Source organism: Cupressus sempervirens, chromosome 6, assembly GCF_028749045.1.
Source record: "Cupressus sempervirens isolate cs-2001-9-10 chromosome 6, ASM2874904v1, whole genome shotgun sequence".
Classification (NCBI taxonomy): domain Eukaryota; kingdom Viridiplantae; phylum Streptophyta; class Pinopsida; order Cupressales; family Cupressaceae; genus Cupressus; species Cupressus sempervirens.
The window spans coordinates 554,509,514-554,581,602 of NC_143123.1; positions in this window are offsets into that span (position 1 = coordinate 554,509,514).

Consider the following 72,089-nt stretch of genomic DNA (forward strand, 5'->3'; position numbering starts at 1 on the left):
CCAAGATGAACAAAAAGAACTTCCCAACATGACAATGTCCAATGAGATTGCATCTATCTAGAGTTGGAGATTCTACACTATACTATTTGGACAATGAATACATAGAAGAGTCTTGACCCATGACAATTGAGAAAGTGAAATAAAAGTAGGATCAAAACCAAATGATAACAATATCAAGGATTGCACTACTACAAAGACAATGTGAAATAAGTTGGAAAAAATTCATGGAAGGGACAAAAATGTGTTAAGGGCTAAAGCTTATAGTTTGAAAGGAAAGTTTCATGACATGAGAATGAAAGAAGGAGAAATTGTTTCCTAGTATTGTGGCTAAATAAGAGAAGTGGTGAATGCAATTGTAGGTTTTGAAGGAGACATAAATGATGAAATTTTGATCAACAAGGTATTAAGAAATGTACTTCATATTTATGTAATTAGAGTATCTACAATGCAAGAACTAAGATTTACACTTGGTAATGATCTCACCCTAGATAGTCTGATTGGTAGACTCATTGCATTTGAATTATCAAATTTTGACAACTATACACCTTCTAGTGTTGAATATGCTTTAAGTCTCAACTAACCCTTGATGGATCTAAAAGAGAAAGAAAAAATTCCAAAAGTAGGCCTCTAGATAGTGATAGTGAATCATATGATGGCCTTGAGGATCTTGAAGTAGTATTGGAAAGAAAGCTACCAAGAGGAAAAGGAAAATAAAAAGGTAAAATTTATAAAACCTATTTTACATGTAATAAAGTTGGCAATATTACTGCAAGGTGGCATGATAGAGATGAAAATGAGGAAAGGAAAGATAATAGATATCGAGGAAGGAGAGATAACTAATGTAACAAAGACCACAAAGGAAAATGTAAGAAATCTTTTTATGTTGCTGAAGAAGATGATTCTAAAAGAGACTTTGATGATCATGTTGAAGAATTTATTTATATTGCAATGAAAGATGAATCTGATGAAGGTGAAGAGTTTGAGGAAACTATTCTTATTTCACATGTGAGCAAGAATGATAAATAGATAATTGATAGTGGTTTCACACATCATATGACTGATGACATAAGTAAGATTGAAAAGTTAGGACACTATAACGAAACTTGTGTTAATTTTGGAAATGATGCACCATGCTATGTGAAAGGTAAAGGATCTATTATATTGAATGACAAGATTAGATGTGGCAATGCATATTCTATTGATGGATTAAAATATAATCCATTGAGTGTGGTATAGAGGAAAAGTTAAGTCAATCGAGTTGAATTTCAAAAGAAGAAGACAAACATCTATGATGCTACTAGTGAACTAATTGGAAGTGCAAAGAAAACAAGAGGTAACTTGTTTTACATAGACATCTCTTAAAATAGATATTTATTTGCACAATTTCAAGATTTTTTGTTACGGCATAAGAGGTTATGTCATGTGAACTTTGATAATTTGGTAAACATTAGTAAAATGAAAAGAGTGAGAGGATTACAAAGATTGAAGAAATCTAATAAAGTGATGTGAAAACAATGTCAAATGGGAAAAATGATAGAGTCTAGCTTCAAGAGAAAGACCTATTATTTTGGTGATATTTTGGAGTCCTATAATTGATGATTGTGATGTTTCTCAAAGAAAAATCTAATTCTTTTCAAATGTTTAAGTGGTATTTAGATAGAGGTGAAAAGAAAATAGGTAAACATTTGAAATGCTTGAGATTAGATAGAGGAGGTAAATTCATATAAGATGAGTTCAATACATTCTACAATGACAAAGGAATCAAAAGAAATATGTTTGCACCAAGGACTCCACCACAAAATAGGACAACTAAAAGAGGAAATAGATCAATCATGGACTGTACAAGAACATTAATGATGGAAAAGATTATTTTAAAAACATATTATAAAGAAGTTGTAATTACTTTTGTCTATGCACTGAACCAAGTTCAAGTCAAGAAAGGCACAACAAAACCTCTTTTGAACTATGTCATGGCTATAAACCTAATGTAAATTATTTCAAAGTATTTGGAAGCAAGTGTTATTTATTGAAAGATTAAAGAAATGGAAAACTTGATGCACAGAGTGATGAAGGCATATTGTTAGGATATTCCACTAAAAGCAAGGCATATAAGTGTTTGAATTCTAACAATAATAAAATTGTGTATAGTGGAAATGCTAGAGTTGATGAATTTATAGAAAAGAATGAAGAAGAATGCAAGAAGGAACCTGAAGATTACATAAATTATGTATACACCTATGAAGAAAAACCAAGCATTTTACTAGAACAAGAGAAAGAGACTAGTTAGCATTAGCAAATTTCCATCGTCACGTCACGATAGAGAATGCTTTTTGAGACTTAGCAAGCTACCAAGCATCAACCTATAGATGTCAAGTCTTAGAGTGAGGAGACCAAACACCAAACATAAGGAGTCAAGTTACAATAGGAGATCCATGGAGAAGATGATCAAGATGGACCAAGTGATCTACAACATAAGAGAGAAGATATGAACCTATCTTACCAAAATATGGAAGGAGACACTACAAACCTAATCAAATCATTGGAGATAAATATTTAGGAGTCATGAAAAGAAAAAACTTGAAGAATGATACATGTTTGCTATGTGAGTTTGAGCCAAAAACAACTAAATATTCTCTAGCGAATAAAAGAGCAATGAATGAAGAGATTTATCAAATAGAGAGGAACAAAACATGAACATTGGTACCAAGGCCAAAGGAAAAGAATGTGATTAGAGCCAAGTGGGTATTCAAAAAAAGGTTGAATGAGGAAGGTAAAATCACAAGGAACAAAGCAAGATTGGTTTGTAAGGGATACACACAAGAGGAAGGAATTGAATATGGAGAGAAATTTTCCCCAATTGCAAGGTTGGAAGGAGTAAGAACATTACTTGCACATGATTCTTAAAAAGGATTCAAGGTATATCAAATGGATGTCAAATTGACATTTCTGAATGGAGTCTTGGAGGAAGAAGTCTACATTGAACAACTTGAAGGATTTGTTAAACCTAGCAAGAAGACCATGGTATGTAAATTGCACATAGCATTGTATGGTTTGAAACAAGCCCCTAGGGCATGGTATGAAAGATTATGTTGGCTTCTGATTTGACAAGATTTTAACAACCTCTTAAAAGATCAGAACACCTAGGAGTTAGCTAGAAACCATAATGGGTATTCTAAAGAACACAATAAGGGGACCAATTGACAAGACTATGTGATGTCTTCTCCACTTTGAACTTTACAAAATTAAGATAGGTACACCTACATAATTATCCATTATCTCTTTAAAACTCAAATCTCAAAATTAATTTCCTTATAGCAGATAATTTAGCCTTAATTCTTCTAATTTTAGGACTGCAAAAGAGATGACAAATGACTATTTTATCAAACCCTAAAACTCCACGAATCAAGTATAGGCTCATGCTTCAAATCTTCAGCAATAAAAAAAAAAAGGATTGATTGATAAGAACTATACCATACAAGTTTTCCAAACTAGATCAACTTTAAAGGATGACCAGTGCCTTATCTATTGGGTTGTTAACTCACATGAATTTGTCATTTACTTATCAAATCTATCTTAAAACTTTGTAAGAAGATTATCAATATTCATTTCTAGATCTCATTCTTATCAAAATCTTCAATGAAAACCATAGAATTCTTCCAATTTACATTAAACATTTACATAACCCATTATATTATTAGCAACAAGTAAATTGAAATATAATCTAGAATGAATTACAAATTAAATTTTGTTAACTTTGCTCATGAATTCTTAGAGAATTAAATGGAAACAAAAGAAGAAACAAGATCTAGAATGAACAATTGAATCTCTGCATCTTTGTATTAATTTCTTTGAAAAATACAATTATATGTCAAGTCATATCAAAGAAATCTCAAATAGACCAACAACTGTTAACTTTTTTCATTCTATCTTTTGGAACAAACTTGTACAATATACATGGACTGACTAAAAAAATGAACAAGAATCTATTCAGACTAATATTTCTCAGACCCCTCCTCTAGCCTTGGGAACTCATTTATATAGCATGACTTGCAACAAGCTTCATGTCTAGAGGGAAAGTAATAGTTATCCTTATAGGAAAAACTAAAGATTACATGAAAAGAGAAAAATGTCATTGTCTCCACTACACAAGAAACTGAAAACATTCATGTATTTTGCTTGATAACAAAGTAGTTTTCTTTTAACTAGTTTGTGGTGGGGCCTTTTTTTGTTTTGTTTGTTTTTTGTTCCTCTGCAAAATATGATGATTGGTCTTTATCTTCTTTCTCTTTTTTATGTTTTAGGGCAATCTTTTCTTCTTCTACTTTTCTTGGATCTAATTTTGTAGTGTTTTCAATAGGTAATTGGTTGTCTCTTTCCTCAACCACCTTTGATGTCCTATCTTTAACTTCTTATGTTTGTTGAGGGCTCATCTCATCTAGCTCTGCCATGGTTACCTAAATGACCTTGTCAAACATTTCTTTCTCCTTAGTAGCCATGGATTTATCCATAAATTCATCCTCAGATACCACCTATAAGATTTTTGAGGCTAAAGAATATTCTGCCATCCACTTATCAAAAATAATGTCACCTGACTAGTTGAAATTGGGGATTTCTTGTTCAATCTTCAAGATATCTTTCTCCAATTTCTTTATTTCTTCAAAATCTTGCTAGAAAGAATAAAAAAATATTTGAACATTGACTAATTCTTCAATAGTTATAGTAAACCAAATATAATTCTCCTTATTAACAACATCACTCATTTTGACACTCATTATTTCTTTCAACTCACTTCCCCAATCCTCTTTACTTTTAATAATGCCAAGGCCCTTTAACACATGAGGAAAAGGATCAAAATTGCTACTAGGATATTTAGAGAAACATGTTCTTAGTTTTATTTGTAATATATCTCTTTTTAAATCAAAATCTAGTAGGTCACTTGCTTGATCATATGATTTTTCAATTTGATCATCAATTTTGTCAATGACAGTGAAACATAGAGAAGTTATATTATATTCCCCACTGATCCATTTACTCAAAATTAGTGTTAAAATAACATCATTATTTTCTATTCCCTTCCAAATGCCTATCAATCTTGACATTTTTGAATAGAATAGAGGTCAATTTACTCTAGCAACAAGAAACAAAATTGTATCTCTGACCCTGTCCTCAACTAAATTTGAACCTCTACCTGTGCTACTTTGAGTTTAGTTTTTTCTTCATTCAGCTCATCTACACTATAGAAATCTTGATGCTAAACTGTACCTGGGATTTCAATAATAGGTCTAGTGGAAGGTGGTGGAGCAAGGGAGGTTGCAATCATAAGTTGGCTAGATATTTCCTCAACCTTTCTCTTATCTTGTTGCTTTTGCAAATTTGATATAATTTTTTCCATTTCATTTATTCTTCTTCCCATTTCATCATAAGCCTCTAATACCTTTTCAAATTTTGAATTCTTATTTTTATCCTTTACAACCACTTCTACACCGAAGTCAACAAACTCTTTATTCATGTGAGCAACTCTCTCACTATCCACATCTCTCACTCTATTCACTACCATGCTCCCTGTATGTTCTACATCTAAGCCCTTTTAGAGTCTAGATTTATCTCTCTTCTAAATAGACCACATTACTAAATCCTTATGATCATTTTAATATTTCATCCCTTTGTGGGCTTCCTTGACCTCTTCTTCTGTATTAAATTTGATCTCTTTCTCTTTATTATTAGCATAAAAAACCATTGCATTAGCAATGTCTCATTCTAGGAGTATGAGGACACATGAATCATTTAATAATTACCTTACCCCTTTAGGGGTTATTTGATTGAAGTTCTACATTAATTCAACTTTTATTTCCTCTTCAATATTAGAGTTTTGTTTGTTAGGTTGCTCTACCTTTACTTTTTTGTATTTTGCCTCAAAATTAGATGTATTGCTTCTCCATAAGAATTGAATAAATTCCCTAGACTTCACAAAATTATCATCAGTCAAAAATTTCCTAGCAACCTTCTCTACAACAGGATCCATCTCTTTCCCTTTGAAATTGATGCAATAGATCCTAGTGGATTAGATCAATGGATGATCAATAGGTCCTAAGACACTCTTCATTGAAATCCTATCTACCAAATGTCTTGGTATGATGATCTAAAGTGGAAGAACCAATCAAAAGTTCTTAAAGGATGATATTAGGTTATCAAAACCACTCACCCAAACAAGGAAAACCCCAATCATTAGGAACCCTCCAAACTAGAAAACTTATCACAAGTTGCTCACAGTGCACAATTTGACCAAATTTGGTAAAAAACCCTAAACTTCATGAAATGACCAAGGGGGACTCATAATCAATAGAATTTTCTATTTAGGTCATAAATGGAATGATACAATGGTTGAAATCCAACCATGAAACTTTTAGCATATAGTTGCTTTGTTAAACCACTAAAAAAGGCTAGTAGCCCTTTTTGATGAAGAACTGGCCTAAATGTAAATATCTCCAAACAACCTAGGGAATAAATAATAGATTTTGATACCATTTTGGGACTTCAAAAAAATCTAAAAAACCAAGTTTTGATGACACAAACAAATAGGGCTTTGTTCACATTCTTGTTGAGGCAATTAGGCCTATTAGGTCTTCATTAAAAAAGGAGGTACATGTTATAGGACTCCATACAAAAAAAAATAATGGGAACATGTGAGGATAACCCTATAAAATTTAAAAACTTATTTTCAAGCCTTGATGCCAAGTCAAGAGCACGTTGTGGGAGATGCTACATCCATTTCCTAGCATGCACATGGGTCTTGCATGCTTAGGGCATCAAATAACTAATCAATCCCTGGAAGTACAATACTAAAACTAAAAAAATCTTATAGTAAATTTCAAATACTAGGATTTGACCAAAGGCTATTACATTCCCATGGTGAAATCCTTGTCTATGCCTCAAAATCCTTCAAAACCCTGGGTTAGCAAGAAATTAAGACCTACTTGTGCAAAAATATGAATATCTCGAGTTAGGAGATAGATGGAGACTTCAAAATAGATGCATTGGAAATATAATTCATCCACCTATCCAAAAATTTGTGTCTCAACCCAAAATATATCCATACAAATCCATCCAATGTGTGACAACAGGAAGATTGTAGGAAAAATAGGGTATTTTATTGATATGAAAGGTGTAAGTACATCATTCTACCTATCACCCACATGAAAGGGATAATTATAGGCCTTCCAATGGTCATAAAAACATCTCAAACTTTTTTGTGGCTATTGGTAAAGTTTTTGCATTATTTTGTGAGAAAATTGCTAAAAGTTGCTCAACAACTTTTGAGCAATTTTGCATTTTTTCCAAACTACAAGAAAAAAGTAATGAAACTTAGTCTAAATGACCTGAATAGGTCCTAAATATGATAAAAAATGAAATAATTCAAAATCCTAAGATTCTAGACCCTTTGACCATGTTTGACCATAGTTCACCAAGGGCTTAATCTTGGAACTAGGTCTTATAATTTGGTCTAGATACCTAGATGATAGATCTAACCCATTCTAGATATTCCTAGGACTTCGATGAGTCATCATTTTTTTTGCATGCTCCTGCACCATACTCCCCTTGAATTTTTAAACTCAAGTTCCTAATTGAGGGTAATTTCTCCACGAATGTGCCATGTTGTTTGATTTGGTCTTTTGTCATCCAAGTTGCACCAATATCGGGGAGCCCTTTCCACTTGACTAAGTATTGCATGTACTTCTTATTTCTTGTTTGCTTCAACAACTTGGTGTACAAAATTTCCTCTAACTCCACTAGTTTTCTTTAAGGGAGATTAGTTACATAGTCTTCATCATTGATGTTTTCTTGCTCACCTTGTTTAATTGCTGAATCTACTATGCCTTTGTAGGGGGTGAGGTTTGCAATATTGAAGATTGGAGAAATTTGCAAGGTAGGGGGAAGAGAGATCTCATAATAATTTTCACCCATATTTTTGAGTATAGTGCATGGTCCTACTTTCTTTTTTTGAATTTTGGAATATCTACCCTTAGGTAGTCTCTCTTTTCTCAAGAATGCCCAAACCTTGTCTCCAACTTTGAAGTGGATTTACCTTCTTTTCTTGTTAGCATGTTCCTTGTCTTTCAATTTTGATCTTTGTAATGCTTCCTTGACCTCATGTTACACCTTTGAAATAAGTTCTACCAATTCTTCACCCTAAGCACTAATTTTGAAATCAGAGGGTAGCTTTACCAAGTCCAATGGTCCTTTGGGATGAAGGCCATACACTACTTGGAAGAATGTCTTGCCTATTGACCTATTCATGGAGTCATTAAATGCAAAATCTACTTGAGGCAAGAGTAAGTCCCAAATTTGAGCATATTTTATTTGGTTAGGCATCTTAAGAGGTAACCTAAGGATCTATTGACCACCTCAGTCTGCTCATTAGTTTATGGGTGATAGGAAAAGCTGTAGGTTAGATTAGTTCCAAGTTTCTTGAAAAGTGTCCTCCAAAAGTGGCCTTGAAAATTCACATCCCTAGAAAATACAATAGTTTGTAGTAAACCATGGATCCTAACTACATATTTAAATAAAATATGTGCAATATGAGAAGCATCATTATGCTTTTATATGATATAAAAATGACCATTTTGCTAACTCTATCCACTACACAAAAATACTATCAAAATCTTATTTTGTTCTAGGCAGCCCCATGAAAAAATCCATTGAGATTGATTCCCAAGGTCTTGTGGGGATTGTTATGGGTTGATATAACCACTGATTTTTTGATACACCTTTAGCTTGCTGACAAATGGTGCAAGTCTCTATGACCTTCTTTACCTCATTGTTCATCCTTGGCCAAAAATAACTTCTTTTCACCATGTTTGCTGTCTTGTCAATGCTAATGTGTCCTCCTAGGCTACCACAATGTTTATCCCTTATTATATTCATCTTTATTGAACATTTGGGAATGCATAGTTGAGCTCCTTTGAATAGGAGTCCATTCTAAATCAAGTATTCACAAGAATCGATATGGTATCTTCCAACCATTTCTGTGCAAACTTGAAAGATCTCTAAAAAATCAAGATCATCAATATATAGATGCTTGAGGGAATTGATTCCCACACTTTAAAATTGTACATCTTCAACTGGACCAACCCTCCTACTAAGGGCATCTGTAACCTTATTTTCAACACCCTTCTTGTGTTTAATGCTGAAGGTGTAGGCTTGCAACTGCTCCATCCATTTCAAATGTTTGACAAAGAGCCTTTCCTGAGAATTGAAGAAACTCAATGCATGGTTGTCATTGTATACCACAAATTATTTGGGGATTAGATAGTGCCTTCATTTATCAAGGGCTTGAAACATGGCATAAAGTTCCAAGTCATAGGTTGAAAATTTTTTTTTGGCCTTATTTAATTTCTCAAAAAATAAAGCAATTGCCTTACCTTCCTAGCTTAGGACTGCACCTATTGCCAAATTACTTGCATTTATCTCCATAGTGAAGATCTTGTTGAGATTAGGTTGAACCAAGATGGGGTATTGAGAAACTCTATTTTTTAAGTACTGAAATGCATCATTGGCTTCCTTTGTCCAAGAAAATTTAGTCTTCCTACCTTCTTTAATGGTGTCAAGCATTGGTGCACACACATGACTAGAGTTTTTGACAAACTTTATATAGAAAGTGGCAAGTCCATGGAAGTTTCCTACATCACCTTGGTTCTTTGGTATAGGTTAGTTGATGATTACTTCAACCTTCTTAGGGTCCATCTTGAGAGTACCTTGTGAGATCACAAAACCTAGGAACACAAGCTCCTTCTTAATAAACATGCAATTTTATAAGTTGATCACCAACTTGTGCTGATGGAGCCTCCTTAATACTTGTTCCACATGATCAAGATGCTCTTCTTTGCTATGACTAAATCTTAGTATGTCATCAAGGTAAATAATGAATTTTTTTCCAATAAAGTCAATAAATATCTCATTAATATGCCTCATATAAGTACTAGGGGTATTGATTAACCCAAAGGGAATTACTAACCATTCAAACAAACCTTTAGTAGTTTTGAATGTTGTCTTCCATTCATCAACTAGTTTGATTCTAATTTGATGGCATCTAGACTTCAAGTCTATCTTGGTGAAGTAGCAAGCACGTCCTAGTTGATCCAATACATCCTTAGTTCTTGGAATGGGGAATCTATACCTAATAGTAATATTTTTGATAGCCTTAATATTAGTACACAACCTCCATTTTCCATCTCTTTTGGGAGCAAGGACAGATGGAACAACACAAGGACTTAGGCTTCTTCGTATTAGGCCTTTTTCCAAAAAATCATTAACTTGTTTGGCAATTTCAACATGTTGGGTTGGGGTAATCTTTTAGGTTGAATTTTTAGGTAGAGAGGAGCTAGGTATCAAGTCAATTTGGTGATTGACATCTCTAATGGGAGGGAGTCTTGTGGGTAGATCAGTAGCAATGACATGACTATACTTTTGTAGCAAGTCTTGTATCTCCTATGGAATAAGATCTTTGTCTTTTGAGGTTATGTTTTCCCTTGATTTGGAAACCTATATAAAACCTTGGGCATCAAGTTATTTAAAAGCTTTTAGAATTTATTTCTCCCCAAGGGTTACAATAGTGGATTTTTCAATGATGGATGACATCAAAATCATATTGCCAAGGCCTTCCTAGGAGTATATGAGATGAATCCATTTCTATAACATTACAAAGTATGATATCCTTAATATTTGGTAAGGAAAAATTTGCCCATGCTTGTTTTGTTACTAGGGTTTATTGACCCTTTTTTAGCCAAGAGACATGATATGGAAAGGGGTGGGTTGTCATAGGTAGTTTAAGTTTTTCTACCATTTCAAAACAAATAAGATTTTTAGTTGAGTCTGAATGAATCAAAAAATTACATACCTTTCCTTGGCACTTGATTTTTGTCCTAAGTAAATTATTTCTTTGGGGTGGCTCTTGGGTGTGATGAATTTCCAAAAATGCTTGCCTCATCATCAAACATGCTCCTTCCTTAGGTTCAAGGTATCTGCAGTCATGTTGCTCTTCCTCCACAAGTTGTGCTCTTCTTTCCCCTTGATTATTATTCCTCTTCTTAGGGAACTTTCCTACATGGTGTCCTACTTGATTATAGTTGTAGCATGTGAGAGGGTCATTGGCTCTTCCTCTACCTCTATTAAAAGATCTTTATCCTCCCCAATCCTTGTTCTAATAAGTAGGTTTGTTTCCACTACTTTGCCCCTTGTTCAAGAATTTTTCTTGAGCTTGAAGTTCATATTGTTTTCTTTTACTTTGTTTTTATCCTTCCTCCTTTTCCACTTTTCTTCCACTTTTATGGCTAGTTGATAGCACTTATTCACTAAAGTGAGAGTGTGAAGGCTAAGTTCCTCTTGGATGGGTAACTTAAGGCCATTCATATACCTTGATATTTTTTCCTTCTCATCCTCTACTGTGTTGGTTTTCATGCACAACTTCAAGAACTCATATGTATAGGAACTAAAATCTATATCATTTTGTTTCAAACTTTTTTTTCTCCTATGGAGTTGTACCCTATAATATTTAGGTACATATGTCTCTTTGGCTAGTGCCACTATTCTATCCCAAGAAGAAATCACGTTTCTTCCTTTCTTCACCCTCTTAGTTTGGATGATGTTCCACCAAGTTAGGGCTTCTTGCTTCAACTTGGAATTTTCCATTTTTACCCTTTGTTTCTCTGGAATGTCTTCATACTCAAAGAAACTAGTTAGGGCCTCAATCTAATCCAATGCTACATCAACATTCATCTTACCATTAAAAGTTGGCAATTTCAACTTCCCCTCCATGGTTATTTTCTCCATGGATTTGAGAGCATTCAAAAGAGGTCTTTGTATTTTAGGAACTTCACCATCTTCCTCAAGGTCTTCAACCTCAATATTCTAGTCTTTTTCAGATTCTGTCCCTTTTTGTTTGTCCAACTTGCCTTCAAGTTCCTTCAACCTCTTTGCTAGAGTAGCATTAGGTGCCCTTTGTTATCTCATTATCTTTTCTAGTTAAAAATTAGTTACCCTTGTAGGTATTTCTTCATCTTCTTCAATAAGAGCCATGGCTCTTATACAACTTGATGCAATGGAGCCTAGCGGGTTAGATCAATGGTTGATCAATTGGTCCTAATACCCTCTTCACTGAAGTCCTATTAACCAATGTCTTGGTATGATGATCAAAAGTGCAAGCACCAATAACAAGTGCTTCAATGATGATATTAGGTTATCACAACCACTCTCCCAATCACAAGGGAGCCCTACAAACAAGAAAACTTATCACAAGTTGCTCACAATGCACAATTTAACCAAATTTGGTAAAACAACCCTAAGCTTTATGAAATGACTAGGGGAGGCTCATACCAAGGGAATGGTCTATTTAGGTCATAAATGTAATGATCCAATGGTTAAAATCCAACTATGTAACTTCTAGCATATAGTTGCTTTGTTAAACCACTCAAAAAGGCTAGTAGCCCTTTATTGATTAAGAACTAACTTAAATGTAAATATCTCCACAGAACCCAAGGAATAAATCACTATTTTGGATATCATTTAGGGACTTAAAAAACATTCTAAAATACCAAAGTTTGATGACACAAACAAAGAGGCCTTTGTTCAAATTCTCGCCTAGGCAATTAGGCCTATTAGGTCTCCACTAACAAAGGAGGTTCATGTTATAGGATTCTATATTGCAAAAAAATTATGGGAACATGTGAGGGAAACACTAGAAAATTCACAAACCTATTTTCAAGTCTTGATGCCAAGTCTAGAGCAAGTCATAGGAGATGCTGTATCTATTTCCTAGGATGCACATGGGTCTTGCATGCCTAGGGCATCAAATAACTAATGGGTCCCTACAAGTAAAATCCTAAAACCAAAAAAATCTTATAGTACATTTCAAATACTAGAATTCCACCAAAGGCCATTATATTCCCATGCTGAAATCCTTGTCTGTGCCTCAAAATCCTTTAAAACCCCATGTTAGCAAGAAATTCAGACCTACTTGTGCAAAAATATGAATATCTTGAGTTAGGAGATAGATGGAAACTTCAACCAAATGCATTGGAAATATATATCTACCTATCTATAAATGTGGGTCTCAACCCCAAATGTGTCTGTACAGATCCGTACAATAAGTGACAATAGACATATTATAGGAAAAACATGGTATTTTATTGATATGAAAAGTGTAAGTACATCATTCTACCTATAACCCACCTAAAATGGGTTATTATAGGCCTTACATAGTCATAAAAACATTCCAATCTTTTTTGTGGCCATTGGGGATGTTTTTGCATTAGTTTGCAAAAAATTGCTAAAAGTTGCTTGACAACTTTTGAGCAATTTTGTATTTTTTTGCAATTTTTGAAAACTACATGAAAAAAGTAATGAAACTTAGTCTAAATGACCCAAATAGGTCCTAAATATAAAATAATGCAAAATCCTAAGATTCTAGACCCTTTGACCATCTTTGACCATAGTTGAGCAAGGGCTCATAACTATGCCAATCTTGGAACTAGGTCTTAAAATTTGGTCTAGATGCCTAGATGATAGATCTAACCTATTCTAGATGTTCCTAGGACTTTGATGTGTCATCATTTATTGTGGGTCTTCCTACACCATAAATCTTCAATAGAAAGGGCTAAGAGTGGCATTGGGGGTTCATATGTTGTTAGGAGCCCTACATACATATGTCATCATGTAATGGGTTGAATGGGTTCATAGGTCAACCTATAACCCCCTTCAAACCATATGAACTATTCTAATATGTCTCGAGGGGTCCTAGGACCCCTAGGGTCATATGTTATCATGTAATGTGTCAAAAGGGGTCATAGGTCACGCTATGACCACTTTTGACCCATATGAAAGATTCTAATATGTCCCTAGGGGTTATAGGACCCCCAGGGACATATGTCATCATGTAATGGGTCGAAGAGGGTCATAGGGTGACCTATGACCCCCTTTGACCCATATGAATGATTTTAATATGTTCTTAGGGATCCTAGGACCCCTAGGGACATATGTCATCATGGAATGTTTCACTTCAATCCATATGAATGATTCTAATATGTCCCTTGAGGTCCTAGGTCCCCTAGTGACATATGTCATCATGGAATGTGTCAAAGGGGGTCATAGGTCACCCTATGACCCCCTTTGACCCATATGAACTGTTATAATATATTGACATTATTATGAATGACATATGAACCCTCCTCTACTTATTATGTTATTATTAGAACATCATCTTGGCCTCCCATCTACTTCAATTTATCTCTCAAGGAGTATTCATTATAAAAATGAATGGGGATTTGAGAGGGAGAGTACTCTTATATCTTTGATGAAGATAGCTCTTCCAACTTTTTCCTTTTTGCTACTAGCTTTGAGGGTGTGTTCTCTGAATGCTGCCTTTGATAAAATGGCATAGGATATGCCCCCACATTTCTAGCAATTGCATATCAAGTTTTCCTTTCGAGGTTGTATTGGCCTAGACTGATGACCAATTTATTCACCATTCTTCTTTATACCTCCTTGGCTTGGTCTAGATATGCCTTTATAAATGCCTCTTTATTTTCATTTAAGGTTTGCATAATCCCAAAAAAATGTCACATTAATTAATTTATAGTATCTCCCCAAAGCTTGATGTTAGCTAAAGGATCATATTTTCCATCTAAAGCATTAATACATTTTATAACTCTACTATAAACTATCCATTTTTCTTTCTTCACTTCCTATACTTGTAAAGATATATAATTTCTAATTATATCCTCAAGAAAGTAAAATATATGATTATATGATTTAGCTTTAGTTCTTTCTTTGAACATTTCAAAAGATCCCTCTGGATCTATAAAGTGAGAATGGGATTGAGCCATTTGATACCTATCAAGGAACTTACCCAGATGTCTCCATCCTCCTTTAGTTAGCACAAAATTGTGGACACTTATAAAATTGGAAAGATTGTCCCTCTAGATCTTTCCATTATCTCTCTCTTTTCAAGTCGTTCAATTTGCCATAAAAACTCAACAACTCCTACCTTCAAGGGCACTTGGTAGGGATGGACATGGGGCTTCCCTTGGAAACCATACATTGAAAATATTTGACACTAAATATGGGATAATTTCTCCCCAATTATGGCTCACCTTAAAACCCTTAGCATGATCCTTAGGCCTGATTAACTCTAGTAAGGGTTTATGAATATGAGGGTTGTCTTGAGTTAGCAACATCCTCAAATTTGATGTAAAAAATATATCAAAATGTACAAAATTGGTATTTGTGACCTCCCATTTCATATATGATCTCTAGAGTTGTACTAACTTATCTCCATCCCTTTATCACTCTAATTTCATGTCTTTTGCAAGGACAAAAACACCCTTAAATAGACACATATACATTAGAAAGGAATACCAGTTGAAGGGTTTGTCAACCTTAAACCCTTGCTTATGACAATTATCCCATTATGTATTTCTTCAACCAAATGCGATGCAAAATAAAAATAGAGCTCATTATATATTGCATAATTTGAGCCATCATAAAAATTAAGGACCCTGGGATGTGCTTTTGTTCATCCATACAAAAGATTTGCAAATGAAAATATAAAGAGCCTATGCCCTAGGGTTGAAATATTTCTTAAGTAAGGACTCTAGGGTAGAAGGTGTTACTAGTGTTAGATTCCCTATGTTTATAAAATGTTCTTGTAGTGGTCCACCTTGAAGGTATATCCTATTAGAAATATGGCTAGATAGATGTCTAAATGGATATCATTTATGGAAACATACATTCAACATTCCATTTATGCATTTAGATACATAATTTTTTTGAAGTGTTAAATAGTTTACAACAACATAGTGAACATACGTTAAGTGTATGGATCACTCATTGAGATTCAGCTCTTGCACAGTTAAGGACAACTTCATGACAATATCATGATGACATATGCTAGTGCCCAGATCATAGGTATGAACAATAGGATGCAAGTTATGATTTAAATACCAATGTGAGTATTTAGCAATGCAGAACAAAGCATAGCAGCGAATTGGATTGTATGAACTTAGGTTACAAAATAATTACTAAGTTGTGATGAGTCAACTATGTGGACATTATTATGTCAAGGGTGTGAGCACACAAAGGTTGAAAGAGCATAATTTTGTGAATATGCGAGGTATAAGTAAAGATCTTATCTTGCGAAGATAAGTGTGCCATCCATGTGAGACAAGCAAGTGTAAAGTAATATGTGAGCCTTATGTGATGCAAATTGAGATGTATCATCAAAACAAGTGTGAAGTACAATAGAAAAAAAGTATTTTATGTATATCTATTCTTGTGAAGAACTGAATTGTATTATTACATGTTAGGGTAGTGGGCTCTTCTTGTATACATTGTATTTGTTCTACCAACTCCTAACAATATTGAGGCTTCTAAAAAAATCTAGTCTCCTAATAGGGACTCGAGAAACTATATGTACTTCATAGACTCCTAATAGGGTCAATATCCATAACAAGATCCTATTGTTTAGTGATTCATCTAGTGGGTATCATCTCCACCGGGGTTTTCCCTTTGCTAGGGTTTCCCTAGTTGACAAATAATGGTGTTATGAGTTATCTATGTGCATGGTTATATTTTCTACTCAACATTGTTGGTTTACTTTCATATGCAAGTTATAAAGTAATTAACAATATTCAGTTGTGGGAAAAATTTTGTAGAATACTAATTCATCCCCCCTCTTAGTATTATCTATTTTTAAAAATTAGTATCAAAGCATAATTAATTTGAAGAGGTTTAATAGCTTATGTAAGATCCTAGTGAATATGGAATAGTTGAAGAAAAACCTTGAAGAACCTCTTGAGAAGATTGACCTTTTACTAAAGAAAGAGATAACTTGAAAGATAGATATGAAGATGTGAAAGTTTTTGTTGGAAAGTTAAAAGACAAGATTGATGATTTAGAATCTAGCAAGCAATCTATTGCATAGACTAGTGATAATGATGAAGTAGGAGATCTTGAAAAATTAACTAAAGATTGTTGAACTTAAGTTGAGTCTTAAGATAAATGGTAGTAAGAATGAACCAAAACTAAAAACTAAGAATGCATATCTTAGATCCCAGTTAAGTTAAGTTACATTTGAATCAGACACTATCATGATTGAATATGTTGAGTTAGAGAAGTACAAAATTATTGTGAAAGGAGAATTGACACAAGGTAAGAAAAAATTAGAGAAACTTTATTCTAGTAGTGAAAAGATATATCATCAGATATTTCATTAGAGGCCTTATGACAAAATAGGACTTGGATATCTGATTGGAGAAAAATCAGCCAAGAAAGTTGAAATCAGAAGAGAACCAGACCTAGCTATTGAATCCCCTAAGGAATTAGATTTGAGTAAAATAGAATCAAGTACATCTACTATAGTATCAAAGGAAGTTGAGCTAATTGATTTGTCAGCTAAACTTGCTGAAACTAGAAAAATAGAGAAAGTTGATTAACCCAAGTAATATGATCCACCAAAGGAAGTAAAACACGAGTTTAAAGGTAGATGCTTCATTTGTAATGAAGTTGGACACATGAAAAGAGATTGCACAATTAAGTATTTTAGACCCATTACTAATTTCTATTTTTATAACTATCATGGTTATGGTCATAAAGTAGTAGAATGCAAGAAACCTAAGTTTGATGGTACTAATGAAAATAGTAGAATGTCTAGGAATACTAACCCTATAGGTAATGAAAGAGGAAGATCAAAAAATAGATCCAATGATAGAGAGACATCTAATGGTGAGAAGAACTAGTTCATGTGTTACAAGTGTAACAACCCTGGATACATTGCAAGGAATTATAGAGCACCTAAGAATCAAAATGGAACTAACTAGAGGAGAAATACACTTTTATGTTAGTTGTGTAATAACTTTGGATACACAATAAGATATTGTAGAATGGAAAAGGGGAACTTTAATAGGAATTAGAATAATAAAAGGAATGATAATGGTAGTAACAACAACTAGAAGGAAGAAATAAATGAACATGTTAATGAATTCAAGGAAGCATTTATGACAACTAAAGATCTAGAAAGTTCTTATACAATTTTGGACAAGCAATTTTTTGATGCACCAGATAGGACATTGAAGTTATAGATTTTCTATAACTCATCCTACATGAATTAAGCAGCTCTAGTAGTAGTAGAGCATCAGTTGGTCAAAATTAATGTTAGAGAGAGAGAGAGAGAGAGAGAGAGAGAGAGAGAGAGAGAGAGAGAGAGAGAGTGAGAGAGAGAGAGAGAGAGAGTGAGTTGAAAGTTGCACACTTAACAACAGGTTAAGGACACAGAGATAAGGCTATGGTCAAGTGCACAAGTCTTAATATGATTGCAGTGAGCAAGAATTGAGAAATCAAGCTTAGTAGTATACAGAGACAATATTTGAATATATGGTAGATATGCATTTAATGTGCATTGTGATTTGAAATGATTTAAGGATCACAAGAAAGATTTTATGTACCATTTGTTCATACAAAGTGTTTAGAGAGAATTAAAGAGTAATTTGATAATGAATTAAAGTGTGAAGTGAAGTTTGTAAAGAAAAAAGTTGAAGAAGCCCTAAATCATAGTTTTAAGGTATTTTGTGAAGCTTGAATTCAGTTTTACAATAATTACAATTAAAATGTCTAGTCAAAAGGTGCATGATATAAGTGATAGACTGAAGTATGAGTTTAAGAAGCATCCATTTGTATCTTTATTGGATGATCCAATAGGTGCATTTTTTTAAGTTTTGAAAAATGTTTTAGATGTCGAAGATATACAAAGCTACATTCACTATAAGATTGAGAGCATAGATGATGATGAAATTCATGAGGACATGGGAAATATTTGTAACAATGACCTATCCCTAAACTTTGAGTATGTGCACCTAGAGAATTTGAATTTGGTGAATTAAATGTTTTACACATAATTTGATAATCACCACTAGACCTGAATTAGTTTGAGGAGGGTACATGACAATATGTTTTGGCTAGGAGATGAGAAGATTGTTATTGACAATGACCTAATTCAAAAGGTCACAAGATTGAGAAATGAAGGATGTAATCTTGTAAAAGAGAAGAATATCAAAAAAATGGCTGAGACAAACCTTAAGACAAAGTTCGATGGAAGGAACATGAAGGTTGAACCTATTCAAGATAGAGGAGTAAAATTGTTAACCAACATATTAGGGAAAAAGTTGAACCATGGATCAAGGGTTGACTTAGTACTAGCTAGATTTCTTCATGCAACATATTTAATGGTAGTTGAAGGAAGAAAAGTTAACTTATGTAAGATCATTAGAATGCAATTGTTTGATAGCATTACAAGGTTAAAGAAAACTAAGAATGCAATATTTAGATTTGAGTCTTTGTTGACTCATATATTATTTTTTTCTATAAGGAAGTTTCTTAGATTTCTAAGTTGGGATAGCAATGAGAGCACAATGAAGTTTGTTACTCAATGCTATGAATCCAAGCTAGAGAATGTTAGAGATGATGACATTGATAGATTGATGAAAAGTTTTCAATCTAAGATGAAACTGAGGTATAGATTACCTCCCTCTATGGTAGAGAAGTACAAGGAAGATTTATGCTTCATGGTGGAAATAAACAACACCTCCATGGAAGCAATGACTCCTAGAATAAAATTCATTGAGCCTATAGGTTATGAAATGAGCACAAAACTCATAGAAGGTTATACGAAGATCATACATGAATTTGATAAGGACACAAAATGCCCTAGATGTGGAACCTATGAGGAGAGATCAAGAATAGTTTAGTCTAAACTATATAGCAAATAAAGTAGGAAAAAGGTTAAAAATGAGATAGATTCCATTCTTAAGGAATCTGGCATGACAAGACAAGAATTCAATGAGATTAAAGGAATTATATTGGAGATGAAAGCCAATGGTCAAACTAAGGTGTTGGCAATAACTCCCATTATTGTGGCAAGACCTTTGAAAGGAGTAACAATGGCATAATCTTGTGCACAAGCTCCCATTGGACCTTCTGCAACAATTGTGCAAGTGTAACCAGTGAGAGAAAGACATGAATAGACCAAGAGGTAGCCAAAGGTGGAAGCACCTATTGCACAAAGAAAATTAGGAAGATTAGTAAAGGTTAAACAAGAACCTACACCACAAGCCAAGAAAAGGGTCAAGCACATTACTAGTAGACCAGGAAAGAAGAGGAAACCTATGCAAATAAGTAGTTTAGAAAGCTCTAAAGATGATGATAAAGATAAACCCATTGAAAAAGATGCATAGGAAACAAGGACACCAACAAGAAAGAAAGCTTGGAAACCCAAGGTAGAAAATATGAATATGCAGATAATAAATGATGATAATTTTGTGCAATTAAATAAATATTATAGTATGTATAGTAATATGGATAGAAGGAAACTAGAGAATGCTATCATAATATATATGATATTGAAGAAGAAGAAATTTGAAAATATACAAAATAAGATTCTTGAAGACCTATACAATAGGTTGATTAATAGGAAGAAGAGAGTGTTGGAAGAGGATCTATATATGAGGATCACTACAATAAATAAACTATGGGATGTTGGATCCAAAGAGGAATCAAATAGAGTTTTGAAGGGTATTAAGCCCTTACTAAGGAACAAAAGAAGAACAATTCTTCTAATGGGAGGAAATTATGAGGAAGTTAGACAAGAAATAGAGGAGTCTATAGTAAAATATATGTCCTTAGTATCTAAGGTGAGTGCAAAGACAAAGGCTAATAATCTAGTGTATGTACAAATAGATACACCTTCTAGTAAAAAGGAAGAAGAAGAGGAGATACAAAAGGAACTTTCACCACCTCACATTTTATGGGTATTGATTCCATGCAAGTGGATAGTACACACATAACTATGGATACTAAGGATAATACTTTTGCAACATTTGGCCAATCCGTTGTTGGAATTATTATTGCTTATTCTAGCTCTGATGATGATGAAGAAGTTAAGAAGAAAGAGGCAAAGGAAATGAGGAAGGAAAGGATACAAAGATATTAGACATAGAGGAAACTAGAAGAAAAGAAGAGGAAAAGAAAAGGAAATAAGAAGAAGAGAAGAAGAAAAGAGAAAAAGAGAAGAAGAAGACAGATGAAGAGGATGTAAAGAAGGATGCCGAGGAAAAGAAGAGAGTAGAGGATGAGAAGAAAAAAGTAGTTACACTTATTCCTACTATAGCTTCAAAAATAACATCAATTGGACCATCAAAAAAGAATATCTATTCCATCTGATTATGAAGATAAGAAAGGCCAATGCGTACCTTGAGTAAGTTATTTGAGAAGAATAAATATATAAGGTCTTGGAGAAGACATTAACTAAAGTCACATCTACAAGATGTAGAGGACAATTAATACAATTGTAGCTATTCTAGTCTTGTAGTCAAAGACCATGGGGTTGTTGAAGACCTTTGATAAGAAATTCACAACCCTAGTAGAAGTAGCTTCAATGCAAGCTCAAGTTACTCATGATGTAGCTCTATTCAACATAATTTGTACTAATGTGTGAAATAATCTAAACACACTTGATGAAACTATCAAGGGACTAAGAAAGCATATTGATAAGGGAAAAAGATCATATGGACAATGTGCACAGTCATTCAAGTACCTTGTAGACTATGAGAATCAAATTAAAGGTAAGACAAGTGAGCTTGAAACATTCATTGTCAAGTTACAACTCCTAGAATCTAGAATTGAAGACTATGGAGAAGATTCATGGCATGATCAAATACTTAGAATCTGAGAAAGAGAAAGCAATAAGGAGATTCTCTAATCTTAGAGAAATTCTGTTTCCTAAGATCAACATTTTTTAGAGACAACTTGAGGAATGCCTTAAAACTAAGGCTATTAGAATTCTTTTAGAATAACTAAGAAGGGGGTGAATTAGTTATTCAAGGTCCAATAATGTCCAATCTAAACTTTCTAATAAAATAGAGATGAATTAGAAGTACTATCCCTTTTACTTTCTTATCATGCATGCAATTAAACATTAAAAAATCATGAATAGTAAACATGCATCACACCATAACACAAAGGATTTTGATGACCCAGAAACCCTCTAGGAATAAGAAGGTAAAATTGGGGTGGGAATGACACCCACAAAATAACTGCGCAATTGATTTCAACCACTTCTGATGGTTTTCCCTGTTAAAGGTCTGCCCTATTAAAGGCTTTACACACTGTTAAATGTTACCCTGTTAAAGGATTTATACACCCTGTTAGGAGTATGCCCTATTAGAGGACTTAAGAACATTCAACTTAGAATGTCACCCTATTAAAGGATTTACATAGAGCTATTAGGCCCACCCAAGTCCATGGGATTTAGAGTCACCTTCTCAAAAGAATCTTCTATCCCACTCTAAGGATCTCCTATCCTTCTCCTGAGGATCTCTTATCCTTCTCTTGGGGATCTTCTATCCTTTTCCTAAGGCTTATCCACCTAGTTGTTAAGCTAACCTAGAAATGTAGGATTTCAATGTCTAATACAATGGTGAGAGAGTATTAGAAAGGTTTTGACCTTATAAAGATTGCAACTTTAACCTTGCAATTTTCAGATCACTCTTTAGTTCTTTTCTTTGCTTGGATTTTCTCCCTTGCAGTGCTGATAGCTTGTTCACCCTTCAAGGTCTATCTCCTTGAGTTATTCTTCTTGTTATACCAATTCTCTCTATGGTCACTTGATCAACTTAGAGTCTTGATGCTCTTTGTTACTCCTCATTGTGTCCTCTTCTTGACACTTCACACTAGCTTTCTCGTGGCTTCTTTGCATGACCAAACTTATGACCAACTCCCTCTCACACATGCACACTTGATCTCTAACCTATAACTCCTTATAAAGAAGTTCTATTCTCCATTTCCCACTCTTGTCTTCCCACTTATCAATTTGATTTAATCTTGAGAAAATGGTATTGTTTTCCCTTCAAATTATTTCTTCCAGAAACTTCATGATAGATCCATCAGCATTCACCTTGAATTGATTTGCATGGTTTACATAAAATTTTGTGACATCTACTCATCATCCTTATCATCCAACTAATTCACAAAATTTAATGTGACAAACTTATTGTTATTGATCTGGTAAATCTTTTGACTTAAAAAATAATGTAGCAACTTGGCATCATTGATTTACTGATGCTTGGCACCTGAAGTCTTTTCTTGAGTTACTCGACACTTGAAAAATTACTCGGCACTTGTCCAATCACTTGACACCTAAAGGATTGCTTAGCACACTCTATAGTTGAACTTGCTCAGCTTCAACTAAGAATTTTCTCGACTCTAACTAGCTTGATTAGCTTTCTCAAATGAACTTAGTTAGGCTTTATAGATGACTTAGTTAATCCTTACATCTTTGATGTGTCTTAGTGTGTCCATCCTCTCAGAGTATGTCATCAATACACTATTTCATCAATGGCTTAGCTGATCCTTATACGTCATTGCAACATCATAACTTCAACCTTTCTCTAGGTGCTCTAGTTACATCTTATTGATTGCCTCCTCCTTGTCAATCAACCATTTGATAGTATTTGGATCACTTAAGAAATTTTCATCCCTGCAAGAAGCAAGTTTGACATCAATGACAAAACAATGATTGAAAGAATTCTTTAGCAGTTCCATTATTCTTCATTCATGATCTTTTCAATCATTTCCAACAATCTCCCTCTTTGGCATTGATGGCAAACCAAACTGATCAATTGACTGAGTTGATCAACTTAGTTACCACCAAAATTATATACCAAACATAAATTTTTTTGTCATTATATATCTTCCTCTTTTGCCGATACAAACTGAATCCTTTGTTCTACTTCTCCCTCTTGACTGCTGCATTCTTACTCTGTATTCTTGATCCTTCCTTCATAGTTACTCTGTATTCCTGATCCTTCCTTCATAGCTGCTTTCCAATCAATTTCTTATCTCTTCTAAATCTCCCTCTTTCATCTTTCCTTTCATACATTCTCATACTTCTCCATAGCTTTACCTTTCATTGATCAGTTTCTCATAAATCTCCCTCTTTGACATAAATGCCAAAGATGTAGCATCTTCAACATACTAAATATAAGCTTTGCATCTTATGTTTTCTTCCTCTGTCAGCATGCTTGTGACTGATCTAGAATTTGTATTCCTATTGTCATCCTCTACATCATTCTTCTGATATTGCAAGGATCTACTCCTGTTGATGCAAGGCAACTTCTTTGTTGCTTTAGACTGCTTGAGTTAGGGGCATTACCCCCAACTTGCCTCTAAGATATTCATAAGAATCCTTGGGAAATGGTTTGGTGAAGATATTTGCAATTTGTTCCTTTGTGTGAATGTACTCCATCTTCACTTGTTTTTCTTCCACCAATTCTTTGACATAGTGATACTTGATTGCAATATGCTTGGTTTTTGCATGCATTACTGGATTCTTGGATATGTTTATAGCACTTGTATTATCACAATATAGTATCATAGGTTTGGTTACCTTCATTCCTTTCAATAGATGTTTAAGACATACAATGTTTGTGCAATTGAGTGCTGGTGCCACATATTCTGCTTTTGCAATGGACTGAGATGTGCATGTTTGTTTCTTGCTAGTCCAAGTAACTAGCCTTTTACCTAAGAATAATGCTCCACCACTTGTGCTTTTCCTGTCATCAATTTTGCCTCCCCAATCTGCGTCTATGTATGCATTGAGCTCAAATTTCTCATTCTTTTTGTAATATAGGCCAAAATCATCAGTTCCTTTGAGATACCTCATTATCTTTTTTATTGCCATGAGATGATTTTCTCTAGGATTAGCAGAGAATCTACCCACTATTCCAATTGTTAATGCTATGTCTAGTCTGCCATGTACAACATATTGTAGTTTTCCAATCATGGATCTGTACATTGTTTGATTGACTTTAGCTGATTCATCATTTTTTGATAGCTTATTTCTTATTGCCATTGGTGTGCTGACAGGTTTGGAGTCTTCCAATCCAAACCTCTTGAGTATCTCTTTGATGTACTTTTATTATGTCATGAATATACCATGTTTTAGTTGATGTACTTGCAATCCAACAAAGAACTTCATTTCTCCAAACATAGACATCTCAAACTCATGTTTCATTTTGTCAGCAAAATTTTTGCAAAGTGCTTCCTTTCCTTCAAAAACTATGTCATCCACAAAGATTTTAGATACAAGGATATCCTTACCTTCTTTTAATTTGATGTACATGTTGCTATTATCATTAGTTCTTTCAAATCCTATTTGTACTAGATACTTGTGAATTCTCTCATACCAAGCTCTAGGGGCTTGCTTTAATCCATATAGAGCCTTGTGTAATTTGCATACCTTCATTTTGTTATTTTCATCAACAAATCCTTCTGGTTGCTCTATGTAGATTTCCTCTTCAAGTATACCATTCAGAAATGCGGACTTAACATTCATTTGATAGACTTTAAATCCTTTGAAGGTTTCATATGCCAGTAAGGTCCTTACTCCTTCCATTTTGGAAGCTGGAGCAAAAGTTTCTCCATAGTCTAGTCCTTCTTCTTGTGCATACCCTTACAAACTAGTCTTTCCTTGTTCCTTGTGATTTTACCAATCTCATCTAACTTGTGTCTAAACAACCACTTGGTTCCAATTACATTCTTGTCAGTTGGTCTTGAGACTAAGGTCCATGTCTTGTTCTTCTCAATTTTTTCTATTTCTTCTTTCATAGCATTGTACCAGTCATCATCTTTTATGGCTTCACTTACTATTTTTGGTTCCATTTTGCTGAGCAAACATGTCTCACTTCTGAGTCTACTCCTTGTCATTGGTCCTGCCTCTTTATTTCCAATAATTTGATCTATAGGATGATGTCTTCTTACATACTTTGCCAATACTAGTTCTTTCCTTGTTTGCATGTTGTCTCTTTCAGAATCTGAACCTACATGTGTATTTTCATCAAATATTTCTTCATTTTCTTCTTGTTAAAAGTTCTCAAAATTTGAATGAACATTCTCTGTATTTTTTAGTTCAGCTTCTGAATGTCTCTGCTACTTAGCATTCACTATCTGTGACTCGAAAGATACTAGATTTTGTTGTTGATTATCATTTTGAGTTGCAACTTCACTATTATTAGGTATACCTTCATAAAAGTATACAAAGGTCTTATATTCTTCTGCTTTCTTGGTGTTCTCAACACTTTGAACTTCTGCAAGCTCATCAAATTTCACATTTGTGCTTTCTACTACTTTGTCAGTGTTAACATTCAAGCACTTATAAGCTTTGCTTCTAGTAGAATAACCAAGAAACGTTCCTTCCTCACTCTTTGCATCAAACTTTCCATTTCTAAACTCTTTATATATATAGCATTTGCATCCAAATATTTTGAAATGTTTAACATTAGGAGAATTCCCATACCATAATTCAAAAGGTGTTGCACTTGTACCTTTCTTGACTTGAACTCTATTGAGTGTGTAGACTGCAGTACTTACAGCTTCTCTCCAGTACTTGAGTGCAACATTTTTCTCCATCAGTCAATAACTGATCAATTCATTCTTTTTGCTATACCATTCTGAGGTGGAGTCCTAGGTGCCGATGTTTTCCTTTTGATTCCTCTTTCATTACAGAATTCTTCAAATTCTCTTGATGTGAATTCACCTCCTCTATTAGATTTGAGACATTTTAGACTCTTCCCAGTCTCTTTCTCAACTCTAGCCAAGTACCATTTGAACATTTGGAATGTTTTAGGAACATGACTGCCATCATCCTTGAATAGTCATCTACAAATAGCATGATGTATCTGTCACCTTTGTATCTTTGTACTTCAATAGGACCACACAAGTCAGTACGAACTAGCTCTAATACTTCATTAGAAGTATAAGCCTTGCTTTTGAAGGTTGACTTGGTCATCTTCCCTAGTTGGTATTGTTTGCACATGGTGTTATCAGGCTTCTTCAACTTTGGTAGACCTTTGGCTTTCTTCATTTTGTTGATGTTTATCAGATTGTCAAAATTTACATGACATAGCCTCTTGTGCCATAACCATACATCATCAGTTTGAACAATGAGACAAGAAGCATCTTCCATGTTTAGGTAAAACAAATTACTCCTAGTTTGATCACCTTTTCCTATTAGACTTCCTTTAGAATCATAAATCTTAGCAACTCCTTTTTCAAATTCAACCTTGCATCCTATGTTGCCTAACTATGAGACACTTAACAAGTTATAATTTAGACCTTCAACATAGTATGAATTATCACATGATATCTTTTTAGTAAGCTTGATACTACCTTTCCCTTTGATCTGACATGGTGCATTGTTGCCAAATCTAACACTATTTCCTTCATATTGAGTAAAGGAAATGAACTTACTTTTATCTCTAGTCATGTGATGAGAGCATTTGCTATCTATGATCCATTTTTTATTCTTGTTCATGCAGGTTACCAAGGCAGTTGCTTCATCTTCATCTGATTCATCTTTCATAGCCACATAGACTACTTCATCATCATTCTCATCAGATTCTTCTTCAACAATATAGCATATTTTTCCTTTACCTTTTTAGTCCTTGTTGTCCTCCTTTTTGTTCTGGAAGTTTCCTACATCCTTGTAATTTTTCTTTTGTGTGCATCTGGCTGCAATGTGACCAACTTCATTACAATTGAAACAAATGATTGGTAGCTTACCTTTTAATTTTCCTCTTCCTCTGTGAAATATTCTTGCTAGTAATGCATCCAATTGGTCTACATTATCTTCATTAGTGCTGCTATCACTAGATACATACTTTCCTTTTCCACTCTTTTTCTTTGTTTGCACCTCCTCATTGTCTTTTATTGTCATCTTGGCTTTGAATGCAAATTCAAAGTTTTCTGGCTTGTAGTTGTCAAAGTTGGATAGCTCAAAGATAGCGAGTCTTCCAATTATTCCTTCAAATGATAATGCATTGTCTAGTACAAACCTTAGCTCTTGGATGGTTGATACTCTTATAGCATAGATATGAAGCAAAGTTCTCAAGTATTTTCTACATACTATTTCTTCTACTAACTGTCCTCCTAGGCTTCTTATGGCACTTAGTACTTCATCCTTGCACAATATTGAGCAACATTCTTTCCTTCTTCCATTTTCATGTCATCAAACTTTCCTCTTAGGCTCTATCTTTTGGCTCTCTTGACATTATCATCTCCTCCATAGATTCTTGATAATGTTTCCCACATCTGATGTGCAGTACCACATTCTTTGATGTCATCATACTTGACATAGCTTAGTGCTAAAGCAATATCTAACATTGCTTGATTGTGCTCCTTCTTCTTGCTCATGTCATCTATAGTGAGGGGTCTTGCAGGGTCTACATGATCAACTATGATTGAGGTTTGTGCATAGTCACCTATTGATCCAAGGTGTAGCTTCATCAACAAAGTTGTCTTGTTTAGCTTGGGAACTTCTCTCTTGGACATCTTGATCTTCCTGCTACTAGTACCTTGAAACAAATCAGCAGTGTGCTTTGATACCAATTGTTAGAATTCTTTTAGAATAAATGAGAGGGGGGTGAATCAGTTATTCAAGGTCCAATAATGTCCAATCCAAACTTTCTAATAAAACAGAGATGAATCAGAAGTACTATCCCTTTTACTTTCTTATCATGCATGCAATTAAACATTAAACAATCATGAAAAGTAAACATGCATCACACCATAACACAAAGGATTTTGATGACCCAAAAACCGTCCAGGAATAAGAAGGTAAAACTAGGGTGGGGATGACACCCACAAAATAATTGCACAATTGATTTCAACCAGTTTTGATGGTTTGCCCTTTTAAAGGCCTGCCCTGTTAAAGACTTTACACACTGTTAAATGTAACCCTATTAAAGGATTTCTACACCCTATTAAGAGTGTTTCCTATTAGAGGACTTAAGAAAATTCAACTTAGAATGTGACCATGTCAAAGGATTTACATAAAGCTGTTAGGCCCACCCAAGTCCATGGGATTTACAGTCACCTTCTCAAAAGAATCTTCTATCCCACTCTAAGGATCTCCTATCCTTCTTCTAAGGATCTCTTATCCTTCTCCTGAGGATCTCTTATCCTTCTCCTGGGGCTCTTCTATCCTTTTCCTAAGGCTTATCCACCTATCTATTAAGCTAACCTAGCAATGTAGGATTTCAATGTCTAATACAATGGTAAGAGAGTATTAGAAAGGTTTTGACCTGATTAAGATAACTTTAACCTTGAAAATTTTAGATCACTCTTCAGTTCTTTTCTTTCCTTGGCTTTTCTCCCTTGTAGCGCTGATAGCTTGTTCACCCTTCAAGTTCTGTCTCCTTGAGTTCTTCCTCTTGTTATACCAATGCACTCTATGGTCACTTGATGAACTCAGAGTCTTGATGCTCTGTGCTTACTCCTCACTGTGTCCTCTTCTTAACACTTCACACTAGCTTTCTCTTGGCTTCTTCACACAACCACACTTATGACCAACTCCCTCTCACACATGCACACTTGATCTCTAACTTGTAACTCCTTATAAAGAAGTTCTATTCTCCATTTCCCGCTCTCATCTTCCTACTTATCAATTTGATTTAATCTTGTGAAAATGATATTATTTTCCCTCCAAATTGTTTCTTCTAGAAACTTCATGATAGATCCATCAACATTTTCCTTGAATTGGTTTGCATGGTTTACATAAAATTTTGTAACATCTACTCATCATCCTTATCATCCAACTAATTAACAAAATTCAATGTAACAAATTTATCGTTACTAATCTGGTGAATCTTTTGACTTAACAAATAATGCAGCAACTCAGCATCATTGATTTACTAATGCTCGACACCTGAAGTCTTTTCTTGAGTTAGTTAGCACTTGAAAAATTACTCAGCACCTAAACAATCACTTGGCACCTGAAGGATTGCTCAACACACACTACAGTTAAACTTGGTTAGCTTCAACTAAGAATTTGCTCAGCTCTAACTAGCTTGCTCGACTTTCTCAAATGAACTTAGTTAGGCTTTACATATGACTTAGTTAATCCTTACATATTTGATGTGTCTCAGTGCATCCATCCTCTTAGAGTATGTCATCAATACACTATTTCATCAATGGCTTAGCTGATCCTTATACTTCATTACAACATCATAACTTCAACCTTTCTCTAGGTGATCTAGTTACATCTTATTGATTGCCTCCTCCTTGTCAATCAACCATTTGATAGTATTTGGATCACTTAAGAAATTTTCATCCCTACAAGTAGCAAGTTTGACATCAATGACAAAACAATGATTGAAAACATTCTTTACCAATTCCATTATTCTCCATTCATGATCTTTTCAATCATTTCCAACAAAGGCTTCTTATGAAAAGTTTTCCTACACTGATTTGAGTGCAATTGAAGTGGAATCCTATGCACTTTGCATACTAATTAGTATCTTAGAAACATTGAAGGAGAATTGGAAGAAAGAGACCGAATGACTAAAGGTTGTAAATGCAAATTTTTTTTCCAAATTGATAGGTTGATCAACAGTAGAACATATTATTTTTGTGGATACAATTTTTGACACTTTTGCCATTGATTTCAAAGGGGGAGAGTAATATGTAGAAGGAAATTTTTATAGATATATATGTATATGTACGGGGGAGCTTATGTATGTATCAATGTAAGGAGTGATAAGGAATGTAACGATCCATCAAAACATGAATAAGATTGTTATGTTTTGAAGGTAGTTTTTGTAGTTACTTTATTTTTGTTTTTGTTATGTATGATACCATTTTGGGACTTAGCTAATATTCCCAAATGTTTCCATCAATGCCAAAGGTGGAGATTGTTGGAAACATGGTTACATAGATGTATTAATGGATGTCATTTATGGAAACATATATTTAACATTTCATTTACGCATTAGATATAGAAAATTGTCTAAGTGTTAGACATTTTGTAGTAACACAGTGAACATATGTTATGTGTACAGACAACTCATTGAGAGTTAGCTCTTGCATAGTGAAAGAAAACTTCATGATAGTATCATGATGATGTATGCTAGTGCACATATATGTAAAGATAATACAATGTGAATTATGATTTAAATACTAGTGTAGGTATTTAGTAGTGCAAAATAGAGCATAGAAGTGAATTAGATTGTACAACCTTAGAAACTATTTTCGTTATGAAATAATTACTAAGTTGTGATGAGCCAACTATGTGGACATTATTATGTCAATCATGTGAACACATGAAGGCCGAATGAACATAATTTTGTGCATATGCGAGGTATAGGTAAAGATCTTGTCTTGCAAAGATAAGTGTGCTATCCATGTGAGACAAGCAAGTGTTAAGTAATATGAGAGCCTTATGTGATGAAAATTATGATGTATGATTAGAACAAGTGTGAAGTATAATAGACAATAAATATTGTATGTATATCTATTCTTGTAAAGAAATGAATTGTATTATTGCATGTTAGGGTAATGAGCTCTTCTTGCATACATTGTATTTGTTCTACCAACTCCTAATAGGGTTGAAGGAACTCCTTATAGGGTTGAGGCTTATAACAAGGCCTAGTCTCCTAATAGGGTCTCAAGACACTATATGTACTTTATAGACTCCTAACATGGTCAATATCCTGAACATGATCCTATTGTTTAGTGAATCATCTAGTGGGTATCATCCCCGATTTCCCTTGGCCAAGGTTTCCCTAGTTAACAAATAATGGTGTTATGAGTTATCTATGTGCATGGTTATATTTACTATTCAACATTGTTGATTTACTTTCATATACAAGTTATAAAGTAATTAACAATAGTCAGTTGTAGGAATTTTTTTGTAGAATACTGATTCACCTCCCCTCTTAGTATTATCTATTTCTAACATATTCTTTGTGCATCATACCTTGTTTGTAAATCATCAAATTCAATCTTCTCATCCAGGGGAAGATTAGGGTTTAACATAAAAACCTCTATGATTACCTCAATTGTCACTCTAAATAAATTATCTCCAATATGGTTCTTCATGGCCTACAATATAGGGTCATACCTCTTTTCCAACATTATCAGTAGATCATCATCCATGAAGACACTAGACACAACCAACTTTCCAATATCAAATTCCCAAACATTGCTTAGTTGAGTCTCATGGTTTCTCTTTAAAAATCATTTTCTAAATAACTGCAAACCCCCCATTGATGTTTTTGCATCTCTCAACCAATTAACTTTGTCAAAGAAACCCTCATCAATCTTTAATCTAGGGCTTTTGGGGACAAATTATTTTCCCTTTGTAGTTTCATTTGTGGAAGTGGGTAATTATTCAAGGAAATCATCATATATATTCTGTGTTGATAGTCTATTTTTCTAGAAAAATCCCTTTGTGGAGGCATCTTATCAATTTGGACAATTTAAATACAGAAAATTTTCATAGCAAATGTCTAGGCACTTACTTCCAAACCTCTGATCATAGCAAGAAAGATTGTTCACAAAAATTTGTAGTTTGAAGGGTGAAAAATCCAAGCTCTATTTACTCTTCTTCAATTCTATTTTGTGTTGTAACAAATCATGGAATGAAATATAGACTTTATGCCAAATTCATTTGCATGGGGTTGCCTTGAAACATCATTAATGCTCTAACAATCAAATTATGTACGTAATGAAAAGAATTTGAAAATTGGCCATTGATATGAAGAAAATTTGACGACTATGATTTAAACTTGATACTACATCATCTTTTTTTCTTGGTGGGACATGTGTCAGATTCTTGTATAGTCTCTTTCATTAAACATCTTGCGTTTTAGACTTGTGATATAATGACAATCCTTGATCAGCTTTGCATTAGACAATAAAAAATAATTGTTCTTTCTTGTTGCTTCTTTTAGAAAAAGGTCCCACTAAGACATATGTGACTTTGTCAATTTCTCGCTTTTGTTAAATCATCTTGCATGTTTCTTCTATGTGATCACAACCACCATAGATCTTTAGATACTAGATGATTATTATTTTTGTATGTTGGTGTGTTAAAAATCTTTCCCACAAGGACATGTGGAAATCCCTCACATTCTCCCATTCCTTAAACATCAAGCACTTTCATTTTGCAATAAATTGAGAAGCGTAGACCACCCTTTGATTTGACAATTGGGAAGAAAGACTTTAATGTGGTATGCATAACACTAAGAGTGAATCAGAACATGCAACTTGGTATTTCATGTTGACATCATTCTTTTTGAAGCTCACAACATAATCTAGGCCCACCAACTCCACATGTTAGCTTCTCATACAGTTGCTTTTGTTAAAACTCCTACATGTTTCTTTTGCAATTATGTGACCACCATAAATCTTCAACTTAATCTATGACTGAGTAAAGTGTTGGCTCTTCAGACCTACTCAATAAAGATGGCCCTACAAAAACATGTGTCAAAAAATTACATTCTCACACTTTTTAAATACCCTGCATCTTGATTTCATGACAATGCAAAGATTGTTGATCTAGTCTTTGATCAATGGTTGAAAATCTTGTACACTATTCCATTTTTTGGGGACCCATAGGGACACATGGTGATCCCTCCTATTCTTTCATTTCTTAAACACCTTGCACTTCAAATTTGTGATAACATGATAACCTTTGATCTTTAATCCACTAGTACATTTGATTGCATTTTCAACCTAAATTTTTGACCGTAGGCCACTTTGGCTTGTCAAATTCATTTTTTTAAAAATATGATCCCCAAAAAATTGAAATTTTGATGCCACTTAAGTTTTTCATCAAAATTTTGACATTTTTAGGGATATCTATAAAAAAAAATGAAACTTCATTTATTCATGCAACAAAGTGTGGTCAGGAGGGTTCAATGATGTGACAAAGATTTGTTCATCACCATTCAAGGTAATTTTTTCTTTCATCTATGGTGTGACAATGAGGAGGATTAAATCCTCAGGCATTTCATTTCTTAGTAGTATTAAACCCTCAATTATTTAGTTTCTTAGCACATTTCGAATGCATATAAGGCTACATTTTCAATTTTGCTAATTTGTATGGGAGCTTTTACTCCTAGAACCATGGCTCATTTGAATCCAATATTTGTTTTGAATTCCCTAATTTTTGCTAAATCTTCTTTCCCTACAAATATTGTGGTGTTTTTCCTTTCCATGATTTTTGTCATATCCTCAAAATTGTACAAGAATTTGTCACTATACATTTTTCTAGGTACACATGTCTCTCAAGATTGTGACCAAAATTTCATACAAAACAATAAAAATGAAGCCAACAACAAAAATGACATCTTATTATAGGTCACCATTATACTTACAAGGGCATCCTAAAAAACAACTTACTATATGTTGCTATTATAATTTAGAAGCACAAAAGAAAAGGAAAAGAAAAGGAAATGATGTATAAACAACTGACATTTTTCACCCTCTAGTTTCATGCTTTTCTTAACCATCAAATGGTTAAACTCATTTAATAGACAATATGTTAGGTTTAAACTCAATATCTACTACTGATATGAAAAAGAAATCAACATTCCATAGATCACTCATTTAGCCACAAAATACAAAAAATTTACCTTTCACTTGTAAACAGTGTCAACATTCAAGAATTCATGTCCTTCCTTCCACTGTTATGAAGAGGCTTCAGACAACTAGAAATGCTACCTTAGATAATGACAATATAAAATCAACCTTAGGAAAGACTAAGGATAAAATAAATTAATGAATCCATAAACACTCAAAAATGACAACAAAAAATTGAAGTCATTTTGCTAATAACCATTAGGCTCTAAATCATTGAAAGTATTAAGTAAAATAACAAAATCTTTAAAAAAAAAGCTTCAAACATGCATATAGATTGCTCCAACATTCTTTTAATTTGAGTATTTTTAGTTATTGTTTGAAGTAGTGTTATCATGAATAAGCCATAGATGTATGATGTTAAAGATAAACCCCATTACCAATTTAAGAAGCATTCATGTGTGGATACCTAAAATATTGTTAGAAACCAAGATGAGTATTAGACAAGTTGTTCAATTTACTCCATTTTATCTCAGATTATTTCTTTTGAAAAATAGCCTCATCTTGCTCTCCCTCACTCTCACTTTAAAATCCACACTTATCTCTACTTCTTTCAAGAATATATTATTTTGTACACTAGTGGACATTGAAATGATTTCAAGTTAATCCTTTATTACTTTAATCAGTTCCAATATACTTTTTGACAATGTTATCATAGTGACTCCCATTTTGAACTTTTGATCATTCTATGTATGATTTATTAAATGTGATGAACTACTGCATAACATTTGTCTATGGCTCAATTGGGTGGCATGATCTGAGTCAATGACTAAAAACTATTATTGAGCTAGATTTTAATATGCTTTCTACTAAGAAGGCAATGTGTGCTTTTGCACATCAATGGGGGAGAATGACTAGGGATAGTCAACATAGGGGGCCTTGATACATTATAAAAGGATTAGTTCTCTATTAGATTTCTGAGCCCTTCCCAAAAGATCCATTGGTTTTTCTCTAGGAGTTTCTTACTAAAATTAATCTAATTTAATCAAGTTGACATTGTTGGAATTACAATAGGAAAGGTAAACTTTTGGTGGGACAGGGGGGGGGGGGGGGGGGTGTGAATCAACAGTTTAAACTTGGACCAATAAAACTTTCACTAAACATCCATCTCATACATTCAATGTGTAAACTGAAATAACATGTAAAAGCATGTACAACTAAAACATGTAAGCAAGTAAACATTCACACACATATGACACCAGATATGATTACCCAGAAACCCTCCAAGTGAGAATGTAAAATTGGGGTGGGGATGATACCCACAAATCTTCACCACTATAGTAATAAAGTGTATCCAATGAAGGTTACAATGTTTTGATCATGAGACTTGATCTACACTGTGAAAGGTTTGCCCTATTAAAGGCTTACAAAGACTGTTAGGTCTCACCCTGTTAAAGGATTTCAACACCCTGTTAGAAGTGTGCCTTGCTAAAGGACTTTAACTCACAATTAAGTAAGCACCTCATTAGAGGATTTCAATACAACCTATTAGAACTACTCTATTAAGATATTTTCATTAAATTCATCTATTAAAATGTTTTAGTATTGATCCTTTAGTTAACACTTGATTTCTTGATGATAGATCACCTCTAAACTGATGTCTTCTTGATCCTTCTTGATTAGATGTCTCTTTTCTGTATGCTATCTTCTTTCCTCTATTTTTCTTTAATTGATTTTGCAATGTTGTCTCACTTCATGACTCCTTAGCCACCATGAATGCTTTGTTTTGACATGAAAATTTCTCCATAATCTTCTTCAACACCTTACACACTTGCTAGAGAGTTTAGGGTTTATCCTCCTTAAGAATATTTTGGTGACTTAGGGTTAGGTATGATCTATAGCTAAGATTCATCCATTTTTCTGCTTAATCTTTCCCTTTTTTTGATTGGCTACATGTTATTTCATTGAGAATCCAACTTAAGATTCATCCTTATCTCCAAAATATTGTAATTCATCCTTAATTTAGCTCAAAAATGGTTTACATAGTTATTTTTGTCATTACAAACAAATATGTCAAAACTGTCTTACTTGACATCTAACTTGACATCTAAAGTCTTTGATGTTTGAAATACACTAATCTTTCTACAATGACTTGACATCTGTATCACTTGGCATCCACTATTCACTTAGCTCCTCAATCACTTGACATACACTGTCTACTTAGCACTTGAGTGAATTGGCACATGCGTGTCTCGACACTCACTATTGACTCAACATGCTCTATAATATATGTGTTGAGCTCAATATGTACTACTTGTATGGCATGAACTAAGTAAATAACTTAAGTGTGTTGACACTCACTTGTCAAAACTAATCTGAGATCGACAATCTCCCCCTTTGACATGAGTGTCAAAAAACACTTAAGTATCCATTAATATCCTTAATCTCATGAGCATAACATATCTATAACTCGGCTTATGTACAAAACTTCAAAACTTCAAAATTTTGTAACAAATTATATACCTCAAAATTTGATAACTCCCCTTGAGTTGATAGCTTTGTTCTATATCCAAAGTTCTATACTCCTACTGAGTAAATATGCCTCAACTAATACTCTTTATCTTCATGCTATTTTGTGCTTGCTCCCCCTTAGCTTCTTGGTCCCCCTTAACTTAATCTATCTTTACTTTGTCCTTTTCTCTCTCTTTATCACTCTTTCTTTCTCATACTTTCCTTATATCTCCCTTTTTCTTACTCACCCCCATTATCTTATTCTCCCCCTTTTGACACTTATGTAAATGGGCTATACAGTATACCTTTTTCTTTATCTATCTTCATGTACAAATTTTTGTTATCATCAGTCCTTTCAAATCCAATTTTAACAAGATAAGTATGAAGTCTTTCATACCATGCTCTTCGTGCTTGTTTCAATCCATATAGGGCTATATGAAGTCTACATACCATGTTCTTATTATTTTTATCAACAAAACCTTCTAGCTGTTCTATGTAGACTTCTTCTTCTAATATGCCATTCAAAAATAAAGACGTAACATCCATCTGATAAACTTTGAAACCTTTATATGCAACATAAGCGAGTAGAATTCTCACTCCTTCTAGAGGAAAATGTTTCACCATAGTCAATTCCTTCTTCTTGTTCATACCTTTGCAAACTAGTCTTGCTTTGTTTCTTGTCACTTCACCATTCTCATCTAACTTGTTTCTGAATATCCATTTTGTGCCAATCACATTCTTTTCTTCTAGTATAGGAGCTAGACTCCAAGTCTTATTCTTTTCTATCTACTAAATTTCCTCTTCCATAGCATTGTACCAATCATCATCTTCCAATGCATCTCTCACTATCTTAGGTTCCTTCATGCTTAACAAACATGATTCACTTCTCAATCTATTTCTTGTCATTGTCCTTGCATCTTTGTCTCTAATGATTTGATCTATAGGGTGGTGTCTTTTGACATATTTGGATAGTCTAGGTTTAGTTCTTGTAGTTGCATTATGTCTCTTAGCTTTAGTATCACTATGTACATCTCTGTTAGGTGTTTCAACATCTCTTTCATGTGTGCTAATCTTAGAGTCAGATTGTGCATTTTTCTCATTTTGCAACTCGACATTTGAATGCAACTTGGCATTCAAAGGATGTGACTTGGCGATTGTTGAGACTCACTATTGGTTTGCTACATGATTTGTAGCATCTTCTTTAGTAAGCATTTCTTCATAATAGTATACAAATGACTTATATTCTTCTGGTTCTTTTGTAGGTTCAGCCTCATGTGCTTCTATAAATTCATAAAAATTCACATTTTCACTTTCCACAAATTTTGTTAGTGTTAGTATTTAAACACTTTTAAAATTTACTTCCTGTGGAGTAATGAAGCAATATAAATTCTTCACTCTTCACATCAAACTTTTCACTCCTAACATCCTTGAGAATATAGCATTTTCTTCCAAATACCTTAAAACATTTCACATTAGGTGGATGATCATACCATAGCTCAAAAGGTGTTGAGTGAGTACCATTCTTGACTTGTACATGGTTCAAGGTGTATATAGTAGTACTTACAACTTCTCTCAAGTATTTTAGAGCAACATTCTTCTCCATCATGAGTGTCTTGGCACAATCCATTATATACATGTTTCTTCTTTCAACAATTCCATTTTGTGGAGGGGTCCTAGGTGCATATATCTATCTCTTGATTCCTCTATCACTATAGAACATCTCAAACTCATTTGAAGTGAATTCTCCTCTTCTATATGATCTCAAGCATTTCAAACTCTTATCTATTTCCTTTTCCACTCTTGCCAAGTACCATTTAAAAATTTGAAAAGCATCTAATTTTTGTTTTAGAAACATGACTGTCATCATCCTAGAGTAATCATCATCAAACAACATTATATACTTATCTCCTTTGTAGCTTTGCACTTCAATAGGTCCACACAAGTTAGTATGAACAATTTCAAGTATTTCCTTAGAGGTATAAGTTTTACTTTTAAAGCTTGACTGTGTCATCTTGCCTAGCTAACATTGTTTGCACATTATATTTTCTGGTTTCTTCAACTTAAGTAAACCTCTAACTCTTTTCATGTTACTTATACTAATTAGATTATCAAAATTAACATGACATAATCTCTTGTGCCAAAGCCATACATCATCAAATTTTGCAATAAGACAAGTAGCATCTTCTATATCCTAATAGACTAGATTACTTCTAGTTTGATTACCTTTTACAATTGAGTTTCCATTTGTATCATATATCTTGGCTGATTTATTTTCAAAATCAAACTTTCATCCCAAATTATTCAATTGCGACACACTTAACAAGTTATAATTCAATCCTTCAACATAGTAAGCATTGTCACATGAAATCTTTTCTGTGATTTTGATAGACCCTTTTCCTTTTATTAAACATGGTGCATCATTACCAAATCCTACACTATTTCCATCATAATAGGTTAAGGTAATGAACTTACTTTTGTCTCTAGTCATGTGATGTGAGCATCCACTATCAATGATCCATTTGTCATTCTTGTTCACACAAGTCATAAGTACAGTTGCCTCATCCTCATTAGATTCGTCTTTCATCACAACATATACCACTTCATCATCATTTTCATCAGATTCATGTTCCTCAGCAATGTAACATGACTTCTTGCCTTTATCTCTGTTGTCTCTTCCATCATCTTCTCTTCTATTTTTGTGCTTGTTTCCTTCTCTAAAGTTCTTCTTCTGTGTACATCTTGCTACAATATGATCAATTTCTTTGCAATTAAAATAAATGATAGGAAGCTTACCTTTGAATTTACCTTTTCCTCTATGAAATCTTCTTGCCAACAATGCTTCCAATTGTTTAATGTCTTCCTCATCTATGCTACTATCACTAGATGCATACTTTATCTTTATTTTCTTCTTCTTCTACTTTACCTCCTCAAAATATTTTAGTTACAATTTTTCTTTGAAAGCTGATTTAATACTCTCTAGTCTATAGTTGTCAAAATTAGATAGCTCAAAAGTAGTGAGTCTTCCTACTAGACTTTCAAGGGTTAGATCATTTCCTGATATACATCTTAGCTCTTGGATTGGAGACACTCTAATGGTATACATAGGCAAAAATATTCTCAAGACTTTACTTAACACAATATCATCACCTATTTTACTAGTAGCACCTTTTATTGCACTAACAAATTCTTTTATTCTAGAAACATATTGAGCAATATTCTCACCTTCTTCCATTCTCATGTCATCAAACTTACCTCTAAGAATTTTTGGTTTGGCTCTTTGAACATTTTTGTCTCCTCCATAGATGGTCCCAAATCTGCTTTGCATTCTTAAGGCCTTTGATATCATCAAATTAAACATAGCTTAGGGTAGAGACAATCTCCAATATCACCTGATTGTGTTCTTTCTTTTTCTTCAAATCTTTAGTAGTTAGGGCTCCTACTAGATCAACATGTTCTACTAAAATTCAAGATTGTGCATAATCTCCAAGTCCTCCAAGGTGTAGCTTCATCAAAATTTTCCATGCAAGAAAGTTATCTCTCTTGAGCTTGGGTACCTCTCTTTTTGACATCTTGATCTTTGTGCTTCTAGTACCTTAAAACTAATCCTCTTAAGTAGATGGCTTTGATACCTATGGTTGGAATTCTTTTACAATAACTAGTGGAGGGGGGGGTGGGGTGGGGTGGGGTGAATTAGTTATTCAAGGTCTAGATATACAATTAAAACTTTTCACAATTAAGTGAACCCATAAAATATTCTCAACCATGCATGCATTCATTGTGTGTTAACCAAAATTGATATGTTATTGTCAAATCAACATGTAGAAATGTAAAGCATAAAACACAACATATCGCTCAACACATTTGACATAGTGATTTAACATGGAAACCCAATTTGGGAAAAACTACCAATAATATGCTACTCCTTTTTCACTCTTTTGAAGTGATGCCCCATTAAAGGCCAACCTTGTTAAAGGTTATAATACACACTATTAAATGTGACCTAGTTAAGGGATTTCAATCACCCTATTAAAAGTGAGCCTTATTAGAGGACTTTAGGCCATTCACTTGGAATGCCACCTTGTTAAAAGATTTTCCAACGACTATTAAATCAACCTTACTTCAAGGATTTACCCTAGGCTGATACAATTGTTAGAAAGTAATAGTAGAGCTTTGATTTGATACAACTTACAACCTTACTTGAAAATTATAGATCACTATTTAGTCCTCAACTCTGCTTGGCTTCCAATCTTTGTAGCTCTAACAACTTGTTCACCCTTCAAGCATTCATACCCTTTAAGTCTTCTTGCTTAGTATGCCATTGCAGACTTCTTCTCTTGGGTCACTTGATGAAGCAAACCCTTTTCCTTCTCCTTATCATATTTTTGCATCCAAACTCTCTAGCCTATTTTCTTCATGATACCCCTAGATATAGGAAATTAGAACATTTTTCCCACTCATTATCCATCACTAAAATTAGGGTTTTTGATGGATTAGGTAGGATACAATGTATCTACTGCATATCTTGTCTTTTCTAGAAACTTCTCCTAGAATCCATTTGAATTCACCTCCAAAATAGTTTACATATGATTCTGTGCCACTAGCTAATCAATTTTATCTTCCTCTTGATTCACAAATTTCCAAGAAAACAAACTTGTCAGCTTTTATTTGGCAAATCTTCGATCTTTTTCATAATGCAATAGCTTGGCATTATCAATTTACTGATGCTCAACACATACTATGTTACTCTACATCTATTGTAAAATCACTCGACATCAATTGGATTTTACTGGTGCTTGGCATCAACTAAAAATTACTTTACATCATCTATCTTACTCAACATCCACTAGAATTTTCTTTCACTTGGCTCCAATTGACTTTTTTCTCAGCTTGTACTAACTTTGCTCAACACCTTCTATCAACTTGGTCAAGCTTGGCAAATAAAATTTGTTCAACCTTATTATTCTAAACTTTCTAAGTGTAGCCAGTCATTTTGTAACCTCAAGTAGATCATCAATACGTTATGTTATCATTGTCTTGACTGATTCTTGCACTTCAATACATAATCATAACTCAACCTTTCCTCTAGGTACTTTTGTTACATCTTGTTGATCAAAACCTCCTCATCAATCAAATAAGTGATAGTGGTTGAAACATATAAGAAATTGTCTTACCAACATGTAGTAGGTTTGACATTAGTGACAAAAAAATGATTGAAACACATAGTCTTCTTCAAAAATCTTTCTACTCAAATGATTTTTCAATCATATATCAACAAAGATCTATAGTGTTGTTGCGTTTGTGCTCAGCTTTTGAAGAGTTTGAATGGAAGGAGTGCCAGATACTAGTAAGATTACCATGCCTTGTATAGCAACTTGATCCTTCACTTGTGGTGTCAACTCTATCTCTTTAGGCTTGCCCTTGACTTTCAAAATGACTTGTGATGCACCTTGATCTTGTGCTATAGGTACATATAAGTTTATCTGACTTATTTCTTGTTGTTCTTCAGTAGTGACTTGTGTTTCCCCTATATCCTTTGCAATTGTATCAACCTTTTTAGATGTATGTTTTGGTGTTTTGTCCAAAGGTTTTGGATGAGTGACTTGAGGGATGATAGAAGGTGGTTCTTGTGGATTCACCTCTACCCTTCTATTTTAGTCACTAATTTTTGCAATTTATCCATACTGACCAATATAGGATTATCACAAAGTTTTTCCTATAGTGTGGACTAATAAAGTATCTTCTTGAGATCTTCCTTTATAAGGGGATTGATGTTCTAAGCTATGAAATCAAAAACATCTTTAACTATGATTGTTTTAGTATTCTCACTTGTGACATGTTGAGGATTGACACTAGGTAATTGTGTGTCTTGCACACTCTATTCTTCATGCTGCTCTACCTCAACTATTGCCCTGTCATCTCTATGAATTTTTGTTCCTCCCTCAATATTGTCATCATTTTTATCATCTTCTTAATCATCCTTCACTTCAATGGGTTCTAGATCACCCTTCTTGATTGTAGTCTACCCATAAGTAAGTTTCCACATTTGTGTGGACTTCTTGATTATATCCTCAATATTATTTTGCAAAATGCTAAAGGCTCTATATTTAGGTGTAAACCTAACTACATACTTCTTCATAGCCTTAGCAATTTGACCCTTACTTAGTTCAAGCATCACTTGTGCAAGTAAGGTCTCTCTTATTTTTCTCTCCAAGTTTAGACAATAGTGCCATTTTTTCTAAGTTCTATCATATAGGCTTTTGGGCATTGAGTTGGAAATCTCTAGTGGGGTAGTGTTGAATTTTGCCATTATGGAATATATAGCATCCTCTACTTGATTTGTCTCCACTTTACCAAGATTATCAAAATCTACATCAGAAAATCCTGATATATCTACACTATTCTTAACATTTTCACAAAGGTTCTCAAGATCTAATAGGGGATTGTGACTCACCACCTTAAATTGGCTATTGTCATTTGAATCTATTTTCTCCTCATCAGATTTTTCTTGTACCACATATTTCCTTCTTGGCTTTTTCTGCACTTGACCTCCCTATTCTATAGGTTTTGTCTTTTCTTTAGCCTTTTGTGTAGTTTCATGTGCATTAGCCCTTGTAATAGGTGTAGTTGGTTTGGGCTAACTTTGCTTGGCTATCTTCTTGGCTTTTTTCACTAGTTGGGCTTTAGCCTTCCTCTTCTTTTGTTCTATGGGAGTAGGTGCTTCCTCAACTTCTTCTCCCTCGACACCTTTAGTAACTTTAGGCTCCTCCTCTTCTTGGTCTTCTCCCATTCCTTGAGTAAGTGCAAGTGGTGCTTGTTCCTGAGAATCTTCTTCCTCTTCATCCTCTTCCTCTCTTCTTCTTCCTACTTGACACCCTCACCAAATTTAGCTTTTAATTTCTTCACTAGCCTATCTTTCTTCTTGATAATAGAAACTGTCTTCAATTCCATGGTAATTTTGGACTTAGCCACTTCATAGTTTCCAAATGCCTTGGAATTTTATCTACCTCTTATGCAAGTAATTCAATTATAGTTGAAGAGGCTTCATCCACATTTATTTCATATCCAAGTGACCTCAGCCATCTCACCCTTGGTGTAGCAGCTTGTACAAAAGTATCGTCAACATCCACTAGGAAACAAATGTCATCATAATGATTTTCTACCAAGGATACTAGTATTCTTAGTTTCTTCTTCATTGACTACTTGAAGTCTTCAAAATAGTTTGTCATCATAGATTCAAAATTCTCATGTAATTGCTCAATGTACTCACCAATCTGCACTGTACTAATCTATTGGTTTTCCATGCAACTTTTCCAAGTGTAGGAATTATGTTGTGGATATAAAAGAATATGCATATAAATATAGAACCAAATTTATGTTACTCACTCTTAGTCTTCCTTATTTCTCCTAGGTTCTCCATGAATTGTTGCAATTGTAGCTCTACTAGATCATATGCGTGATCTTTCTTAACAATTTTATATCCCTCATCCACAACTATATAGAGCACACTATTTAATCTACTAGATTGGTAAAACTTGTGTGATATAACCATCATAGAAAACTCTATCAATGGATTAGTAATTGTATCAATTTTCATGCCTCTCTTATTCCATACAACTCCAATGTTTTTCTCAATAACCTCCTTCGAATCACTTCTTAGTGTCTTAGGCCGATCTAGGGTTGGATAACCAATAACCCTACGAATTATCCTTTTATTAATTTTGATAGGTCCATTATCTAGCCATAATGAACTATCATGTATTCAGCTGAACACTGGCCTAATCCATTCTGTCTTGAACACATTTGGAAAATCTAGGGCATGATTTAACCCTTTCCTCTCCATAATTTTGAATTCTTCCTTTAGTGCACCATTCTCACATTATTTTTTGTATGCTTCCTTCATCTCCATGTCACCAATACTACCAATTTTGTAGTTATGGAATTATATTACATCTTGCACCATTAAAACATTTAGTGGTATCATGGATAATGCACCAGAAGGGTCTTGCTTGTAAGAAATATCAGGAATAGCTTTGAAAATCAGTTGCTTAACTTTATTACTAACCATTTGGACATTCAGAACATCCTTTTCCTCTATATTATTTGAACTAGAAGCCATTGGTATGAAACTAGGGTTTATACAAATATAAATTACATAGCTTGGTTCTTGATAAATACCTTATAAGATCTAATGAAGTGATGTAGAATCACTTTTTGGATCTTCTACAATCACTTTGGATGAGTTTTCTGATTGCCTCTTTCTCTCCTTTGTCTTTCTCAATTTTGAAATGATGTGAACTAAGCTAAAAATTGATAAAATACCCTTTGAAAAGCCTATAATAAATGTTGAGTTCTTACATAGCTATAAGCTCGGTATCAACCAATTTTAGGCTCACTCGACATCCATTGACAAATCAAACACTTGAAAACTACTATGAGCTTAGCATCAACTAGCAAGACTATTAGCTCAACATCTTCTAGCATTTCACTCAGCACATATAGGAAATTTTTCATACTCAGCAACAACATGAAAAACATAAAGATTTTCTTTGAATTCCTAACAACATTTTGCATCTTTGTTCATGCTAATGCAATATTTCTAGTACTAAATCCTTTGGAACTAATGAATGACATAACCTTTAATTATCAGTTCCACATTCCTCTTGATTACCTAGTTTGATGAGGTGTGATCACCCAACCCATTGGGTGAAGTGATCCCTTCTCCATTTGATGTGTTGCAATCATCTTTCTTCTTCCATGTCTTGTTCATTTCATTTCTAATATTTTCAACATCTACCTTCCCTTTGCCTTTATCAAACTCACAACTTGGTGCCTTTGACCTTGTTGGGAAATACCTACTAATGTGACTAGTCTTCAAATATCTAAAACATGTGGTTTGAATCAACCACCTCTTGTAGTCACCTCTGAAGTGTTTTCTAATACAATTCTTAGGAACATGTCCATATTCTTGACAATAATGACAATTATATCTTGTATTATAATCCCAATTATAAGAGTTGCCATTGTTTCTTACATTTGTTTGCCTATTTGATGACCACATGGGTTTGGATCTACACTCAAAAGCTCTATGTCCATTCTTCTAATAGTTGTAGTAGTATCCTTCAAATATTTTTGTGTGTATGGACTTGGTTCTACATTCATGTGCTTGATGACCTTGTTTGTTAAACTTATGATAGTGAACCATGCTCTTATGATTGACATTCTAATTTTTAGTTCTACTTCTACACACATTAGCAATATGTCCTTTCTTACAACAATTATGACAAGTAGGTTTGGAGTTCTTACCTTTGTTTTTCCTTTCTTCAACACTTTTGGATGACTCTTCTTTCTAGTCTAGATGTGTCATTATTGGATCTAAGGGATCTCAATAATTGCTCAAAGTATTTGATGGCTTCATTATGCTTATTGAAACTTTCAATAAATTCCTTTTTCCTTTTTAGGTTACTTTACAATTTCTCATTCTACAACTTCAATGTTGTTATCTCAATGTCCTTGACATTTAGCTCATAGTTGGCATTAATCATTTGGCTCAATGTGTCGAGTTGCATGTTGGAAATCTTGGTTAGCTTTGTTGACTTCTCTTCCAGTCTATTGGCCAAAATTATTTTGTCTTCTTCAATCATGGCTTTTTCTTCCATAGCTTTAGTCTTCTATTCAATCACCTCACATAATAGTATGGCTTGTGATCCTTGCTCTAACTTAAGATTTTTGATATCCTTAGCTTGGGCTCTATTATTTTCTAGTAGATCTATAATTTTTGCATCAAATTCATTGGAGTTTCCATCTGTAAATATCTTAGTAGTGTCTATCTCTTTGTATTGTGTGTCATTCTCCAAAATAGCAATTTCCTTCTTTCTCTTCAAGGATTTCTTTAGTTCTTCTTTTGCTTCATTTGGTTGATTTAGAATGTAATGTATTTCAATCTCCTGATTCTCAATAGTCTTTCCCAACTTGTAGACTTCCATTTCAAGATCTTTCCTCAAAGCTACAAAGCTTCTCTTTTAGAGAACTAGGCTCTAATACCAATTATTGAAATTACAATAGGAAAGGTAAACTTCTAAGTGGGGTGAATCAACAATTTAAACTTGGACCCATAAAACTTTCACTAAACATCCATCTCATACATTCAATGTGTAAGGTGAAATAATATGTAAAAGCATGTACATCTAAAACATGTAAGCAAGTAAACATTCACATACATATGACACCAAATATGATAACCCAAAAACTCTCCAAGTGAGAAGGAAAAATTGGGGTGGGGATGACACCCACAAATCTTCACTACTATAGTAATAAAGTGTATCCAATGAAGGTTACAATGTTTTGATCATGAGACATGATCTACCCTATGAAAGGTCTACCTTGTTAAAGGCTTACAAAGACTATTAGGTCTCACCATGTTACAGGATTCCAACACTTTGTTAGAAGTGTGCCTTGCTAAAGGACTTTAACTCACAATTAAGTAAGCACCTTATTAGAGGATTTCAATAGAGCCTATTAGGACTACTTTGTTAAGAGACTTTGACTAAAATCACCTATTAAAATGTCTTAGCATTGATCCTTCAATTAACACTTGATTGCCTGATGATAAATTACCTCTAAAATGATGTCTTCTTGACCCTTCTTAATTAGATGTCTCTTTTTTGTATGCTATCTTCTTTCCTCTATTCTACTCTAACTAATTCTACAATGTTGTCTCACTTCATAACTCCTTAGCCACCATGAATACTCTATTTTCTCATGAAAACTTCTCCATACTTAGCTTCAACACCTTACAAACTCGCTAGAGAGTTTAGGGTTTGTCCTCCTTAAGAAGACATTGGTGACTTAGGGTTAGGTATGAATCTATGATTGAGATTCATCTATTTTTTTACTTAATCCTTCCCTTTTTTTGATAGGCTATAGGAAATTGCATTGGGAGTCCAACTTAAGATTCATCCTTATCTCCAAAATATTGTAATTCATCCTTAAGTCAGCTCAAAAATGGTTTAAATAGTTGTTTGTGCCATTACAAACAAATATGTGAAAATTGTCTTACTTGACATCTAAAGTCTCTAATGCTCAGCATAAACTAATCTTTCTACTATGACTCGGCATCTATATCACTTGGCATCCACTGTTAACTTAGCTTCTAAATCAATTGGCATATACTATCTGCTCAGCACTTGAGTGACTCAGCACATGAGTGGCTCAACACTCACTATTGACTCAACATGCTCTATACTATATGTGTTGTGCTTAGCATGTACTACTTTTTTGACATGAACTAAATAAATAACTTAAGTGTGTTGACACTTACTTGTTAAAATCAATCTAAGATCAATAGACATGCTTTCATTTATGGATAGGAATGCCTGCTAATGCTCAATCAAGTTAAGATGCCTTTTTTTTCTATATGTAATCACAACTTGGTTTTAGTAGAGAAGAGGACACGATGCTTATTATACATTCTGATATCTTTTCTATATTGCAAAAGAGTCTATATCATTAGAATCAATTGACTAGTATATATAGTAAATAAATTTGCTACAGTGGCATAATCTAAGGCCTTGTCTAAATCTAGTTCATAATTGCTGAGATGGAACTTTGAAAGTAATTGTCCTATCATATGTCAATGATGGAAACCTATGAATTGAATTTCTAACTGAAAAGCCTTGATTTTGTACACTAGTGCACTTTGACATCCTTTTAAGTTTATCCTTTATTACTTTCATTTGAAGTTACCATGTTCTCTCTAGCAACCTTCAAAGTCTTGTCCTTGTCAAGTTCTCTCCAAATTCTCTTGAAGAGCTATGAATTTTCTACAAATTCTGTCACAAGAACCTAGGAAAAATTTGTAGCAAATTTTGAATAATTTGCTATCTACACCTAGGCTAAATTTGGTCTCAAAAAATTTTTCTCAACCCTATTGTGAGCACTAAAAAGACCAAAAAAGATGTTTATATGTCATTTATGTATTTTCATATGAAAATGAAAGTTTTCTTATAAAGGAAATCTAAATTGACAATAGGTGACATCTAAATTGATGATTATAGAGGAATGCCTTTAAAAAGATATGATAGGTTTGAACCCAAGACTTCAAATTTGTATCTCACCTTTTGATATAGCCTAGTTAGAAATGCTCTAACTAATGCAAAATAAAATTTTAGATAATTGCATTTATCTTATGACAATTCCTTTCATTCTCAAACTATCCCCATGATATGGAAATATGCTCCATGCATGTGGCCAAGCATGTACATCAAGTAGTATGTAGTGCTAAATGATGCACTTAATGTCCTATTTAATTGAAACATAGATTTGGTAGTGTATTTTGCTATGTTCCTTTACTATTAGCAGAATCAAGTATGAATTTATTTTTTGTTCAATATATATACACACATAAACATATCTTTAAAAAAAAATATGTTTTTGTATGGATGAACCCAAAATTAATTTGAACCCAAGCCTAAAAAAATTTAGATGAATTTCAAACCCAATCTCGAACCTACATCCCTACTAGAATCCGAACTGCCAACTTAGATTTCATCATTTCCAATATACTAGTTGAACTTTATGTGGATGAACCTTTATTCTCTAGTTTTAATATACATTTTCCTTCCACCCTTGATATGTAGGAGACTAATCATAGGATGAATTTATAGAGGTTTTCATTGATGAAAATATAGATAATTGATATGGTCATTTGGCTAGATAATCACTTTTGAATGGTGTCATTCATGAAAAATGCCTATGTATAGAGTAAGAACAAGTATATAGTTAGATATTTTTGGTTAGCAAGCACAAAATAAATTTTAGAATAGGCTCAAATTTTTGATATATGTAATATTAATAGTGTTTTAATGAGCACATAGTTTGTATGAATAGAGTAAAAATGATAGACTATAGTAGTTGTTTAGGAAAATTTTGGAGATCAGGAAAATTGGCCTATCTAATTGAATTGTTTAATAAATTCAATCTCTTGGCATAGTGGGGATGATATAGTATATTTTAATGCTTGGATAGAATAATATTATATTTCTTTTTAGATTTTGTGCTACAAATTTTGTGAAGAGTTTTTGTTAGTTGACTATAAAGACTGGTTTTGGTATGTGAGCATACATTATAATCCTATGATCAATGTTATTTTTTATATGTGCAAGCCTTGATGCTGGATTAGATTATATGCAAGATTCATTTAAGACTAATCATACATTGGCATGTTAGTATAGTCTTTTTGGCATTTGTATACTTTCATTGTAATTTGTATACTTTCATTGTAATTAGATAATGAGCTCTTTATCAACCAAGTGTACTTTTGTTTTTGTTAAACAATTACTTAGAGGGCTGAGAACTCTAGAAAAGTTAAGTCTATTAACAAGGAAAAAAATATAATTAGGTCATTAATATTCACAATGAACTTTAAAATTAGTGCATATTTGGGTACCAACCCCATTTTAGTTTTCACTTAGCTAGGGTTGCCTCAAAAGTAAATCATTGTATTATGAGTTCTTTACTATTCTATCATTTATTTTTTGATATAATTTTATGTGGATATTTATGGTTTAAGTTAAAAAATTCTTGATTGGTTTGAAAGTGCTACAACACTTATTCATGCCCCCTCACCCCCACCCCCTAGTGTTTCATGATCCTAACTTGATCTTGCCAAAACCATCCATACCTTTACTCACATTTGTTGTAGCAACATATAGCAACATATTTCAAGTGGAAACATACATAAATGAATAATTTTTGTTCAAAATCAATACCAATATTTATATTGTATAATTTATTTTATTTGTTTAGATGCCATCTTTACTAAAGAGATAGTAATATTTAATTATTAGTGATTATATACAAGATACTACTAATGCTTGTGTGTTTATATTTGATATAATTTTATAGCCCAAATATTTTCTTGTGAAGAAATTCCACCCCTAAGAGTGTGAATCCAAAACAAAATAAGGCAACAATTTCTAAATTGTGGTCTTAGTTTAGAAGAAATGATGATGGGAAATGGTATTGTCCTTGCAAAAAATGTAAGGGCTTATATAATTGAAAATTTCTAATTACAATAATCAAAGACATTATAGGCAACATGATCACATTAAAGAAGGAAAGGATTTTCATCCTTTGGTGAATGTGGATTTTGAATTGGTGGAACATGGAGGTGTGAATATTAAAGCAAAAGGTAATGCTCCTATGGAAAAAATGATCGTGAGGTAGAGAACACAATTGGAGATGTTGGTATTGGTGCAACTAATAATGTGCCAGAGAACAAGATTGAAGAAGATGTTACTGGCACAACTGATGAAGATGATGATATTCGTGCATCTAATGATGATGATGAAGAGAACCTTGATACACCTATAATTAAAAAGCCATACGATCCCCTATACCAAGGCTCGCAAACAACACTTCTCTTTGTTGTATTGTTGCTATTAAACTTCAAGGTTATGAATGGTATATCTAATGTGTATGCATGAATTGTGGCCTCTATGAACACACACACTTCAACACGGTCATTATTTGTGGATTCATCTTGGAATGAACATGAGATTGTTCACCCAAGATTTTTCCTGCAAACTGACCTGTTGCCTTCTAGCTAAAGGGATTTTTCCTGTTAATAGCCTTAGAATTGAGATACAAGCAACCAGACCCTCTAAGAATGAAGGATTTGAGAATGCAATTAGTCTATATGAGTATGTAGATTAATCTAGAATGAAATATGCATTTTTAATCTAAAAACATGTAAAAGAAATTATACTAAATGTATGCATATTAAATCTAGATGGAATTAAGCTAAGAATGAAAATATATGAGAATATCTTAAAGCTAGATGAGTGTAAAATGTAGTAGCAATTCGATGCTTCTTCAATTCAACCTCCTCTTCTTTTTTTTAAATGAGGAATTGAGAGCTTCTTAAATAGAATCCAAGAATTGATCAATGGTCAAGATCAATTTGGATGGACGGTCGAGATTAGAAATGAGATTTAGTTAGAATGGAAAGTTTCCTTATGAAAAGGAAGTTAACTGATTTCTTTTGAGTTGAATAAGGAGTTAACTAATTTAATTCCTTTTATGATTAAAGTTTCCTTATGAAAAGGAAGTTAACTGATTTCTTTTGAGTTGAATAAGGAGTTAACTAATTTAATTTCTTTTATGATTTTAATCAACTAAGAGTTTCCATTTCTGAACTGAAGAGAGAATATTGGAGAAGATATTTGATTTAAGGAAATTAAATATGACCTCATAATTGATTATTCTAAATTGAATAATTAAATTCAACAATTAGAATGAGGATATTTAATTAAATCAAATATATTTAATTCCTTTGTACATTATCTAAAGAAGTTATTTAATTTAATTAAAGTATAAATACTTATAACTAAATTAAATTTAGTCAATAGGTTTAATGTAGCTAATTTGAGTCAATACTTGGGAATTAAATAAAGAGTGTGATTAATGTAGATTAGGATTTTCTACATTTGACAATTAAGTCAATTAGTGAAAATAAAAATAAGAATTGCCTAGTGAAATAAGACTTTAGCAATTATTAAGATAGACTAGAATTGGTATCATGGCAATGAGTCAATTTTGAGGTATTAAATTTTGCCCCTCTTTGAATGAATGTGTGAGTAGCATGTTCAATTCAAAAAAAATAAGAAAGCATGATGTGAGGATAAAGAAATGAGATTGGTTCCGAAATTGATGATATAAAGACCAATTGATAAGCTTTTAAGGACTATCTCTAGAATAGAGCTTAATCCCAAGGAATCCAAGTAGAATACCTAGATACCTAAAATTGATAAGCATTTAAAAGGTTTCTTTAGAATGAAGTTTGACCTTTAAGGATCTAGATAGAACACCTAGATACCCGAGATTGAAAGCATTTAAAAGATTATCTCCAAAATGGAGCATAACCTTTAAGGATCCATATAGAACACCTAGATACCTGAGATTGAAAGCATTTAAAAGATTATCTCCAGAACAGAGCTTAACCTTTAAGGATCTAGATAGAACACCTAGATACCTGAGATTGATAGCATTTAAAAGATTATCTCCAGAATGAAGCTTAACCTTTAAGGATCTAGATAGAACACCAAGATACCTAAGATTGAAAGCATTTAAAAGATTATCTCCAAAACAGAGCTTACCCTTAAGGATCCAAATAGAACACCTAGATACCTAAGATTGAAAGCATTTAAAAGATTGTCTCTAGAATGGAGCTTAACCTTTAAGGATCTAGATAGAACACCTAGATACCTGAGATTGAAAGCATTTAAATTTTTTTCTCCAGAATGGAGCTTAACCTTTAAGGATCTAGATAGAACACCTAGATACTTGAGATTGAAAGCATTTAAAAGATTATCTCCAAAATGGAGCTTAACCTTTAAGGATCTAGATAGAAAACCTAGATACCTAAGATTGAAAGCATTTAAAAGATTGTCTCCAGAATGGAGCTTAACCTTTAAGGATCCAGATAGAACACCTAGATACTTGAGACTGAAAGCATTTAAAAGATTATCTCTAGAATGAAGCTTAACCTTTAAGGATCCATATAGAACACTTAGATACTTGAGATTGAAAGAATTAAAAAAATTATCTCTAGAATAGAGCTTAACCTTTAAGGATCTAGATAGAACACCTACATACCCTTTAAGGATCCATCATTCCACTACCCTTCAAGGTGTGTGTCAATATTGATCTTGCCCACTTTTTGTTCTACCCTTGCACATCCCTTTCAATACCCTATCAACTCCACCTTCTATCCTCCACCTTTTATCCTTCCATCCCATTTATCTCATCCATAGCCTAAAACCTTATCCTCCATATATCTTTTCTACTATCTCCCTTCCATTACCTTATCAACATCTTTGAGTGTACCTTGATATGGCTTTGGCTTATCATAACTTATCTTTCTTATTAGAATGCTATAACTTGAGAAAGGCTTGAATTCTTTCCATTTAAAAGATTATCTCCAAAATAGAGCTTAACCTTTAAGGATCCAGATAGAACACCTAGATACATGAGATTAAAAGCATTTAAAATATTGTCTCCAAAACAAAGCTTAACCTTTAAGGATCCATATAGAACACCTAGATACCCAAGATTGAAAGCATTTAAAAGATTATCTCTAGAACGGAGCTTAACCTTTAAGGATCCAAATAGAACACCTAGATACCTGAGATTGAAAGCATTTAAAAGATTATCTCCAAAATGAAGCTTAACCTTTAAGGATCTAGATAGAACACCTAGGTACCTGAGATTAAAAGCATTTAAAAGATTGTCTCCAGAATGGAGATTAACCTTTAAGGATCCAGATAGAACACCTAGATACCCGAGATCGAAAGCATTTAAAAGATTGTCTCTAGAATGAAGCTTAACCTTTAAGGATCTAGATAGAACACCTAGATACCTGAGAGCAATAGCATGTAAAAGATTGTCTCCAGAATGGAGCTTAATCTTTAGGGATCTAGATAGAACATCTAGATACCTAAAATTGATAAGAATTTAAAAGATTATCTCTAGAATGGAGCTTAATCTTTAAGGATCCAGATAGAACACCTAGATACCTAAATTGATAAGCATTTAAAAGATTATCTCCAAAATGGAGCTTAATCTTTAAGGATCTAGATAGAACACCTAGATACCTAAGATTGATAGCATTTAAAAGATCATCCCCATAATAGAGCTTAACCTTTAAGGATCCAGATAGAACACCTAGGTACCTGGGATCGATAAAAGATAGCAAGATCAAATTATAAGTCATAGAATCATCCCTAGAATGAGGCTTGATCCTCAAGAGTCGAGGTTTAGATTGTCTTGATACCTTAGTCAAATGGTGACAAGATGAAAAAGATGCCTAAAAGAGGGAAACAAGATGTCGCTAGTGGTGAGATGCCCCGAATGATGAGGACATAAGATGGGAAAGAGATGCCCCAAGCAATAAGTATTCAATGATGTAATCATCCTGCCCCCTCTGGAGCGAAATTGGAAGATGACACACCAGAAATGCAACATAAAGCAGTAAAAAAAATTTGAGATTCAACATAATGTAGAAGAAATAAGAAGAAGATTCAGAGTTGATTTGCAATGATTTCGAGGTCTCGAAGACCAAGTTTGACCAAAAGTTGACCAAATTTGACTTGAGTTGAACTTTTCAAAAATAAAATTTGAAAACATGAAGAATGTTGAGTTGAAAAGATTCCAAGAATCGCAAAGTATCAAAAAAATTAGGACTACACAAGCGTTTGATCACGTTAGTCCCAAAATTTTAAAACGCATTTTTGAGCGACTTAAGTGTGTCAAATTTTGAATTTGGTCTCTAAAATGAATTCAAAGTAGCTGAAATAGCCAAGAGGGTGATTGATCGATTATTTGTGTAGTCATTAAGAAACATGATACTTTGAAAAGATCAACAATCCCTCATCACAGAAGGTGAAAGTAGATTTGCAATTGAATTGCATGCTTGTGCAAGTGAAGTATGCAATGCAAGACTATGTTAAATGCAACCCTAGGTCTGGTTACTGAGCCTCGACAATTTATCATCACTGGAAATAGAACAAAGATCGTATGTTATACAATTCTCACTGACATTGCAATCATGGGAATACGAATAGACCATATGTTATAGGTTTGTCGGGATTAAATGTAAGCATTCAAAGCACAAGAAGCCAAAATGACCTGAACATTTGTCCCTTTTAATATAGCAAGTTAACATAAGCATCAAAGTATAAACACTAGGATGACCAGAATGTTGCTTGCATGACAAGCACACAAAACACACAAGAGATCCATCTTATGCTAAGTATTTAGTAAGTATTCTGTCTGCAACGACCCTTGCATTCGTAACCTAAGACAAAAATGTGCTAGATATACTTGCAGTGACTCGTACATTCACTTAGCAGAATGAGTATCAGTATTTACTATAGCACGAAGAATTCACTCCAACAAACAAGGAAAAGAACTAATGTTATTGACGTATTCTAATAAAAGGAGTCGAGGTACATGGCCATCCAATACGAGATGGAGGCTCTTATAGTGGACACCCCTTTTATAGGAATAGATCAACTTATTGGAACTAAACCATAGACAGAAAGTAAAGAAAAGATCATGCCGCCAGTCATTACTTCTCTAGTCAAAGATGAAATCATCGAGTTGCTCGAGGAGATATGATAAAGAAAAACAAAGAAAAAAAAGAAAATGCTTAGCATATCCAAACAAGTATATCATTTTTGAGTGCAATGTTTTTGGGATTGATGTCAAGGGTTAGTGTCCAGAACATGTTTGTAAGAAATCTCTTCAGTAGGGTGACAACAATAGGTAGACACAGTCAGAATGACTGGTGACTGTGGTCAAAGAGGAAACTTCAAGATGAAGAACCTAGGAGGACTGAGCGATAGTAGACAGACACAACTAGGATGACTAGTGATTGATGCAAGGGAGATCTTCCATAAAGGAATCTAGAGATGTGACCCAAGCAATAGTAGGTAGACACAGCTAAAACAATTGATGACAATTATGAAAGAGATTCTATGAGGAGAATCTTGAAAATGAGGTATAGTGGCAACAATAGGTAGATGCAGTGAGGACCACTGGTGATTGTTGCGAAGGAGATTCTATGAGGAGAATCTTAAAAATAGTGACACTAGCGATAGTAGGAAGACGCAGTGAGGACCACTAGTGACTGTCGCAAAGGAGATTTTATGAGGAGAATCTTGAAAATAGTGACATTGAAGGGGAATGCCCTTGAGCTTTAATAAGAATCAGTCCATGGATACATGAGAAAAAAGTAGGAAAAGTAGTAAAGAAGAAGCATGAAAGTGACTGTACAAAATAGCCAGAAGATGCACTACAAGATGGAGCATTGGGAACAAGAGGTGCCTATTTACCAAGTTTTCACGTTCTGGGTAGAAATTTCTCTTTTTTTACTACCATGATGCCTTTTTCCAAGTTTTCACCAATGGCACTTTTCTTGTTTTTTCAATTTTTTTGGTGTTACCAAGGCACCTATTTGCTAGGTTTTTTAACAATTTTTTTTAGGACTTTTTCAATTTTTAGATTTTTTCAAATTTTTAGAACTTTTTTAGAGATTACTAGCTCTCAAGAAGAATTACCTTGATTTTGTTCTAGTGTCTTAGCAAGGTGCAGGACAATATGTAGTAGCAAGCTGGTGGATACGTGGAGATGGATAGGCAAGGAATATGAAGCGGTGAATGTTACCCTCAAGGAAAGCCTTCACAAGATTACCCAAGCTAGGAAAAATGATATAACAATATAAGCTCATGGTGTAATGAAGGATATCATGTAAGTAATCCAAGAAAATGACCATGTCAAGGGATTTATAAGAACTGAGTTTTCTTCTTTCTTTCATTGATCAAGACCAAAGGGTTAACTGAATAGGACATAAAGGTTTGTTATGGAGGTTATGAGTGAATGACTTTAGGAATGAGGACATCTGAAGGATAAGCAAGATCATGATAGGATGTCATGGATGGAAGAATTACGCATGATGCTTGTTTACCAAGTTTTTATCCTGGTACTTATCCAAGGTGCCACAAGAAGTGGTTTTCACCATAGGACGGATTTACTTTTCTTTATTTTTTCTACCAAGATGCCTGTTTCTAGGTTTTCACCAAGGCACATTTTTTTCTATTTTTTTGAATTTTTAGAGTTTTTGCAAAGAATTCAAGCCTTTCTCAAGTTATATAGCATTCCTATAAGAAAGATAAGTTATGATAAGCAAAAGCCATAGCAAGGTACACTCAAAGATGTTGATAAGGTAATGGAAGGGAGATAGTAGAAAAGATATATGGAGAATAAGGTTTTAGGCTATGGATGAGATAAATGGAATGGAAGGATAAAAGGTGGAGGATAGAACGTGGAGTTGATAGGGTATTGAAAGGGATGTGCAAGGGTAGAACAAAAAGTGGGCAAGATCAATATTAACACACACCTTGAAGGGTAGTGGAATGATGGAGGAAATATGGATGAAATAGTTTGAGGCTTAGATATATGAGGTAGCCAAGCCATTTTGGAGAGGGGTGGAGTAGAAGGTTTTGAAACCTTTTTAGGAAGATGTTGGCAAGGAGATGGAGTGGAAACCTTTGGAAGCTTGAATGTCATCTTCGATTTGTTTTCAATATTAAGGTCCTTTAAAAGAGACTTGGGAATCCATATAGCTTTTGATTTTTCATTAGATGCTTTGGAACACATTTCTTCAATAATAGATTTAAGAACCCACAGTTTCTTTGGTTGATCTCTTTGAATAGTGGACCTTTGTAGTCTCTTTTGCGTATTTTCCTTCTTGACATTCACATGTTGATTAGAGGAGACATAGTGAACTTTTGAAGATGGATTCATGCACTTGTGTTTGAGTTGATCATCCAAACTGCTTCCAAAGGACTTGGGATTTATGGATGAATGAGGCCAATATGACTAGTTTAGATGGAAAGGTGAATGTGAAGAGTTCAAGTACGTGCATCTTTGTTGATCTTGGGGTAGGGTAGGAGGAACATGTAATGAGATAAGAGTGGAAGTAGGAGATAGAGGAACATAAGGTCCCAATATGGATGGAAGACTTGAAGGTTTTAGCTTAGATGGGTAGGGACCAAGGATAGATTTAGAAGATGTGAATGGACCATGAGTATGGATATCAACATCTTTAGACAGCAATATGACCAAATCCATCAATAGATTTATGAGTAACTATTATAGGAGCAATACCTTTGATAGGAGTATTTAAAGCTTGAGAATAGTTTTGAAGCGAATGTAGTGAGGTAGAACAAGAGAGTAAGGGAACACTTTCTTCAAAAGGAATCTTAGGTAGTAGAGGAAAAGTATCCTTCTCTTGGTCTTTAATAGTCTCCTTAGGGATGGTGGAAGGAATATCATGATCTTTCCTAGTAGAGGGGTATGATAAGGGAGATGGAGGACTACATGGTTCTTGAGATGGAGGGATGAAATCTTGAGGTATACACGAGGGTTCTTGATCTTGATTTTTAGATTTTTTTAAATCTTCTTGACATGGATCTACTTCCGAGGACAAGGTAGGATGTGAAGTTTGCATGATAGGCTCTTGAAGAAATAGTGAAGTGCTAGTTGGAGTGGGAATAATGAGAGTAGCAATGAATGAAGGTTTTAGATCTTTAGTTTGAGTATTATGGGAGAGGCTTGTAGCCAAGTCAAGATTATCTTGGGTTTCTTTTAGAGGCAACCCTTGAGGGTACACATAGTCAATAGCAAAAGAATTAGGTGCTTTGTTTGGTGGAGGTATGTTGGAAAGCTTAGACACTTTAGAAGGTGATGGCATGTTGGCAAAAGTAGAAGTTGCATTTGAACCATTGCTAAACATGGTTTCATGATGTTGATCCTTCTTGAGAGTAGAATCTATAGTAGATGAGAGCTTATAATTTCAAATTCTACCATTATCAAAGAGATCTTGGATCTTGTTTTTCAGCTCCTTACAATGTGAAGTTTTATGTAAATTATGTCCATGATAGGCACAATAGTTACTCATAAAGGAAACTCTCGCCAAAGTGACCTTGGGTAATACAATGAGTTTCTTTTGAAGAAGTTCTTCCAATATTGATTCATAAGATCTTCCCAAAGGGGTGAAATCACGCTTTGGTTAAGGTTCCCAAAGTTTTTCTTCAAAAATATTTCTAGATTTCTTGGGTGTTTGTAGATTGTTTTGAGATGGCTTGGACTCAACATTATAGGAAGGTAAATAATCTCGCAAGGATAATTTGTTTGATGATGTGTCATCTTCCTGCTTTAGTCTTTGAAGTTGAGTGCTCATTGATTGGATTTTTTGCTTCATGTTTGCAATAAGTATTTCTTCTTCCTCACTAGGCATATTGGATTTAAAGCATTTGTTGTTAGCCATTTTGATTTACTATGTTTCAAGTAGTGACAGCCAAGTTTTAGAACATAAGTCAAGTTTCCATAGTCATAGAAAATGATGAAAAGAAAAAGCTTAGACAAGGACCACACTTGAACATAGTCTTAACAAGACAAGATAAGAGTGTTGTATGCTAAGGAACAAATAGTTTGATTTGAAGGCTAGAATAGCCAAAGATTATGACTATAATGATGCACAAGCACTAAATAACAAGAATCAAGACAACTAAAAGATGAGACTAGTCAAAGTATAGGTCACAAATTTGTAGCTAAGAAAAATGACACTATTTGGGACTATTTTCAAACAGAGAAGCAGTAAACTAATGCAAGAAATAGACTTGGTATAGAGCACAGATAGCTCTAACAGACTAACTTGATAGTTCAAACTCAAGATCTCACATGAAGATCCTCTAAGAGGTGCATGAGAAAGTACATAGGGCCGTGCAAAGACTCTGGAAAAAATAAGAATTTTGCACAAGGATGTGCTCTAGGCTGCACAAAGAAGTGCAAGGTTTGACAACAAAATAAGGACACAAAGACTAGATCTCATGTAGAGATGTGCAACTATTCATGTGAGAACCTAGATAGAGCCACACAAATAAGTGGTAGGACAACAAGTATTTGTGCAAAAGTTTGCAAACTCTGTGTGAAAATGGAAACCAAACTGACAACTGAACTAGATTTTGAAAAGACTTTGAAGATTTCAGACAGTTTTGGATAGATTGTTGATTCATTTGGTAGATTTCAGACAGATAGCAAGGTTGATTTTCAAGTGTTTAAATAGCATGTGGTTTTGAACAAGGCAAGTGTTTTCAACAAGACATGGGAAGCAAGCAGTAGTAAAATATGATCCAATTAAGGGCAAAGCAACTCAGAGGGACAAGGGAGTCTTGACTTTTAGTTTGTTTCAGCAAGCTTGGACATGTTTAGGACTCGATAAAAAACACACTTTATCCCTAGAAATAAAAAATGGTAGAGAAGGAAAAACCTTTGGCCCACATCTTATGCGCATGCGTGTACCTCACATAGATGTGTCACCCCCTAGAGGGTGCTTGTATTTTTGGTATATTCAAAGGACTCAATAGTATACATTGAACGAGCACCCTTGTGGCAGGGGACAAGTGTGTATACCACCTTCAAATATCCAGTAGCATGCCTATGGTGAGTTCTATAGGAGAGATTCTTCCCCCTCCTTGCACAAAGATTATGCCTCCTTTCGGAGGTGAACTGGGTAGCTTATAACTAAAATGTTTTTACTTGGCTTCCTTTTGTATTGATTCTTGATGGCTCTACAAGAGGAGTTGAGACCAACAACCCACACCATCATCTAAAATTGCACACTACTTGCTTAGCAAGCCAGGGGCCGACACTGACCAGTGCATAGACAAAGCTTCCCCTCAATATGCAATATCAAGAATCAAGGGGAAGAAATTAATCTAGCTTTGGAGTCTTTTTCTCTACAAAGCATCTTGATTATAGTGAGTTGGAATCTTCGATGAAAGGAGTGTGCTCACTTGGGTCATTCCTAGAGGTTCGATCACTTTGGCAGGCCCTCTAAAGGATTGACTAAGATTGGTGGTTCAATCACAAGGGTCAAAGTTTTTGATTTCCCTCAAGGGGAAAGAGCATACTCCTCTACCTTACTTTCTTTCCCAAACACACAAAATAGATTAATTACCCACTTAGCTTAATCAATCTAGACTCATTCTTCCTTAAAGATTTGGATTCCCTTAAAATAAAATCATCATCTTATCATAGAAGAGAAAAAGAACCAGAGAACCACTAAGTTGCTTGCCTCCCTTGGAATGTCATCTTTCAGAAGCATCTAGGTTTTTGATTCACCCTTGGTCATGACCTCCAAGTGGTGAAGAGCATAATCCCCTATTCTTCCATCTTGCACCCTAAGAAGTTCACAAGCCCTATTTAATCTAGTTTTGAAAGCAATAAATAAGACACACTATTTTGTGGGTTTTAATAGATTCTTCGACAAATGTGTCTTTGACAATCATCCTACAAGTAAATAGTTAGTCCATGTTTGAGTGGTTTGTATAGGAAATCTTTGACAAATTGTCCTGCAGACAATAGTTAAGCTGCATAAAATTAGAGAAACAAAGCAACACAAATTCTAAGAAAAGTATGTTAAGAAGATTGAATAAATTGCGAAATAAAAATACTTGAAATAAAATCTGTTGTTACAAGATCTCACACAAAATTTCTAGCAAAGCCATGTGAAATCTTTTTATGGTCCGCACGAAGAAACAAGGTGCCATGTGAAAGTTCATGCGCTCGGCCAATTTTTTGCATGAATCAAAAAGAATCTTCGGGTGAAGATTCAAAATGCTCATGCGAAAATGGATTATCTCGCATGAAGATTCCTAAACCTGCATAGAACTGTATGGAACTGTACGGACAAAAAAGGCCTAAGAAATTGATTTTCTTAGCCCCACGATGGGCGCTAGAAATGTATGCATGAATTGTAGCCTCTGTTAACACACACACACAATTCAACACGGTCATTATTTGCGGATTCATCCTGGAATAAACATGAGATTTTTCACCTAAGATTTTCCCTGCAAGATGATTTGTTGCCTTCTATCTAAAGGGATTTTGCCTGTTAGTATCCTTGGAATCGAGGTGTAGGAAACTAGACCCTCTAAGAATGAAGGATTTGAGAATGCAATTAGTGTATATGAGTATGCAAATTAATCTAGAATGAAATATGCATTTTTAATCTAAAACATGTAAAAGAAATTATACTAAATGTATGCATATTAAATCTAGATGACATTAAGCTAAGAATGAAAATATATGAGAATATCTTAAAGCTAGATGAGTGTAAAATGCAACAAAAATTCGATGCTTCTTCAATTCAACCTCCTCTTCTTTTTTTTAAATGAGGAATTGAGAGCTTCTTAAATAGAATCCAAGAATTGATCAATGGTCAAGATCAATTTGGATGGACGGTCGAGATTAGAAATGAGATTCAGTTAGAATGGAAAGTTTCCTTATGAAAGGGAAGTTAACTAATTTCTTTTGAGTGGAATAAGGAGTTAATTGATTTAATTCCTTTTATGATTTTAGTCAACTGAGAGTTTCCATTTCTGAATTGAAGAGAGAATATTGGAGAAGATATTTGATTTAAGGAAATTAAATATGACCTCATAATTGAGTATTCTAAATTGAATAATTAAATTCAACAATTAGAATGAGGATATTTAATTAAATCAAATATATTTAATTCTTTTGTACATTAGCTAAAGAAGTAATTTAATTTAATTAAAGTATAAATACTTATAACTAAATTTAATTTAATCAATAGGTTTAATGTAGCTAATTTGAGTCAATACTTGAGAATTAAATAAAGAGTGTGATTAATGCAGATTAGGATTTTCTACATTTGACAATTAAGTCAATATCAGAATAAGAATTGCCTAGTGAAATAGGACTTTAGCAATTATTAAGATAGACCAGAATTGGTATCATGGCAATGAGCCAATTTTGGGGTCTTACACAATGTAGCAATCTCACATATGCTAAGGTATAGTGTCATTTTTGTCATCTTCCATGTTATCATACGATTGATGTTCTTTATATAAACAATATTTTTATAGGTTGATAGGTGAGTTTGTTACCATCATCGAATATTTTACCTCACTCTTACCAATAATTATCGACCATTATGAAAGATATTGGAATGAAGTATCAAACAATACATGCATGTCCCAATGATCATTTTATATATCATAAACAACATGAATTTACAATAGAATGCATTGATTGTCACATTAGTAGATATCATTTAGATCAAATAACCAAAAAGGTACCTTGCAAGGTTCTTCTATACATTCCCATTATTCCACATTTGCAATGATTATTCAGGTATACTAGATTGGTACAATTTATGGATTTTGCCATGCACACAATAGAAGTCAAGATGACATTATGCAAATTCCTATAAATGGTTCTAAATTTAAGGATAGAGAAGATATCTTACCAGTATTTAAAGAAGAACCTCATAATTTGAAGTTTTCATTGGCAAGGGATGGTGTGAATCCATTTGGAGAGATGAGATTTGTTTAGTCAGTCAGGCCCATTTTTTTATTAACAATAACATTCTTCCTTGGATGCCCATAAAGAGAGAGCACATAATGTTGGAAATGATTGTACTAGGTATTTTTCCATTTAATATTCATCTAAATTAATTTATAAATACAGTATCAAAATGGCCACAATAATTATGTTTTGTTTATGTTCATCCAACTAGGTAAGTACCAAGTGAAAGATATGAATGTATATATTGAGTCCTTGATTGATGAGTTTTTGGAGTTATGGAATGGGGTCACTATGTGTGACTACATCTCTAGATCAATTAGTGAAAGAAAATTTCAATTCCATGTATTGCTTGTATGGACAATACATGATGCCCTTGGACTAACTCATTTTTATGGTATGTAAAATTATTAACGCATATTTTTGGTATGTAATAGTATTGACACATTTTTGTTGTATGTTTAAGTTGCATGTGGTAATTATAAACATGAATCTTATAATACACATGCCATCAAATTATACATGATCTTCTAGGTCTTTAGACAAAGGGAAAATTTGCATTTCCAATTTGAGGTCCAAAGATGAAATCTCATCATTCAAAAAGTTTAGGAAAGTAGGTGTTTGATGAGCATAGACACTTTCTCCACAAAACTCAAATGTATCAAATTTCCAAAAAACATCTTTTCAATGGGAAATAAGAGAAAAAATCAAAACCATGAAGAGTGACACCTCACATGTGGAAGTTGGAATACAATAGAATAAATCGTTGAGGTAATGTCATTCCATCTAATGCAAATTTTCAAATAAAATTTAAATTTAGATACTATCTTTTGTTTACTAATGATATAATTGATATTCGTGAAGGTCATCAAGACATCAATGAGAAACTTTCAAAAGGACTTAAAAGCTATCCTAGACAATTTAGAAGGTTACCATACTACAAGAACCTCCCAATCATGCATTTGTTTAATGCTATGCATATTGGAAAGAATGTAATAGAGACACTATGGTAAATATTGGATGGAAGGTGTGACAAAGAAAAATTAGTCAAAATTTGCAATTACCTTGATGAATCCAATCATGCATTAAAGTTTTTCCTTGAATTAGATAGAAATGAAAACCAGATTAATATGAGTGCCATTCCTTGGTTATTAACGTAGCAAAAAACCGATGCCATATATGAAGCCATAAAAAAACCTAAATTTCCCAAAGAATTTACTGCAAGCATAAGAAGCCTCATGCCAAAGAAAGGTGATTTTGGGTTAGGGTTAAAAATGCATGATTTGCATACCTTCATCAAGGTAAGTCATGTTCTTCTCTATTTACAATAAATTTGTAAAACATCATGTACTTTTGATTGTTTTATTTTATAATATATTAAAAAGATCTTTTTATTATTATTGTAGTATGTTCTACCTCTATCTCTCCCACACAACTTTGACAACATGAGTGTAAAAATTGTATGATCTTGGGAAATACATGAGGTTAGAAGTGTTATTTGTTAGATTTGTTGTTTAGAAGTTTTATTAGTCTTGTTAATATGTTTTTGTGTGATGAATATTTTTTGGGTGGTTGTCATCTAAAGAAATTGATAAAAAGATATAAAGAAATGGAAAAGAAAAATCCCTTTGCTTTTGTGTGAGATGCAAAAGTGTCTAACTTCAACTTTTTAATGCACAAACCAACTAGGTCAATGTTGATGGTTGAGAGGCACTTAAATTTTTTGAAGGGCTTTACTCAATAAAGAGCACATCTTGAGGGTTCCATGGTTGAGGGATATATGATCTACTAGACTATGGTATACATTAGTGAATATCTTCCAAAGTTTGCATCAAAGATCCATGTAGATCACATTTGGGATCCCAAATCCATTAACAGATTCAAACATGAGTACTTGATAGGGAAAGGTAGATTGAGAAAAGTGAGAGGTAATTATAAGATGTTATTGTAGTTAATTAATTATTATCCATCATCAATATAAGTTGTTTCTAACTGGTCTAATTATTTTATACAGTTTCTCATGAGTGGGATGCACTTCATTTATATATTGCAAACAATATTGATTGGATAATCATATGGATTGAATGATTTTAACAAAATGGTCACTCATTAACATGGGAAGGTGATGCTTCATTCGTTAAAGAAGCTCATCAAAGATTCCAATGTTATGCCAATGGTAATTGATCTAGCAAATGGTTTAAAAGGTGGAAAGGTACGTATAAGATAATCTATCATGACCCATTTGTTTAATATCAACTCACAAATGGATGCATAATTTTGATATTATTAAAATATAATAGGTCAAGCACCACAAAGCTATGTGCTACAATGGTCATAAATTTTGCATAAAAAAGTTGGATGAGATGAAGAGAACTTGTGATTCTAGGATAACCGGAGTCTTTGAGGTCACCAATATTTTGTCTAGAAAAGACATGCATCCTCAACAATATGAAAATAGATACTATGGAATTTTGGATGATATAATTGAGTGTGACTTTAATTCTTTCAAACTAATTCTATTCGGTGTCAAATGGTACAGGTTATGACTAAATCAAAATAATTTTGATAGAACTATTATTGAACATGATAATAGATTTACACTAATTAATACAAGGTCATTTGAGCTAGTTGAAAATAAGCCCTATGTTCTTACAAGCCAATGTGAGCAAGTGTTTTACTTTAGCATTCCATTAGACATGATCCAAGAGGAAGACTAGTAAAGTATAACGTGGTTGAAGAAGAAGATATCAGAGAAGTGGAAGATAAAGTAGATGATGATGGTGGTGGAAAATATGATGATGGTGGTGATGGTGATGGTGATGGTGTTGATGATGATGATGACAACGGTGATGAGTAAAATGGCCATTTTGATGTTTTGGATGATGATAGTGATAATGATGATGTTCATGATGATGAGATGGAAGAAGACGATGATCAATAGAAATGTTTTAGGTGCTGATTAGGTTGAAATATTTGTTATGATGCTCAATTCTTGGTGCTGATTACTTATAATTTTTTTTTTGTAGAGGTAACCAATTAAAAAATATACAATGTTATGTTTTTTGTGATGTATGCATATTGTTCATGTTATGTTCTATATAGTTTTTAGCATAAGTATCATGTAATTTGTAACTAGGTTAAGATAAATGATTTACATATGTAGGAAACTATACCACTTTAAGGAGGATCGTACAAAATGACATGGATTAGGAGGTATAAGTTTATTACATGCTTGCTTTCTCTTTACCTTCAACATTAACTTTAGGAAAACTTCATGAATATTAGCCTCATTTTATAGAAAAATTTTCATTCCTTCAACTATATATCTCATTTGATGGGCTATAGATACCACCAAATATGTATCTGTCAGATTTGTCTTCCTCGAGTGAGGGAAATGTAGGAATAGAAGAGGATAGTGAGACATGTAGTAGGTCTATGAAAGAGAGACAAACTAGAGGTCAAAAAATTAGAATAAAATTCAATAAATGCATGCAATTTTTCCTTGCTCAAGAGGGTCATGTTCTTATGATGATTAGACAAAGGGAAACATCAAGGTTCCCTTGAGATAGACACATCTTGAGAAAGAATGGGTACCCAAGGAATTACCTCCAATTACCACTAATTTTTGTGTTAACAAGAGGATATATCACATAGCTCCATCATCATTACATGGCTTGGGCCTATTTTACATGAATGATATAAAGGTCAATTATAAGAAGTTTTTTGAATTGATGGAGTATGTAGGAGCTTGTTACAATTACAATAACTAGATGCATATAATTCAATTAGAAAAAAGTATGCACAGGTATGCAATGTCAACAAATTATTTACAATGGAAAGAAAATGATGAAAGTAAAAGACTTGTTGTGTACATTGATGGAAGGAAAAAAACAACAAGATTATTATAGGTTTTATAAATACACTCTTAGGTCAACTAATAAGTAATTTAATTGCATTTTTGAGGTGCGTGAGGGAAATTATGTTTTTATATGTGGAATAAAATCGATGATTTCAAGGGAAGATTTGCTATTAGATTGCAATTTAAATTACATAGATACAAAGAAAGTTACTATCATGGGACTTGTAAGTACTATATATGTAATATTTAAACTAATTACTTCCAATTAGAACTTCAATATACAATATACCATTTTAATAATAAGTTTTTTTGATAAGTTGACTATTCCTTTCATTATGATGATGTGTTTATATATATTCTTTGTCATAGGGTGACATTGCCAATCCATCAAATGACATATGTAGGGATGTTGCTCCCACCCCTTCTCCATCGAAGGTAAACCTCATGTATAATGTGATGCCTCACCTGATCTGTCATAGTATAGATGACATATTTGCATTATGACACTTCTAATTGGATGTTTTGATATACTTTCGAGACTATCGGGCTATGTTATCTTAATATTTGCATTTTTGATGATCTACACTTATGTCTACACATTAAGACCTAAATGTTATAATTAATGATTTCGTTCATGTACTGACCTTTTTCAATTGTTTTAATAGAAGTTGAATGACAAAAAATGCTTGTAATGTAATATTTAAGTGGGGTATGTTACTTTCTTTTAATATTTAGGATTGAATATTTTGATATTATTCAACACTTAGTAGGACAATGACTTATTTTATCTATTGATTTTTATATTTATAGTAGTGTTTTGCATCTATGATATGTACTACAAACTTGATATTATGAATGGAATGATCAATCACATATGGATGCAACTTTATGACACGATAGAATTAGATTATGATATGATGATTACGATGATTTATGATTTAATGTGATATGCAGATAAATGTTAATTTGATAATGATGATTTATGATTTAATGTGATATGTAGATAAATGTTAATTTGATAATGATGATTTATGATTTAATGTGAAATGCAGATAAAGGTTGATTTGATTATGATGGTTTATGATATGCAGATTTTGATATTTTAACATTTTGAATGATTTATTTATGAAGGAAAATTTAATTGAATTAAAATTTAATTGAATTATGTTAATAAGATTTTGTAACATTTGAAATTATATGCATATATTTATATGACCTCCTTGGACTATTGATGCTCGAGTTTAATGTGTAGGAAGTGGAACCATAACAATTTTGAGGGAACAAGATCCAAGCCTATGTAAATATAGTTTAACCAAGGCAAATCTTTGGAAGATTTGAAAGCCTTGTTGTGATGTATTTTATCTTGTAAATGTAAGTTTTTTTGTATGTGGAAATGTTTAATCATAAAGATGCATCAGGGACATGTCATGGTGATGTGGAATGTGCTTTTATGTGTTACTTAACACTTGTTGATTTAGTGTGTAATGACATGTCATTTAGGGTTTTGGTCAAGGTGGCATTTTACCCTAAAACTAATTACCTTGTTAATGAGTAAGTAAACCCACTTGACAAGGATAAGATGGGTCACAATCAAAGGAAATTAGAATTTGGACTTGGCTAGGGTTTTGAGGGGTCATTATGTGGTCCCAAAGTGTCTTTTATGTGAAAATGGGCTACCCATGTGATAATATAACATGTTAGGGACCTAATTTTGACCATGATAGTGACTAGAAAGCCTAGGAGGCCCCTTTACCCATGCATTCTTCCATTGATTCGAAATTGGAGCTATCACATGTGTTTTCTCCCATGTTTCCACTAAGTCAAATATAATAAATTTAGAGGGAGACAAGTTTTTAAGGGGGAGTGGCTTAGTGTCTTTGCTAAAATAAATAGCGGGAAGGCCCTATTTGAGAGTCTTGGACAAACTAGTGGGGTGTTCAACCACTCTCTAATTTTAGAGATAGTTAGCATTTGGAGGAAGGCTAAGTAGCTCTACAAAAAGTATCATTTCCTTTAGCTTGGACCAAGGTTGGTGTTAAAACCATGTTCATTTCTTTTCTTTTAGTATTGTATAATTAATTTGCAATCATAGAGTATTTGTTATGGGATCATGCATTGTATTGTGAATCTTTGGATGGTAGATTTTGGTATTGTGTTGTGCCATTGTGAATCTTTGTATTGTGTTGTGTTGGTGTGATTGTGCATTGTGTATCATGAAATTTCTTGATTTTTCTTCTTGAATCTCCTTGTTTTGATTTGAATGTCAAGTGTTGTTATGTGTGTGAGGGCTTCACTCACCCTTTGGGAGAAGGGAAGAGAAGTCTAGGGTGAAGGGCTAAGTTGGGCTTGAAATATAGTTGAGAACCTTGGAGTATGGGCTCCATTGTATGCCATATTCATTCATATCTTGCTTGGGGGTGATAAGGGAAAGATGATCTAGAAAGGAAGTAAATGGAGTATGGGCTTAAAGGAAGCTATAGTTATTGGTAGTATGTTTGGAGGATGTTGTGGAAGCCCTAAAAGAGCATGGAATTTGTTGATTTGTGAAGAGCCCTGAAAGGGCATGAAAAAAATTGCTTATTGTAGGTTTGGTATGATATGGAAAGTCTCCTTTTTGAAAGCACACCTTCACGCTATGTTCAAGGTTTCGTTGGTGAACCATTGTGAAATATCCTTGGGATGGGATTGTGCAAGTTGTCATGTGATGTTCATGCATTTGTAAGATTGGAATGTAAACCGGTTTGAATCTTGTTTCCCTTGATTGGTGGGTGGCTTCATAGAAGCCTAGGATGGGAGGTGATCCTCCATGGTTCCTAGTTTATGTGTGTTTGCAAGTTTTGTGAAGATGGATTCGTTGAAAATATTAGGGTTTCACCCTTGATATTGTTGAAAAATCAACTGTGTAGAGAGACCAATGTCCCATGTCATCTCAAGTGTTTTGTGATACCAAGTCTCCATTGTTATTTCATTGTGATGTAAAAAATATTTTTTTATCATTGTATATTGTGAAAAATTGTGTAAGGAAAGGTTGAGAAATTGAATATAGTTACTTGCAAGAAAATATTCATTGTAGGTTTCCACATTATGTGACTGAATGTAATAGGGAGAAAAATATGAAATAGAATCATCTTCCTTTGATGATCTATAAATGATTTGTTAGAAAAATTGCATAGTTTTTTCGTACAAGATTATTATGGATTAGTTGACTCAATTAAAAAATATAGGTGATTGATTTGTAAATTCACATGTTATGTAATGGAAGAAAGTTATCATACTTTGATAGTTCATTTTATGTGTATGAAAATTAGATCATTTTATTTTCAAGTTCCAACTAATTCTTAGATTAGGTAACACCATCACATCCTCAAACATATTCACTAAAAATACTATGGTAGGATTAAAGGAAAACTAGCTTGAAAATGAATACATAGTTAAAAACCCATAAGGAGACAAGCTTGTAGGTGCATATTTTGCCTCTAAAAAATGTATTGTAAAAGAAAATGATTCCGTCCCCAAGATTATAGACCAATAAAATATAAGGGGATATACTTGATACCCCTAGTAAGGACATAGATTAAAGGACTATTAGGAATGGTCATGATTATTTGATCACATTTTCACATTGAAAAATGTCATAACAATTCTTGATGGAAATGTTGATGAGGTGGTCTTATATGGATTTATTGGTGCTTTATTCAAAGTTGAGGTTGAAAAAATAGAGTAAGGAAATGATCACAATATCATGTCTTATCTTTGCATGTACTTATTATAGACACACCTACATTTTAAACAAATATTGTACCTGAATACTAGAATGCCAACTATCAATTTTGAACTTCTTCTCATATCTATCAAGTGTAGAGAATGTTGTAACTAGTTTTGTATTCTCTGTATCTTCTTTGATGTCATTCTTTAACATGTGTATTCCCAATCTGTAGCTTGTTTCAATCCTTGTTCTATAAAAGGATTTCCAAGATTGGGAAGAAGGGTCTAAATTATAATTTTGTGATACATATCATTTGTGAGTTGGTACTAGGTTTTTTGCAAAAGGATTGATGTATTCAACTTATTTTCTATAGAAGTTTGAGATTAATGAAAGTATAGTTTAGTCTCATTTATCTATCATAAATATCATATCAATACTCATAATTATCATATCAATACTATGCATTATTTTCAAAGAAGTTAATACAAGAAAGCACTGCAAGGTATCTATGTCCCATTATTATGTCTCTTATTTCATGCTATTATGGTCTTAAGGATTGATGAACAAGTTTCATTTTATTCAAATATAATTTAATGAGTTGTTTAT